This window comes from Sitophilus oryzae, unplaced genomic scaffold (assembly GCF_002938485.1).
Source record: "Sitophilus oryzae breed Bouriz unplaced genomic scaffold, Soryzae_2.0 scaffold_1146_pilon_pilon, whole genome shotgun sequence".
Taxonomy (NCBI): domain Eukaryota; kingdom Metazoa; phylum Arthropoda; class Insecta; order Coleoptera; family Curculionidae; genus Sitophilus; species Sitophilus oryzae.
Window position 1 is genome coordinate 1 of NW_022145778.1, and position 54,396 is coordinate 54,396.

At 33.4% G+C, this 54,396-nt stretch overlaps 1 protein-coding gene across 3 annotated transcripts; it reads right to left on the bottom strand.

Moving 5' to 3' along the window:
• Positions 1–1,117: 1,117 nt before the first annotated feature.
• On the bottom strand, positions 1,118–34,001 carry LOC115886661 (telomere-associated protein RIF1-like; the record flags this gene model as incomplete). 3 transcript variants are annotated; one of them, XM_030905928.1, is given in 16 exon segments in its annotated part: positions 1,118–1,705; positions 2,912–3,146; positions 5,578–5,953; positions 9,561–12,434; positions 12,489–12,672; positions 16,976–17,216; positions 18,306–18,451; positions 18,503–18,613; positions 19,904–20,076; positions 27,857–28,157; positions 28,217–28,412; positions 32,610–32,830; positions 32,876–33,140; positions 33,196–33,413; positions 33,463–33,837; positions 33,916–34,001. In XM_030905928.1, coding segments are annotated over 15 exon segments (6,495 nt in total), but the record flags the coding sequence as incomplete, so codon positions are not given.
• Positions 34,002–54,396: the final 20,395 nt, after the last annotated feature.

Here is a 54,396-nt window from a genome sequence, read left to right on the forward strand (position 1 = left end):
CAAACTCAATCTTAAATAACTTAAAAACGATTTATTTTAGGTATAGGAACATGTATAGTTAAAAAGTAACGAATTGAAAAACCGTTTCATTAGTGAAATAAAAAAGTGGGTTTCCATTTGAACAAAATGATTTATGATAATTTTTTAATCACTCAATTCCATGACAGCTACCGCGATTATTATATGACATTTGAACAATTTAACTTTTGAAATAGATAGCCACATGTCTTCTCTTTATGTCACATTAACTGTGGTAGTCACTAAATTTGACTTTTAGGCTATACTATTTTTTTTGACAAGTAGTGTTTTTCGTCCAAAAATTTTAAATATTTTTTTTTTCTCAAAAACGGTTAAATGGTGCCCGGTGGCGTAGAGGTACAGGCTCTCGTCTACCAATCTCAAGGTAGTGGGTTCGAATTCTACACCCGGCATTTGATCAGCCGACTATTTTGATTAAAATAAAAATAGTTTGGGTACCTAGGTCGGACTCAGCCTTAAATGAGTACTTGGGATTCACAATTCTGGGGTAAAATAGGCGGTTGAAGCGTAGTGCTAGCCACATTTATTACCCTCCCTGTATACCGAACCTGTATACCGAACGGCTCTAGCATGGCAAGCTGTACCTTGCTACTGCCAAGGCGTTAAACGCTATATACGGGAGCTATTATTATTATTATAAAAACGGTTAATGTTAGATATAGAGTGTTTAACATCAATATTCATAGAATTGTACAGAGAATTTAAATATGTAATAAAAATGGGAGCACCCATTTAAAATAAGAAAGTTGCTGTCAACTTCCGGTATTTCCGGAAGTGCCGCCATATTGAAAATATTTTTTAATCGATAGATCTCGTTGTAAAACAATGATGTGAAAAAAATCTCCGATCTAGATATTGTGGTTCTCTAGAAACTTCTAATGCACGCCCAGCCTGGGACACCCTGTATACAAAATTTAAAAATCTAATACAAGCCAATTTACAATCATTCTTATTATATTGAAATTTTACTGAAAAAGAATTATTTCATTATAAAAAAGCTGGTATAATATATCACATTTTATTGTTTAATATAATAAAAATATTTCAGAACGAAAAAAAAAATATTTCTGTAACTCACCTCACATTTTACCCTCTCGACAGCTTTAACCAAATCATTTTGTGCGGTATCAACCACCGTCGTTACTTCATTTTCAACTGGAACAACTGATACATTCAACTGTTCCACCTTAGCGTTCTCCTTACAGTGCTTAGCGTGGTACCTTTCCAAAACCTTGTATACGTTAGACACGCCAGGCGATTTAAAAGGCATCTTGGAAATTTCAATTTCGCTTTTCCTCGCCAAGTCGCCTATAGTGTTGATACCTTTGTTTCTCAATTTATTCAACAGAGCCTTCAAAAACATGGGTCCGGTGAGTTTGCGCGCAATGACGTTGATGTCAGCGTCGCAGTTAATCAAATCGGCAAAAATCGGTCGATCGTCGCACAATATGAGCGGATTGTTAATCTGAAGACTTTCTTCTGTGTGGATAGATTCGGTTTCGATCTCGAGCGATTCAACGCTACCGGCTGTTAAAACTGCCAAAAATTGCCTGTCAATATCTTCTTCGTCGTCTTCTGTGGATGTAAATAGGCAATGCGAGTTGTCGTCTTTAATGAAGATCTTCTTTTCGGTGGTACAAGGATCGCTAAAGTTGACCCTTTTGCGCTGCAAAAAGAATAAAAAAATCCCATTTAAATTGAGATTGCTCGAACTCGGTCTTCCCGAATTCGGCCTTCCAAACTAACAGAATAGTTTGGCGCCGCGCTATCAAGCCTTGATCGAAATATGTTCCAAGCCTAGCATTTAACATATTAAACTAAAAAAATAAATCGGGACTTCATTACAAGTTAAAGTCTGACTAGAAAACATTCATAATCCTTGAATTATTGTTGGTACATTGATATATAAATAAAATCAAAAGAGACCGCTCCGATTAATTCTAGTTTTCTATATTTTTCTCGACTGGAAAGCCAGTTACCCTTTGAATAAGAAGACTAAGGAAGGAGCATATCAAAAATCTTAGGTACACCGCGATGGGCTTCAAATATGGCCGACTTAAATTCCGGTTAACAGTGCCGTTCTAATTTTATTGAAAAAATGTAAAACTATGATGTAGGGTAGACGTGTGGTAGACTCAATAATTTGTTATTTTATTTTACGTTGTGAATAAATGTTGGTAGTTAATAAAATTGTTATAAAAATATATAATTCTAATAAAAATAGATAAGTTATAATAAGTATTTATTAACACAAACATCCGATACGTTACTGAAGCAGGTAAGTCAAATTAACGTATCAAAATTCTTTGACATCTGATCTTTGACAAGTAGTAAATAAAAGCTAAAATGCAAGAAAAATATATAATTTAGTTAATTTAAGTGAATTTCATAAATGATCAGTTTACTACACGTATGTATATTATATAGTCACTTACTAGCGAAAAGTTGTTCCATTATTTCACTCAATTTTTACCGAGATCTACCACACACTACACAACCAACTATTTTAGAGTCTTTTTCGATAAATCGCGATAGTGTCACTGTTAATTTAAGTTCTGCTACAATTTCCATTTAGATTTACTACCTTTATACAACTATCAGTAGTAGAATAAATAATAAATAACATAAAATAAGCTCCGTAAAGACTGACAAATCCACAAAATTTCAAATCAAATTCAAATGTGTCAAATGAATCGTCAAACAGAACTGTCAAGGATCCCCACCCTAGAGTGTTTTTTCCGCCCACCATGCATGAATACATGGATAGCATTATGCTCCTTCCTTAGTCTTCTTATTCAAAGCAGTTACCGGTAGCTAACTTTTAATCCATAAGGACATTTCGAGATTTTTCATTTTTTCGTTTGGTTATTACCTTAGGACAAGGTGATAGACCATCATCTGCCGTATCTGAATGCTTCCTTTTTAAAATGCTGCTCCTGGGTACTGCTAACGGACTGGGAACTTCTCGGGTAAACGTTAAAATGTCGTCTTGACTTACATTCGTGGTAACTTCTTCGAACGAGTTCGCCATAACATTGGACATAAGCTTCTTAATTCGCGATGCCGACGGTGACATAGTTTTTAACATTTTTCTTTTAGCAATTAACCTAGGAAAAATATGTAATTATAAGAACACTTATTATTAAAACACATCAAAATGGTCGAGGGGATAAGACGCGACTTAATAACCTTGCAATTGCTGTATTTGCAAATAAAATAAATTAGGATCAAAGGACAAGGCAGAAGTAAGTCATAAGCAAAGTTCTAGTTTTAGTTCTAGCAGTAATTCTAGTTAGCGGAGAGGAAGAAGAAACCATCGAGTACCTCCTGTGCCACTGTCTGGCACTGGATTACCGATACACTGCTTTAAAACTTTAGGGCAAGTTTTTTTGGAGGAGAAGCAGCAGAAGCCAACACCAGCGACATCGGGAACTATGCAAAGAGCTGGAAGTGCTTTAAGGCAAAGAAAGAAGGAGAGGAAGGTTTGGTACAATAATACACAGGTATCGCAATGGGTCCAAGTCCTCAGTAGTGATGACGCTTTGGAACAGGATCTGTTATTTTCGAAACAGGTTTGTTTTGGAACTGGCTTGGAACAGGTTTATGTGCTATCCTATACCAGTTCCAGTTCCAATTGTTCCAGCTGTTTCAAAACACTGCAACTTAAATTAAATACTTAAAAAAATTAATTCTTGGAATTGTTTAAATTATGTTATCTACTATATTTGTGATACTAGATTTTTAATAGTGTATTTTTCAAAATTAGATAATAATTTTATTATATATTATATTGCATTTGGCAACATCGCCAGTACGTTTTTTTGATGGTAAGAAATTATCTTCGCCTATTCTGTTTACATTAAAAAAAACTCTGCGCAAGAAATGTATACATACCGACAAAGGACCCGCTTGTTTTTATTATCTAGGAATGTAAGTAGTTTTTATTTTATATGTATTTTACTATTTTACATATATAAAATAGTAAATATTAGATATTCTTTTCTTTCTGTATTTTTAAATATTGATTTCCTATTTAAAATTTATAATAAAAATTTAGTTGAATTTTAATTAAATATATCAAATATAGGCAACGCTGCGAAAATCGTCACCGTTGTTTTTTTTTACGTCTATGCACTATATTAGTGCACTCGCACTCAATCTCGATAATATAACCTGTGAATATAACGCCAAGCGACCGTGTCGCTAAAGCGATATACTACCTCGTTTCTCAACTGAAACTAGTTCTCTTTACTTAACTGTTCCAAGTCCCAAACTGTTCCAAGACCCAAACAGTTCCAAGTCCCTAACTGTTCCAAGTGCTAAACTGTTCCAAGCCCTAAACTGTTTCAAGTCCTAACCTGAACAGTGGGACTTGGAACAGTTTGAGACTTGGAACAGTTTGCGACCTGGAACAGTTTAGGGCTTGGAACAGTTAGGAACTGTTTGAAACAGTTAAGTAAAAAGAACTGGTTTGAGTTGATAATCGATGTCGTATATCGGTTTCGCTAGTCTAGCCAAGTCTAGCGGACGCGTTCAGGTGTTATCTGTTATTGTCGGGATACAGGGGCGTAAAAAACAAGTGTGGCTGTTGCCGCTATTTAAAATATTTAATTAAAACTCAACTAAATTCTTATTATAAATTTTAAATTTATAATAATTTTTTTTTAATATTTTATTTTTTTAATGTAAACAGAAACAGTAAGGAACATTTTTTATTATAAAAAAATGCTGGCGATGTTGGCAACTGCAATATAATTATCGCATTAGTTTTTTTTTGAAAAATACAGTGTAAGAACAGTCGGTTATTGTTTTGTATTATAAATATAGTAGATATTAAAAAAAACTCTTCCAAAAATTTACTTTTTAAGTATATCACAAAATTATAAATCTATATTTATTCATTAGTGCTTATACAGGGTGGGTCTTAAATAAGTGCACATATTTTTAGGGGTTGTATATATTTCGATTCTCATGAGTTTTTTTCGGGAAAGCATGTTTTTGAAAAGTTTATATTTTTCGAAAATTTGATAGTCGTTTTTTAATTTTTAGTTAAAAAACATTATACCGTATGATAGAAAAAAAACGGCGTCCAGTTGGCTTGGAAATAACGATCGACGACATTTCCCATATAATTTTACATATAAATGACAGCGATCTTCATTTCATAGCCATCGCTGACGCCGTTTTTATTCGATCATACGATATCTTGGTAATATAGCAACATAGACAGTAGATTAAATTTAGAGAAAACAGAAAAATCCCCAGTAGTTCTAATTATTTAAGCAAAAAATATTCTTTTATATAAATTTAAAAAGAAAAATAGCAACCGAATCAGAATGACGCAAGTACGGTATTAATTTTCGTTTTGGAACAGTTTGGAACTGGAACAGGTTTCTTGGAACAGGTATCTTTTGCAACTGGAACAACTTGTACCTGTTATTAAAAAATCGCTGTTCCGGCCATGACTAGTCCTCAGAGTGAGGGATCAGACAAGATCCCAAACCCCAGCAATCTAACTTAACCTAAATGTATTTTTACCTGGACGACCCGTTCAGAGCAGTTAAAAATTTATTAGATCTCTCGGCTATATTGTCCCTGCTAGTTGTCGGCTGGTCCGCTTTAATCGCATCCTGATTTTCCATGTGCGTTTGGACGATTTTCTCGGGCGCGTCGTCTCCCTTTTCCGGAGATTTTTCTTTGCCATCGTTCTCGTGATCTTCGTGATCGAACTTCAAGGCTACCGGTACGATTTTCGGTTGCGTTTCCTCGATTTCCCCGTCGTCGCAGCTACCGTTTTCCGGGCTATTTTTCTGCGATATGGGAGATATATCTAAGGTGTTATTGAGTAGTTCGGAATTGCGATTGGGCGTGTCTCCTGTTACAGGAGATGAGGGAATATTCGTGCCGCTTGATGCTAAAATATAAGAAACGTGCATGAACCAATAAGAAGACAGCGACAATGAAAACAACAGTCCAAATACCTGAAGTAAGGCGGGTTCCCATTAAAGCAGTCTGACTGATTCAGTGTTACTTAAAGTTTGAAGAAACTTCCAACAATTCAGTTTGTATTATTTAGTCAAAATGAACAAGTGTAGAACTTGCTTTCACTTTGACTGAAAGTATATACAGGGTGTCCCATTTTAGTTGAAATCATATGGTATCTCCGTTATTCGTGAAGATAGAAGGGTGCGGTTTGCACAAAGCTGTCCCACTTTTTTGTCAAACGGAAGATGCCATAAACAAAATTTTCATAACCCTCTTCGTTTCTGAGCTACCGGGTCTTTTTGAAAATTTTGCAATTTGGGACACCACCTGTATCTCTGTTATTATGGATGATATCAAGATGAAAATTGACTCTTGTAGAACTTTTTACGTAGAATACAGTGGTGTAGTCTGTTTTTTTACTAAAAAAATATTTTTAAAGATATGAACTAAAGTTATGTTTTCCTAAATGGAACACCCTGTATATTTATAAATTATATGATCTGCCTTGCTTTAAAATTCTCAAAAATATATATCACTCTATATTTATTTTCACTATTTACTGCAATATTTAAGAAAAATGTATTAAAAGATCATATTTATTATACCTAACCTAACTCTCGAAGAAACTAAAGAATTATTAAAATTATATTGTTATCTGTCTCTTGTTTTATTTTGGTTTATTAATTCTTTATATATTATGGAAACTTAACTCTCTACCGCTGTTTGTAAATTTTTAAAACTATCGTACCGGAACATTTAGATAGGTATGCGTTTAGCTAATTTACGTAAAATATACTTTCAGCAAGATGGGGCTCCCCGTCACAACTTTAAAAAATATTAGAATTTTGTTAAATTATTATTTCTCAAATCAATGAATTGGAACCAGTGGACCTACATATGTAATAGCCTCCCTGATTCCGGGATTTATCCATTCTAGATTTCTGATTTTGGGGATTTTTGAAATATGGAATATATCGTGGCAACTACGACAAAGTCGAATACCTGAAAAATGTTTTAATAATGCAAGCATTTAGATCTTTACAAACTCATCCCTTTATAATAAATTCCGTTATAAAAAAAGAAAAATATATTCAGAGATTCGGTGGTAAAAGTTCAAAAGTAAAATATATCAATCCCAAATAATATTTTATATATATAATATGTGTATGATTATTATTATAGTATGGTTATTTTAATACAGGGTGGCCCATCGAAAACGTTCCGCAAGGCATAACGGCCAGGATAATTTTTTTTTTCAGAAAATTCAAAAACGCGTCAATTTTGTTTATGAGGGGGACAACTTTTTCGCCAAAAATGATTGAAAAATATTCATCCCTCTAAGCGGGGGTGTCATCCCCCAATTTTTATCAAATGGGAAAGGGGGTCAAGTGTTACCGCAATGAAAGGGGCTATATCTATTCTCTATACTTTCATTGTCATTGAGAAAATATGAAGGATTAAAATTTGAAAAGTTTATTTAAACATTTATCAGAGTAAATGATAAGGATAAATTCCTTCGACCAATTTGCTGTTTTTTCTTATTATTTCTAGATGTTTACGCATTTTTTCACTTGCCACAAGGTTGAACGATCAGGTGCGGTAGTTGCTAGATAGCTATTCTGTGACTTGTGCGTTAAAGTTCTTCTCAATATCGTTAAACTTTTTAAAAATTATGGTGTACTCACTTGCATAAAAAGTGGAAATAATCGAACTTTATTTTAAAAATAATGAATGTATCGGGTTGCGCAGATATTCAATGAATACCATCCTGACAAACACCTTTATGGCAAAATTGTTCGCTAGTTAGTAGCAAAATTTCGCGAAACTGGTTGCGTTATGAATAAAAAGAGGCACAGGGAAAATCCGGTAATAAATGAAGCTATGGAGGTATTCGTATTGGGCCAAGTTGCCATGGATATTACGCTCAGTACAAGAAAATTAGCCAATGAGACCGGCGTGAATCGTACAAGTGTCCAAAGGATATTAGTTCCACCACAAGTTCCACCCGTACAAAATTCAGTTGGTACAAGAACTCAACGAAGACGATTTTGATCATCGCTTGCAATTTTGTGAAACTAAGAGTGAACGAGCGGCGAATGATAATAATTTCCTATTTAATGTGTGTTTTTCGCATGAGTGTACATTTTTTTTTGAACGGTGTAGTTAATCGGCACAACTGTGGGTACTGGGCTGAAGACAACCCCAGCGTTTTTCACGAGGTGCACACACAAAACCCTCAGAAATTGAACGTGTGGGCTGGTATTTTTAGAAATTCTATTGTAGGTCAGTTTAACGATATTGAGAACAACTTCAACGCACAAGTCACAGAACAGCTATCTAGCAACTACCGCACATGATCGTTCAACCTTGTGACAAGTGAAAAAATGCGTAAACATCTAGAAATAATAACAAAAAACAGCAAATTGGTCGAAGGAATTTATCCTTATCATTTACTCTGATAAATGCTTAAATAAACTTTTCAAATTTCAATCCTTCATATTTTCTCAATGACTCGACCGATTTTCAAAAGCGAAGCGAGGAAATATAGAGAATAGAAAGCTCTTTTCATTGCGCCACTTGATCCCCCTTCCCATTTGAAAAATGTTGGGGGAAGACTGTTGGGGGAAGACAGCCCCGCTAAGAGGATTGAAGATTTTGCAATCATTTTTGGGGCAAAAGTTGTCCCCCTCACAAACAAAATTGACTGTTTTTGGATTTTTTGAAAAAAAAAATACCCTAGCCGTTATGCCTTGCGGAACGTTTTCGATGGGCCACCCTGTATGTGCTATTAACATTATTTTTTTTATTATTAATCACGGCCTACTAAGAAAATGATAGACTTTAAATATTGCAGTATTGCAGTAAATAGTGAAAATAAATATAGAGTGATATATATATTTTTGAGAAGCTCATAGCAAGACGGATCATATGAGTTATAAATATACAGGGTGTCTACCATTTAAAAAAAACATAACATAAGTTCATATTTCCAATAATATTTTTTTCGTAGAAAAACAGACTACACCACTGTATTCTAAGTAAAAAGTTCTACAAGAATCAGTTTTCACCTTCTCGTTATTATCCATAATAACGGAGATACTGGAGCTGTCCCAAATTGCAAAATTTTCAAAAAGACCCTGTAGCACAGAAACGAAGAGGGCGATAAAAATTTTGTTTTACAGCATCTTCCGTTTGATAAAAAATTTACGCGGGTTTGTGCAAACCGTATACTCCTATCTTTACTAATAACGGAGATACCGTATGATTTCAACCAAAATGGGACACGCTGTACATATGTACTGATCATTTTCGCGGAAAACTGTTTTCACGTTTATTATTCATTCAGTAACAGCCAATCAGTTAATACCGACTACTTTAGTGAGCCTGACAATTCAGATAGTTGATGATATAAACAAAATTGAAGAGACCGCAAATGGATTTCAATATGACTGACTTTAGACGCCCTTTTTCTTATTACATGCACTGTTATCTTAAAAAAATATGTTAATATACTTAAAAAATATATCAAAACTTACCTATCGATCGATCGGGAGATCCCAGATTAGTTTCATCATGCTCTGAGGTAACAGCTGCTTCGGAGTTACAAACACCCTCTGGTTCAGAGTTACATATAACCTCTGGTTCAGAGTCACATACAGATTCCGGTACAGAGTTACATACAGCCTTCGGTTCAAACTTACATACAGCCTCTGATTCAGGATTACATACAGTCTCTGGTTCAGAATTACATACAATCTCTGATTCTGAGTGACATACAATCTCTGTTTCTGGAATAGTATCCATATCATTGTGAACAACGGAACTATTATGCAATGTTTCCTCCGTTTGATTATTAACAACCGTTGTATTATCGAGTCTAGACACTGAGACGTTTTCCTCAACCACCCTTTCGATCGCCGTAACATTGGCCACCTTGGTTTCATCATTGGAACTGTCCAGAGGCATGGAGGCAGTCTCCATTTCGGCCATTTCCTTATCCTTCTCCGTCAGGTCGGGATTTTTGGGAACATCCAGTTGAAGTTCGATGTTTTCGCTTAGAACACCCACAGATTCGGTACCTTGAGTTTCAGTCTCCTGACTTTGCGTTCTTTTAATAGTGTCGTTTTGGAGAGACTGAATCGGAATAGATATGCTGTCTAATTCAACAAAACACTCTGTATCTAAAACAGGTACAGTTTCCTCTTCTTTTTCGGATTTGGGACTGGTTTTAAAGTGTTCCTCATGCGACGTTTCTGTAGTAGATTCTTTTGAGACAGGCGTACGAGCTGCTTTGCTAGATTTTCGTTTACGGCGAGGTCTTTTTTTGGGCTCTGTATTCTGAGACTTCTCCAAATGTATAAAAAGGTCTTCGCTAGCGCTCGGATCGGGTACTACTGTTTCTTTTGCAGCTTCATGGTCTTCTGGGATTGCATTTACTACGCCCTCTTGTGGAATACCGTCTTCTTTCAAAACTAACTTGCTTGTATCGGTGTTTTTGGCGGGCGATATAAAACTGTCCAGTGTTATTTGCAAATTGTCGCTCTTATTTTTGGTAAACGATTTTTTTCTAACTGTAATATTAGTAGAGGAATCCTGGGAACTTTCAATTAAATCGTCCGACTCGCTACTTTCTCTTTTACGCTTCTTCCCTTTTTTGTTATTGGTTAAATTTCCTGTCACCTCGTTTTCGAATTGTGACGAACGAGGTTTTCTAGGTCGTTTTTTCTTCTGATCAACTTTATCACTTTTCGGAGTTTCCTTGGAAGTTTCTAAGTTGGTGTTATCTTTTGCCAAAGTACTGTCCGATGTTTCCGAATCCAGCCGATTTTGTTCACTAGTTTCTTTATAAAATTCTGTCAGTTTAGGTGTCGGAATGCTTTTCCTGGTCGACTTTCTAAGAGGAGCGCTACTGGGCGTATTCGTTTTCGATTTTGGCGTACCGGCAGGCCTCCTCGGACTTCTTTTGATCTCTATCGGATTCATGTTGAGCACAATTTTTAACTCGTCTTTTACCTCCTCTTTGACAACGTCCTCATTACAAGAAGACACATCAGACTCGATTTTAGGACTTTCCAGTTTGGCTTGCGCAGGCCGACCTCTCTTTCTCTTGGCCGGTACTTTCGCTTCAGTTGTTTCGGGTTGCGTAAAAGTTTCTTTAAGTCCTTCTTCAAGACCGTCTTCGATATGTTTTCCTTCTTCTCGTTCTACTGAAGAAGTCTCGCCTGAACTCTGTCTTCGAGGGGGGCGACCTCTTCGTTTAGGCGTTTCCGCTACTTTATTTGGAGTCTGTACAAGAGGTGTTTTCGCTAAGTCGGGTTCTTCAGGCTTACTTAAAGGTATTTCTTTGGTAGACTCTGCGACTGCGGGTTTTTCTTCAAGACTTTCCTCGGTAGTGGTTTTATCTTGTTCCTGATTGTTTGACTCCTTTTCTTTTCTTTTCCTCTTCGCAGGGAGAGAACTAAACTCGTCCGCACCAACAATATTCATCACTAGATTTTTCAAACACAACGGCGTATTCTCTTTTTTCACGTCTTCTGGTTTTTCTGTAATAGGGAATTTGTTCGTAAAATCATTAGTTGTACCTTCTTTCAAAATTGTCTCAGTACTATCGTCCTCTTTGGTCTCTTTCTTTATTACTACGTTATTCGACTTGCTACAGTCGGAGGTAGAATCGAAGGTTTGAGTCAAACTTTGGGATAAATCTTGATACAAGGCCGGTATATCTTCACGACGTTTTTTCAGTGTTTCTTTCTGGTGCTCGGTCATCTCGTTAGGTTTGATTTTCACTTCGGAATCGATCAGGACAAACTTGCTGTTACTCTCGTCGTCTATAGAGATAGTCGTTTTTGGTTTCTTTTCCGGTACAGTCGCTGGCGGTTTCATAACAGAGGGACTAGGCGAATCTTTAAGGTAACTGCCCTTAACATTTACAGGCGACTTTGTTTCGACGTCCTTGCCAAAATGTTTCAACGACATCTCCTTTACTAAACCGGCTATTTTCGCCGACCTACCGCCCGGGGGTATAAACGACATTTTATCCTTCGAAACGTCTGAAACATTCCTCAATATCTCGATAACAGAATGTATTTTTGTTGTATTCTTCACATTCTTCTCGCTTTCAAGTAAATTAACTAAGAAATCCACAGATACATGTTTTGCATGAATCGATTTGACGTTATCGGGCATGTTTTTTAATGCTTTTTTTAAATCGCCTAGAATAGCATATCTTTTGGATTTAAGAACGTACTCTACACATCCGCATAATTTTTTTATTGCGTCATAATCTTGCAATTTGTTTAAATTCTTATTGTAGCAAGATTTCAAGAAGGATTCTACAACAACGCATTTATCATCAGTTTCACTGAATGGAGTATTTATAATAAACGTGAGCAAATCTAGCGAGACGTTGGCTAAAAAGAAAATAAAATTAAATAAATTGCTTTCATTTACTGAAATAGACTTACTTATGCCCTCATCAGTTGTGTTGACTGGAAGTATAGGAAATAAACTAAGAATGTTGTCTAACAGAAGAGGGTTATTCTTTAAAACTTTTTCGAAACCCTTTAATATGTTTATATAAAGTTCTCGATTTTTTTCCACATAATTATATACTATGCTACAACTGCTAAGCAGTAAGGCTTCTTTCTCCTAAAATTAAAATAAAAATTTTACTAAAATTTAAAAAGTTTGAGTTTTTAAGTTCAGTTTTCATCAGAGTTTTTACTAGTGTAGTTATTGAAGGTATAAAAATACTCAGTACTCAGGTACGAGGTTTGTGTTATGTACCGCTGTTTCGGATAGTAAAAACTAAGCAAACTGAGCGTCGCGTTTTGTTGTAACAATTTCAAATGTTGATAAAATTACCAAAAAATGTAAAGGCGTAAAGCAAGGCGTAAGTACGTGATTGTTGGGTGCAATAACATTCAATAACTGATCTTTTTCGGATATTCAACTCTCCAGACAGACAACTCTCCACAACTGTGAGTCAAACTTCTCACACCGATTTGATCAAAAGCAAAATGGCTTCAAGCAGTTCAGTTGCAACAAAGATGACCCACCACTTGTGACGATCAACATACTGAAGGAAGCTATAGAAACTACTAACACCGTGAGGACTGCGCTACAGCTCGAAGACTGTGGCCAGTGGTAGTTAGCAGAAAGACAAACAACTACTAGAGCACAAAAAGAACCTAGTACGCATAATTGTAGGTGACATCACCGGAAACTGCCCCACGGGGGTAAACCTCGTGAGAGGGAAGATTTCCAACGATGACTACTGCAGAGAATGCGGCGAGGAAGAAGAAACCATAGAGAATCTGCTGTACCACTGTCCGGCACTGGAATACCGACGCTTTAAAACTTTGGTGGACGGTGAGTAAAACTTCCGACGACGGAAAGAGAATCTTTCCGAAAGTTAAGCATTTTTTTTCGTTAGGCAAATTTGTATATCTGTAAACCTAACTTCTGACAAATAGTTTCCGTTTGGGATTAACGCAGAAGTGTTTACAAAAAATAACTATTTTATTTTGTAGATTTTCTTGCAGTGGCGAAATACCCATACCGTGCTGGCATCTTGTTACTTTTGAGTTTTGGGTCAGTATTTACATGGGTGGAAGTAAATCGCATAGGGATGTTATTAAGTCGGAGTGAGAGAAATGCGACGGTGTGCTGTTGCGTTGTTGCCGGTACGCCTTTCCCTATGAAGTAAAGTAAAATCACATTCGCAAACCGCTTATCTTTAAGACTTTTTTTCGAAAAGGTAACTAGATAAAATCATTAAATATGTTTCTGAGCATCTGAAATGGAATTATAAGGATATCGTTAAGGTGTTCATTTTTTTATAACGAGAAAACGTCGCGATAATTTAAAAACTCAACTTTTTTACACATAACACGCCATAACTTAAGAACTACTTTAGATATTGAATGATTATTATTATTTTATTGATTATTTTGAAGATCGGATCATTTACAATATGTTTATATAAGAAAAATTCGATAAGGTTGTTTTTTCCAATCTAAAATTTTAAAAAAACCATCCATTTACTTTTAGTGCATAGCAGTTTTCAGAAATCGTGTAACTTTTTTATTTAAAAAGATTTTGGCATACTGCCTTCTAAGAAAGTTTTTGAAAAACTACAATCAATTATTTCTAATAGATTTCGAGACATCGATTTTTCAATTCAGAGTTCTAATAGCGAATATATAATAATAGCAACTCAATTCCACTTATTTTTACCAAAAATGCAAGTATTTCTAACTTGCACTTAAAAATGGTTAAGCTATAAGGAAATTACAACGACTAGTTAATAAATAAACAAATAAAGTGTCACGAGACGAAATTAAATCGTGAAGCTGAACGCATGATGCCTGCTTTCCGTAGAAGTTTAAGTACTGACAGAGGTACTGATTGGTTCAACCGGTCGACTGCGACAAATCTAATATATCCCCTTCCACGTCTCTTAGCAATGTGCACAGTTTCTCGGTTTATTTCATACGTTTGGCAACGTGTTTACTGTTCCCTCTTTGTTCAGTACATGATAAAACGCATTGTGTTCTTCTTACATACGGAAATCTCGACCCAAGACTAACTTTTGCCAGTCCTTATAGTCTAAGAGCTAGCAACGTTTTCGAGAAAGTATTTTAAGACGTCTGGCTCTTTGATATATCTTTTACTTTGTCTTTTACTATGCTCTCTGGAACAGCATGCGGCCCGTCTGGCTGTCGATACCCTTTGCGTTCACTACTGTGCATCGGAAGAAGATATATTCTAGTATTGAATATAAATCGAACATGTCTCTATAGCGCAGTGCGTAGAGTTTCCGACCACGAACCGATGATTCAGAGTTCGAATCCGGGTCAGGTCAAAAGACTTTTTTATTTTATTTTCGTCTATATTCTGATTGTAAAGTACTAAATAATTCTGATAATTAAATAAAAACAAATATTTAGTAACTTTACTATCAGAATATAAACGAAAATAAAATAAAAAAGTCTTTGTCCCGACCCGGATTCGAACTCTGAATCATCGGTTCGTGGTCGGAAACTCTACGCACTGCGCTATGGAGACATGTTCGATTTATATTCAATACTAGAATTTAAAGGACTAATAAAAACATAGGATCTTCTTTCAATGCGCAGTAGGGAACGCAATGTTTATCAACAGCCAGACGGGCCGCATGCTGTTCTAGAGAGCATAGTAAAAGATATACCAAAGTCTTAAAATACCTACTTGTTTTTCCGACGTTGCTAGCTCTCGTACTATTAGTATAGGATTTTTAGGAGAAATGAATCCGCCACATAGGTATAGACATTTTTTAGTAAAACTATGCTCGCTACCGTAGTTGAACCCATCTAAAAAGTTTTATTAGCTTGAATAATAAATTTTAATACCAGTTAGAGATATCAAAATATTTACTTTTTTATTTTTATTTTTAGTGGATTAGACGATAAAAGACCCAGGTAATAGATGTCATCTACAGAATCAAATCCCTCAAGTGGCAATGAGCAGGACACCTAGCAAGAAGGGCCACAAAAATTACAGCATGGTACCCACGATAGAAATTAGGAGACCTAGAAGAAGAGCTTCTAGAGACCTAGAAGAAGACCATGGTAGTGATTGCTGATAGCGAAGAAATACTTATGAATAAAGCTAACACCGGCCTCTTGAGAATTTCTAAATGGATGGCACAAAAGGATCTACAGCTAGCACCACAAAAGACAGAGGCCGTAATTCTAACCACCAAACGAAAACTGGCGCCAATCCTTTTTGATGTTGAGGGAACATTGATCATACCTAAGAATGCTGTAAAATACCTCGGAGTCTGGTTAGATAGTAAAACAACATTCTGTGAACATGTTACCCAGACAATCACTAAAGCGGAAAAAACTCTAACTGCATTATCAAAACTAATACCGAACATAGGGGGCCCTAGGTCATCAAAGCGTAGAATTCTTGTTAGCGTAATACATTGTTATATGCAGCTCCGGTATGGTGTAAGGCAATGGACAAAATCAAAACAAAGCGAAAGATAACAGATCTGCAGCGCAAATTATGTATTAGAGTTTGTAGTGCTTACAGAACTGTATCTACTGAGGCAGTTGGTGTCATTGCGGGCATCTCTCCTATCCACTTATTAACTCATGAACGAGCGGATAGATACAAGGGAGAGCTCAAACAAATAGCCAGGAAAACTGTGATGGAGAAGTGGCAGGATCAGTGGGATAAAGGAAAGTATGGAAGATGAACCTGGAGACTTATACCCAACATCGAAAAATGGATTGACAGACCATATGATGAAGTGGGATACCACCTGACACAAATGCTGTCTGGACACGGGTGCTTCCGAAAATACCTCTATAAGATACGCCGGGCAAGCTCTGAGTCCTGTTTATTTTGTGGTAAAATAGACGATGTTGAACATGAGAGAGATAATTTTAAGAAGGAGAGTGGACTAGTTTTCACTGAACCGAACTTGATGAGAAGCCTTGAGGAAGGTGAATTATTATGGGAAACAGTAAACAAATGCATAAATAATATACTAAGTAAAAAAGAAGAGAAACAACGCCACATGGCGTAGGCAGCCCCCCACGTCGAAGTAATGCCGTAAGCGGTTCCGGCGTGGTGTGCTTACTTGAACGAGGAGGGTTTTTTTAGCCGGTAGGAATCCGGCACTACCCAACTATGGGTGTCTTATGGAAGATTTTTTCCCTCCTCTTCGAAAAAAAAAGAAGAAGACCTAAGACCTAACCTAACCAAGCCGGAGATGGGACCATGATATTAGGAAATTAGCAGGGATAACTTGGATATGCATAGTCAACAACAGACAACAATGGGCCCAAATACAAAGAGAATATCTAAATATGTAAGAGAGGCTACACCATTATTGAAAATGGTTGAATAAGCTGAAAATGATGATGAAGATTTTTAAATAAAACAGAAAACAACTTACAGAATCCGTTATTTGATGTCTATGTAAGGCTGGCCATATAGCAAAATCCTGTAATTTTAATTTATCGTTATCCTCTAACATACTGGCCCATTTTATCCACACAAGAGCCACATAGTCAACATTACACTCTGAAGTTTTAAACTTCGAAAAACTTTGGTAAACACAGCTTGAAATAATGTCTTTATTCTCTTTGGATTCTGTAGCATCTAACAGTGCTATCAACTTTTCCACTTTGAATAACCTGAAAATAATAATTATATTTGAAATGAAACTTCTTACTAACAGCTATTAAATTGAAGGATTTGACGGACATGTTTGAAAAAGTGTAGTTTGAAATGTTAAAAAAGTAATAAATTAAAAAAATATATTTTTTTATATGTATGAAATAGTTTTTTACATATAACAAACAGTTTTTTTACGTGTAACAAATAGTTTCTAATGTATAACAAATAATTTTTTACACGTAAAAAATAGTTCTTTACGTGTAACAAATATTTCTATACGCATAAAATAAAAATTTAATAAATAATTTGATTCAAGTTCACAAAATTTATATTAAAATATCAATATTTTTGTGTTTTTAGGTGGACTAAGAAGCTCAATTTTGGCATACAGGTTGATTCTAGGGTGTAGAGGTTCGATAAGAAGGGATTTTTCGAAATTCAAGTTCAAGGGGGTGGAACCACCCTTCAAATATTACAATATTTTTTATATAAAAAACGGTCAAGTTTCCGAAAAAACGCTTAAACACGTATATTTTATTTTGTTTTTTACATATTTTAAGATTTTTTAAAAATGTATACAGGGTGTTTCGAAAAATCTGGTCATCGATTAATCACGATCCTGCTTAAAGCTCTTGACGTAAAAAGCTGATTTTTGGAAAACAGATTGACTTTAGGGTGTAGAGTGATTTAAAAAACGGTTAGTCTTTCGGGAAAACGCTTGGACACGCATAATTTATTTTGTTTTTTTTTACATATTTTGTAATTTTTTAAAAAATACTACAGGGTGTTCCAAAAAGTTGGGTAATTGATTAACCACGATTCTAATTAAACTGCTTGACGTAAAAAGCTTATTTTTGGCAAACGGATTTTCGAATGTCAAATTCCAACGAGATACCCCTACTACCCCTCAAATATTACCAAGTTATATAATAATATCGCCCTATTGTTTTTTCTCATGCTGACATAAATGTGAGAAAATTTTATCCAGTTTGTATGTTAATGGAAATTCTTGCTTTGCTTTATCATCACCATTACAAATGATTAATTCGACGCGAACGAAGTCGTGGGTACACGCTAGTATTTTAATAAATAACTTAGATACTAACCCATCTGTGCCTAAAGGAACACTAAATATTATATTTAAAAAGTGACTTAGATTGGATAAAATGATTGGAAATGCATCATCTTGATTGAGATCAATGGTACACTTAAAAATAATTGCAGCAATACTGTTGCAGTATGGATCATTTCCCTAAAATTGAAATTGTCAATAAAAAATGCATGATAAATAAGTTGAATCTACCTTTAATAATTTCTCCAAGGATTTATATAATGCATCAACAATTTTTTTCTGGTTTTCACCCTTAGTTTGGGAAATTATATTAAGTAGTGATTTCCAAAAACACTTTAATACCTATAAATCAAAATATTAATATTATTACTAGGTATACACTAATTATACTATACATAATAACGTAATAAATAGATATTTACGATACAAGTGAGTTAAAAACATCATTAAGATACGCGTGTGGAAGTTGCACGAGTGCGTAGCACGAGTTGTGTAACCACACAAGTATTTTAATGAAGTTAACTCACGTGTATTGTACAATATTTTATCTACGTCAAACTATAACAACACACAATGAATTTTAAAAATTATTCTACTTAAATATACAGGGTGCTACAAATTCGAGGTACGAGTATTGGTATCTCGGTAACTGTAATAGATACGAACATGGTTAAATTGGGATAAAGTTGCCACTTTGGGATGTTCACCAAGATGCCATCAAAAAAGTTTTAAAAATTATAAGGATTGCTGAGTTTTTTGGAAAAAACTGATTTTGTTGAAAATTAATTTAATTTTTTCTTGTTGTTACTTTTTAGAAAATCAAAAAACGCATTGCACATTCTCATAGCCACTTTATTAGGACTATCTGGTAGTATTTTTAGATTTTCAAATTAGCTAAAAATTTGTGGCATACAGAGGCCAACCAAAGTTGGCTTCTGTATCCCACAAATTATTAGCTAATTTAAATTAACGACAGGAAAAAATAAAATGGATTTTCGAAAAAATCAGTTTTTTTCCAAAAAACTCAACAATCCTTGTAATTTTTAAAACTTTTTTGATGACATCTTGGTGAACATCCTAATACGCAACTTTGCCCCAATTTAACCGTGTTCGTATCTATTACGGTTACGGAGATACCAATGCTCGTACCTCGAATTTGTTGCACCCTGTATACCTGTCCTAAAAATCAATTACCTTAATACCTTTGTTCAAATAACACCATGCATGGCAATGTCAATATGACAGTAAATAATATTGATGTTACTAGTTTAAAAAATGAGCGATTCGGAAAGTATTCCCTCTGACATTGAAGAAGAGATATTCAGAACCATTTCTGGACTGCTACCAGCAAGATCGAAACAGAAGTATGAATATACATACTCTAAGTATGAAAAATGGTGCACCGAAAAAAAAGTACACAACTATGGAAATGAAAAGGTACTCATAGCATATTTTTCCAATTTAGTGCAAAATAAATGTTTTACAAAATATTTTTTTCTCTTTGGTAGTCATCTAAACAAGGAGTGCGGTGATGAAAACGCGTGAGTTAAGAAGCTCTTAATTCACTCAAAATGCGCGAGTTAAGAGCTTCTTAACTCACTGACGTAGATAAAAATAATTTATGTAACTCACTGTTTGTCGGTGCTGGTCTAATTCTACATCTTTCAAAAGTATACAACATTCAACCACTGAATTAACTATAGTAGAGCAGTGAGTATGGATATTAGTAGAGGTGACAATAGGAGCCTTTAATCTAAGTTCGTCTTCAGTTTCTAGACAATGTTCGTAATTCTCGTGTGAATGGCCTAAAAGTTTAATTTAAATAAAAAAATATATATACAGGGCGACGGACCTCATTCGCCTCGGTTGATTATACGAAAACGGAAAGATGAAGAAACAAAATACTTAATGGACCTATGTGGGAAGGCAATGTGCATAATTTAAAATTATTTTGAAATGTACAGAGTATGTCAGAACTAAGATACACACTAAAGATATATTTTTTCATATGAAGACACGGTATTTTATTTTATATATGGATCCTCGGACACAAATAAGGCATTTATTATAAAGATTAAATATGTTTACAAGCTTTGGTTTCTGATATATTTAAAGATATTTAAATATGCATGCTATAATAAAAGAAATTGTGAACCTCCTGTACAGGGTGGGTCAAATTCGACGCTTTTAAATGGAAACACCCTTTTCTATAGGAGATAGACGAAAACTAATATCGGTGTCTGGAGCTCAATTTTCATTAAAAACATTATGGTGAAAACCGAAAATTAATATCTCTTACCGTTTCGGAGTTACGGGGTGTTTTTCAAAAATGTGCATTTTTAACAAATCGCTGTAACTTTTTTGCTATGGAAAATTTTGTATTTCTATGAAAACATTTCCAAAGCACCTATTTACCTAGAATTTAATGGTCTAAGTATAATTTTTTTAAAATTAATAATTTAAGAGTTATCAACAGAAAAATTGATTTTTTATTTGGGACACCCTCTATATTTTTAATTAGCTGAATAGAATTTAAAATTACCTTTCCAAAAATATAGCATTAAAATTTAGAATTTAGAATGAGTGGGAGGGGGGTTTTGTGTCCCCCTTTCTTGAATCATAACTCATCATACAGTCCCAGGGCTTTGACAAAAGCCAGTATCTGGGACGGTTTTATAGAGGGTAGTTCTCCATCTCCAATATCAGTCGTACCAAAGTTCATGGCACGAATGGTTGTCGTCTCGGCGCACTCAGTGATGAGGTGTACTGGTGTTTCACCATCTTCCCCACAGAATCTGCATTCGCCGTTTCTTCTTAGTTTCAATCTACTGAGGTGTTCATTGAGGAGACAGTGTCCTGTTAAAAACCCCGTGACAATCCGAAGATTGTTCTTACTCAGACCCAGGAAGATCTGTGATTTTTCTTGATCATAAGCCCTCAGAAACTTCTTCGAGTGTCTTAGACCATTGCAAGATTTCCATTCCAGGTTGCGGATGGAATCTTCCAAGTTCTTGAGTTCCGCCTTGAGTTGGTTACCACTTGGAAAGCAGAACGGTTCTGGTCCAGTTAGTGTGTAAAAATATAGCATACTTGATATTTTGTTATAATCTCCTTCGAAATACAGAATTTTTAAAAGTTCGCCACTTTTAACTAGTAGGCTTTGGACCCTTTATGGATGATATTTCCTTAATGGAACTCGAAAACATATTTTTCCAGCAAGACGGCGCACCACCTCTGAACGCTGAATTTATCAGCAAATTTATGCAGCCAATTTTAAGAATAAGTGAATACCTAACCAACATCCCAGCCAGTAACGTTGGCCGTCGAGGTCGCCTGACTTAGTGCCCATGGATTTAATCCTATGGATATATTTGCGGACGAATAAGGCTCCTTATTCTTCCGTATAATCCAGACAAGAATTAGAAATATTTAGCAGTTATGAGAGGGTATCTTTCACCCCCACTGAGTTAATGAATTCCGCGAGAAATGTTCAAAAACTGCCCCGTCTGTCCATAACAGAAGACGGTAGATATGTCGAACACCTGTAGCAAAATCTCATGTGTTGATTTGCTATTTATTTTTATTGTTATTAGACATAGTTTAAATGTGTTGATGTTGGCTAAATATATTTTAAATTGTTATAAAATTCTGCATCTCTCATAGCAAATATTATTTTCGTTTTAATTGATGCTCACAGATAGAATTTGTTTGTATTACAGCCGGAGCCGTTCAAAGCCTACTTATTTAAAGCGGGTGAATTTTTATATACTCTATATCTCGAAGAAGAATCGAGCAAAATATCAAGTGTGTTATATTTTTGGAAAGGTAATTTTAAATTCTTTTCAATAAATTAAAAATATACAGGGTGTCCCATATAAAAAATCAAATTTTCTGTTGATAATTCTTAAATTATTAATTTTAAAAAAATTATACTTAAACCATTAAATTCTACGTAAAAAGATGCTTTGGGAATGTATTCATAAAAATACAAAATTTTCCATAGCAAAAAAGTTACAGCAATTTGTTAAAAATGCATATTTTTGAAAAACACCCCGTAACTCCGAAACGGTAACAGATATCGATATGCGGTTTTCACCATCATGTTTTTGACAAAAATTGAGCTCCAGACACCGATATTAGTTTTTGCCTATCTCCTATAGAAAAGGGTGTTTCCATTTAAAAGCGTCGAATTTGACCCACCCTGTACATTCCTTTTCAGAATTAATCCTTGTTTTGACTTTTAAGATAGAGGAATAAACTTTACTGAAAATTTTGATTGTTTCGTTTAATGTATAGAGGAGTATCAAAAATTCCTGGTCTATTTTACATAAAAACTTCGTTATTTCAAATATAACGCCCTGTATTTTCTAAAATAAATCGAAGCAGAATGCTCTTTCAAACTATAATAGGGTTTCTTCATAGATAAATGAAACGAGTTTAGATTGGAAAGTGCCCATAAGGACAATGTAAACACTATTTGGCGCTATTCTTGCAACGGTCGCGACGGGAAAAATTTATGAAAATTTCGGAGCTGTTCGGCTTTTTCCGGATTTATATCGCCAAATATTGTTTATTCAAATTTATTATTATTTTCGTTTAATTTTATAAATAAAACACAGTGTGTTGCATACAAGAAACTTTATTTTATATAAGGACGCATGTATGAAATACCTATCAAACTTTGGAAACCGACGTTATGCCACGATCCACGATGGTTTTTGCAGTTCACAGTTCACAGCACAGCTTTTTAAGTTTTTTATGCCACTTTTTCACAATTATCACCGGTTGGAGTAAATAAAACTTGAATTAAATTCACAAGATAGCAATAATTACTTTGAAAATGGACGCTATAAACACTTTTCGGAATTTCTTTAATGAGAGCGGTTTAGATTTTGAAAGATTATTACATAGATAAAAGACTTAAGCCGGAGTCTCACGCATCCGAAATCCGATGGTACGACATCCGAAATTTGAAGTTATCGTGTAAAATAAAACAAGCCTGTCACATACATCCGAAAGTTCGTTCCGAAATTTGACAGTTTTGACATTTAGACTTGTAATTACTATGTATTATTATTATGTATTATTCCATGTATTATTGGAGAAACACTTATAAAAATAACTTCCTCGCCAAATAGCCCGAAATTGCCCACTTCCCACTAAACTTGATTTTAAAAACCAATGTTTTCAAAAAAAGTGAGGTTAAAAAACACACGATATCGTACAAAAGTTAAACAAAATTTAACTTTATACGACGTCGGACGATTAGTTAAAAATATCGGATAAAAATTGGTGTCAAAATATTTCGACCAATAGGAGCACCGTCGGATCGTCGTGTCATCGGATTTCGGATGCATGAGACTCCGGCTTTATACTATTAAAAAGATAGGCAACTTATAATACATTTCAATTTTATTATACAAGGGCGCCTCTGGTAGACACAGGAAGAAATACTAATTGAAGAGAGGGGTGCGGGGAAGGGGGGTTGTTTTAGTTAATTTAAAATAAATTTAGACATACATATAAGAACACTTTGTGTGCTTTTAATTATAAATAGAACATATTATAAACGATAAATCAACTGAATTAAAAGCACACAAAGTGTTCTTATATGTCGGATATTAATTAAAAAATATATTAAAAATACTAGAAATAGTATATATTAAGTTGTTACAGTTATAATTTAATCTTTGGCGGTTTTCAGCAAATAGCAGGCAGTTTTACATAATTTTCCTCCCTTTGAAGTGAATTGGAAACGGCTAGGTATATAATTTTGGTGTAGGCAAGATTCCCAGTTTGTTTCCGTTTGGGACCTGAAATAATAAAAACAAATTAAATCAGATGTAATCATCTGCTGATCATGCTAATATAAAACGCGCGTCCTTAATTCCTTACATGCACCGTAAAAAAAATTAAATAACTGCTCTGCAAGTAGCATTTATTAGCAGTACTAATTTAAAAAATCTATAACTGTAAGTAGATATGTTTAATTTACTTACCTTTATATCCTTCGGAATCCCGGTGTACCACAACTAAATTCCATGATAAAAAATAACTAAGAGTCTATACAAAACACAAATTGTCCCACCATTTTTAAAAAACATTGTCTAAAACAGAATACTGCCAAAAAATCTGAAGGAATTTAATTTTGCAATAATTCCACAAATCAAAACGAAATCAAACCGTAAAATCACAACAAAAGCATCTCTGAGTGTCAGTTAAAAATCAAATTTTATTATTGTCAGATATTGACATTTACATTGTTGAAATATTGATTGTCAGATATTGACATTTGCACAGTTTTAATATTTTGCGCCTCTGCATCTTGGAGGAAAAACTATTTTTAATGAACTGTCATTTCCATTTAAGTTTCCCAGCCATGGATTATTATGAATTTTGAAGATTCTGACTTTGACAAGAGAAAATTATTTCTGTTTTTGTTTGCCGTTGTTCTTAGCGACCGCTATAGCAGCGCCAGATCGCGTATAACGGTCGCGACCAAAATAATTTCGCGACCCAAAATTTTTACGAGCTTTCCAATCTAATGGGTTTCTTATCCCATCTAGCTCAAATTTTGATTAAAGAACAATTTTTCAATAAAATGGCAACCACGAGAACTGATGTCGTCATGGCAAGTTTCTAGTGACAGTTAGTAGCTATTTTCAAAATCGAAATTAGTTTATGGATTTTATTTAAATTTATAGCCCCCCAGTTTACTTTTATTTAATTTACTTACCAAATTTAATAAATAATATTTATTAAATATGTATTTATTATCTATCAAGAAAAAAAGTAGTTTTTTGTTTATTCTACGATGACTTGTTTAATTAATAAGAGCCAATTACAGCAAATTCGTTTTCTTCACTTCCAAAGACAGATTTTTACCTAATAGGTTTTTTATAAACCACACTACCAGATCTGCGAAATAAGACAAGTAATTTTTCAAAGGAACGCTTATCAGCAAGACTGCTATTTGGATATCTTTGAGCATAAGCCCTTAAGGTCAAGAAGCAATTTTCCTCACAAAATAAAAACACTAGAAAGTTATCCATTAATTCCGCCAGCAGATACTGCTTTATTTTTCTTGGTAAAATAATGAATACTTACTTATTAAACTATTGTGGGTAAATTTAAGTAAATTATTATAAATCTAAATAATAATGTCCATAAACTAATGTCGATTTTGAAAAGAGTTATTAACTGTCACTAGAAAATTGCCATGGCGATACCAGCCATCTTGATTGACATTTTATTGAAAAATCGCTTTTCATTCAAAATCTGAGCTAGATAGGTATAGGAAATTCTAATATAGTTTGAAAGGGCATTTAAATCTACTTCGATTTATATGAAAAAATACGGGGTGTTGCATTTGAAATAACAAAGTTGTTATGTAAAACAAATGTTTAAAATAGATCAGCAATTTTTGGTACCAGTACCCCCCTATAAATTTAAGGAAGCAATAAAATTTTTCAGTAAAGTCTATTTCTCTACTTCTAAATTCAGCACAAAAATTAATTCTGAAAAGTAATGTATGTACATGGCGTTGATAATCTATTCTATTGCATGCATACTTAAATATCTCAAAAACCAAAGATTTTAAACATATTAACCCTTATAATAAATACCTTTTTTGGCCCAAGAATCCAAAAAAAAAATACTGTTACGGATTCCGTGGGTCCACTAATTTAAACTCACGATAAAATACTTAACGAATTTATTTTTTCTCACTCTGTACACACAACTTATACTATTAACAACACAATTTATGCAACTACTATTACTCTAACGATGCTGGCACCTTCGCCAATTAATTCACAATTTAAAACGCGGTATTATCAAACTTCCGACTGCTAACTGCCAAAGCGCGGGCCTTTATATACCCCCTGGCGAGTGTTTCTGGAACGTTCTAAAGAATTCTGTAATTTCCTTTTACTTTCTGGCGAATTCGCCAGGTTCCTCAATACACGATGCGGTTATGTAGCAGTAATGCAGTCATGCAACCAGTAATACAGTTTAGTGCTACATACACCTTGAAAATACCATGTGTCCCATAAGAAAAATATAACTTTGGCATGGATCTTAGTTCTGAAACACCCTATATATTTTAAAATAGTTTTAAATTGTACACATTGCCTCCCCACATATACCCATAAAATATTTTGTTTCTACATCTTTCCGTTTTCGTGTAATCAACTGAGGCGAAAGAGGTGCGCCACCCTGTATAGTGTGTCCAAATATTTTGAATGAAACACATATGTATATAGAAAAAGAAATATATTTTAGTATTTAGTTATCCAAAAAAGACTAAGGTTAACCAGAAGACCTACTTCATTTAGTATATGGGAGAGCTTCAAAAATATAATTCGCGTTGCAACGTTGCAAGCTCAACCAACTTGCAACTTCTGTCAGAAAGTAAAAAAAGTAGCCGTGGCAACATTGTGACGTGCATTCGTCAAATATTTTTATGACGCAAACTTTTATTGATTTTCCTGTATAAACTCACCGGCCACTAAAAACTAGACTCAATTTCAAAGTTGGATTTCTCGCGAACCGCTCATTAGATTTTGATGATTTTTTTTTAAATTGTAAATTAATTCCTTTTTAAGGGATTCTACGTCAGAAATTTTTATTCCGAATTATGTTGAGCATATACAGGGCACAACAATATAACGAAGTTTTTTGGCCGAACTTTGTAACACCCTGTAGGGTGCAGCAGTTGTAGTAGCTATTGCTAAATCCAATCACATTGTAGCTTCATCTTTTGTGAGCATTTTGTTTTTTTAATCACGACATTATCTCTGTTTGTATTGGAGATACGCTACTTTAAAACGAATGTCTCGGAAAAATGCTTCGCAGGCAGAAAGTTTTATGTATAAGTAATCAAGGCAACGGTTGTCAAATTAAAAAATGCCATTATCTGTAACGGATGTTGCTCGTATTGTGGCTTTAATTGAGGATGGCCAAAGTCAACATTATGTCTCCGATACCCTGGGTATATTTCGAACAACAGTCCAAGATGCCTGGAATCGAAATATGGAAACGGGAAATTTCACCAGGCGAGTGGACACTAGATATTAGTCCCTTAATTTTTTTATCTTTTTTTTTTAATTTTCATGTTTTAGTTATTTTCAAGTTAAACTTACCTACGTTTTGATGTTTGATTTGTTTTTAAAGCTTTTTTCGAGGCGTTTGTTTTAAAGCAGCTTATCTCCAATACAAACAGAGATAATGTCTTGATTAAAAAAACAAAACACTCACAAAAGATGAGGCTACAATATCATTTGATTTAGCAATAGCTATCAGAGCTGCTGCACCCTACAGGGTGTTACAAAGTTTGGGCAAAAAACTTCGTCTTATTGTTGTGCTCTGTATATGCTCAAAATAAATTCGGAATAAAAATTGCTGACGTAGCATCCGTTAAGAAGGAATTAATTTACAATTTAAAAAAAAATCATCAAAATCTAATGAGTGGTTCGCGAGAAATCCAACTTTGAAATTGGGACTAGTTTTTAGTGGCCGGTTTTTTTTGCCGGTGACTGTATTAAATGACCATGCACTTACAAAACAATAAATATTGTTAATTACCAAGGATCGCTAGGAAGGCTTTGGCACTCCTCAACCATAATCCCGAAAAACTTCTTCCTTGACCAGATTTGTGCGGGTCAGTATCTTCACTGACATCCCCGAAACAAAATTCGAGAAACTCCTTCAGTACTAGTATGCCTTTGTCTTGCAGTTTCTGTATGAGATAAATAAACACATCGAATCTTTTAATTATGACAGCTTCCTGTTTAGAGAATTTGGCACGCAGAGGCGTTAGTAACAATCGTATTTGTTTGTCGCTACTTAGGTAGACAGCATCTAAACTTCCGTTATCTATAAGTTCCTGAAATATATCATTTTGATAGTTATTTTATAATTTTTCTTGTTAAATATGTAACCTACTTTCCAGCAGTCATACCCTTTTAGTCTTTGTTCAAAGGTGGAATTTCTAAAAGCATGTTCCACGACTCTTAGTAGTTTATTAATTAAACTCATAGAATGATGTAGTTTTTTCCCAAACAATCTCACCAGAAACATCCAGAGTTTTTCCCAGTGACTGAACTGACTGTCTCTTAAATCTGATATATTTTTGATGTAGCTAAAATGAGCAAATTACTGTATTTTTGTCAACAAAAGATGCGTTCAATACAAAATCGCGTATAGGATTGGAGCATTTCATTTGATTTAAAAAATTCCGACCGCAGCGCTCGATACGGCAGGAATTAGAAGTAACCGACTAAAGTATTTCACGCAGTCCCGTTACCATTCATGTTGATCGCATTGAAATATTATTAAAATCGTGGCCTTTTTTTGACATTTTTTAAGTATTTTAGTTTTTACTAGTGCAGTGATTGAAACTATACAGGGTCCGGCATTAGTGCGTCGGGCATATGTAGCTCCTAGAATGAGAAACTTAAAATTGTGTTTCAAGTGCAAATCTAAAGTATGTTCTAGGATGCATTCCAGGAAACTATTTTCACTTCTATAGGGTGTGATGATTTTTTAAATGGAACACCCTGTATATTATTGCATTTTGGCTTCTTTTCAGATCACTTTATATAATCCTAAGATATGAGTAAATATATTTCGATAGTTTCAGAGATATTAATAAATAAATAAAAAATATATATTTTCAGTCTTTAATAAAAAAATATTAAAATACAAGAACTCCCTGGAATCAAAACTATACTAGATATTTACTTTAGATGGTCTGTACTTACCTTTCTATAAATATGGTAATAGTATATCATACAGGATGTTCAAAATGTTACGCCAAACTTTCTAAAATATAAAATAATTTTTCTTCGTTTCTTTAAATGGAACACCTTGTATAATATTTCTTCAATAGATGGAGAATTAAAAATAAAAAATTTTTGTATTAAGAGTATTTCAAAATTTTTAACGGTTTCGCAGATATTCGCCGTTTTATATTTCATATGGCATTTTCCTTTGTAAATTTTTATCAAAGCCACCCAATAATTTTTTTCTCTCGTATTTTACCGTTGAAAGCCATATGGATTAATACTGCGTGTATCTGCAAAACCATTAAAAATTTTGAAATGTGTTAAACACAAAAAATGTTCAGTTTTTAATTTTCCATCTAATAAAAAATAATATACAGAGTGTTCCATTTAAAAAAAAAAACAAAGAAAAATTATTTTATATTTTAGAAAGTTTGGCGTAGAATTTTGAACCTCCTGTATGATTTAAGATTACGATATTTATAGCAAAGTTAAATATATACCATCTAAAGTAAAAACCTAATATAGTTTTTTATTTCAGAAGAGTTCTTGTATTTGTAATATTTTTTTTTAATGCAGGTTAAAAAATATAATTTTTTTTAATTTATTTATTAATATCTCTGAAACTATCAAAATATATTTATTCATATTTTAGGATTATGTAAAGTGATCTGAAAGGAAGCCAACAATGCAGTAATATACAGGGTGTTCCGTTTAAAAAAATAATCCAGATCCACTCACACTTTTTTGCGCCACCCTATAGAAGTTTAATTATTTTCCTGAAATACATCCTTGTATATACTAAGGTTTACGCTGAAACAAAAGTTCCAAGTTTTTTATTCTAAGAGCTACAGATGCCCGACGCACTATTGCCGGACCCTGTATAATTCCCAGGTACGAAGTTTGTGTGATGTAACGCTGTTTCGGGTAGTAAAAATTAGGTAAAAAAGAACCCAAACTGGACGACGCGTTATGTTGCCAATTTCAAATGATAATAAAATTGCCGAAAAAATACTAACACGAAAAGGAGAACATAAGGTTTGTTCCAACCAGCATTTCGGAATCGTTTCGAAATCGTACTCGAATCAGTTTTCTTGCACTCTGTTAGAATGCGCGAACTTCGAATAGTTTCGTGACGGTGCAAAAAGTATCAACGTTGGAACGCTTTGTGGATTGTTTTCGGGACTGTCAAGTGTCAAGCGTGCGTGTATCGATCGGTTTTTTGTTTTTGTTTAGAATGTTATGAAATTCACAACCCTATAATTTTTGTTTGCAATTTGCAATAATAATATTTATTATTCTTGAACTGGAGAATCAGAATCCAGTAATTGTTGTTAAGTGTTGTTTCAACTGTATACTCACTAACTCACTTACCTATCCTCTCTTTTATGTTCCTGTTGATTCGTTGTTTCCTGTTATTTCATTGCAGTGGTATAATCTTTGAACATTATTTTATAAATATAAAATTAATTAAAATTTCCGATTTACTCCACACAAACTCACAAGCAAAAGTATAACGCACACGTATTCGAATTCGTAAAAAATAACCAAGACGAAGAAACATCATTATTATGTTGAGATAGCCCTAGTTATGGCCCAACTAGCAAAACCGGTGCACAAAACTATGATAGATACCGTAGTTGAAGCAGTCGGCGTGCTATTACTAATCTAAATAGTTTTATTAACTTGAGTACCTATTCCAAAGATTTACATTTTTAATTTTCTTTAGAACTTTCACAAATTGCACTTACTAATACATTTCAAATATTATTATAACTAATTTTTCATGTACTCGCCATTTAAACTCGTGTATTTATTTAGTCGGCTGTTTACGCTATTCTCCGATGGTGGCAGCACCGGCGGAAAATACACCAACCAAATACGTTTAAATTACATATACGGAGGGTACCGCTTAAATTCCTGTCCCGATGTTAAAGGATGGCTATAGAATTTCAATGCATTTCCTACATAAGTCTATCCTTGTATGGTAGGAGGTTTGACTAAACAAGGATGAACCTATGTCTTGAAACCATTCGACTCGATTTTCTGTCCTCCTTCAATACTGGGACATAAATTCTCTCATTTATCTTATGGGGAGGCCGCGGTATAGGAAATTTAAACGTATTTGACACCAACCAAAATTAAAAATTACAACCAAAATTAAAATGATGTACTTAAACAACCGTTAAACGGTAGCCTACTAAAATGCCGTTAATAGATATTGCGACGTCGTTCATGTCGGCGGAAAGTAATGCCTAGCCTTAAGCATTTTGCAAGAGCACCTGTGGGTCTGTGGCTGAGGCTATCGCTTCGTAAGCGAATGGTCCGTGGTTCAAATCTCACGCCGACCAAGACTTTTTTATATTTTTTTTTGCTTATAGCATCAACTTATTGCATTGGTTTCACTCTTTTTGGTTGGATTGGTTTAGTTATTTGGCGGGTTGGTTAGCGTGGTTATATGGAGGGTGTTAATTCATTGGTTAGTTGGTTATTTGGTGGGGTTGGTTGATTTTTACTAATTTATATTTGTTTTTTATATTTTTTATCAGTGTCGAGGTTAGTTGCGTTGGTTAAGTTGGTGATTTGGTGGGGTGGATAGCATTGGTTAGTCCTTATAAAATTCCAATATTTCATAAAGCCGTCAAGTGCGTCACATCAACGACATCATACCTATTAACGGCATTTTAGTAAGCTACCGTTTAACGGCAGTTTAAGTACAGCCAAATTAAAAACACAAAAAAAGGCAAAAGAATGGTTTATATACGGTTTGTATGCCTCCCAGTGAAAATGGCGGATCTGTCAAAGTTACGTGTTCTGGAATGGTCTATAACGAGGTTCAAATATGTAAGTGTTAATCTTATAAGTTACATACTTTCCCAAAGAAGCAACAGTTAAGACCACAGAATTTGTTTTATTTCTTAGAATACTATTGTTATAAATAAATTATATTAATTATTAATAATATTTATATTAACTTATAATAAACAATAACATCTACATTTTCTTTTTTAAACGTCACATAATTGTAGGTTTCTATAGTAAAAAAAAACATGTGCTTCTATGCTCCTTTTTAAGCACTTGAGTAGTAATTTTTTTTCATTGTTTTTGACAATGGTGCGTACAGTTTATTCCACAAAATTAAAATAAAAAAATACCAAACTTCCCAAAAAAAAACCAGGGTAGGCCAGTGACAAAAAAAGGCCAGAGTAAGGCCGAGTACCGCGGTTTCGGATTCCGCAGAGCCAAAGTAGGCCCCATCCAGATTGGCCTTAGAAGCAAAAACGTGACGTTAACTATAAATACTTTTTTTATTATTTCTACTTCACTTTTGCCCAATAATTTCATCATACGTTTTGAATAGTATGATTAAAAATAGACTTATGCTAGAAAAGGTACATTAAATATAACTTGTTTCCTTCCAAAAATGGAGAAAAAATATTCTCTAGCTTTACAAAGTTGATGCAACTTTGTTTACTCACTTAAAATAAAATTGTAGCAAAAAATATTCACTTAAGTCTACAAATATCTACCTAAAAATATTTAATTTCACTTACTCATTTACTTTCTTCAAAAAATTTCCGAATTCTTCATTATTCAATTGTGTAATTTGAAAAGCCAATGCAAACTCGAGCCCAAGATCAATATGATGTATTTTCAAGGCATCATTAACATTTGTGGTATCCATCATAATAGGAATTAGTTTTTCAAACAGAAAAATTTTAGTCTGTGCATTTGTTATAGGATCATTACATAAAATCTTTAGCGCATCTGAAAACTACAAACAGCATTATAGTTTGTTTAAACTAAATAAATTTTATACCTTTTGTGGATCTAAATTCTTCCAATCAGCATATACCCTGGTTAATTCATCGATATTACATTCAGATATATGTTTTAAGCATTCAGATGTTAAATTATCATCTAGTTCTTTTCGAAGTATGTTCCAGTTTAATGGAGAATTATGAAAAATTTCTTGGACTTCGGAATTTGTAAATTTATGGTCTAAATATTTTAACAAAAAATGAAATATATCTCTCCATACTTCTTCACCTTTTTCCTGCAGTTCTACTACAGTCGAAAAAAAACTGCAATATTAAATACTTAATTGTCAGCAAATTGACCAGAGTAAGGTTATATTACCTTGGTAATTTGGATAAAAACGATTTGTATCCTTCGGGCTTCAAACAAGATATTGGAAAAAGTTCAATAAACAGTAAGGCAAATTGAACAAGAGACTGCCTTAATTCGTTATGCTGACAATAGATTAGATGAGGTAAGAAATCTTCAATTAAAAATTCTGTACAATTGTTAGACACACATTCATCCTCATTTTTTAAACTTGATAAAATTGTTTTAAACTACAAAACACATGTAATTTTTTTTTTAATATAAAACATATCAATCTACCTTTTCTAGATCATGTTGTTTCCACAACTCATATAATGCAGAAATCCCAGTGAAGTTGTTCGATGTTATTAATTTAATTAGATACTTTTTTATACCACATAAAACATCCCTTTCGAGTCTCTTATCAATGTTTCCATCCAAGATAGCAATAAGGTCCTTGTGAATACTATGTATATTATTTTCAATTAATAAACTCAGCAGTTTCTTGCCACCTTCATCATTAAAGTATCCACTAGTGCAAAAACTATCCCTCAGAAGTTTATACTGAGTTTTGTATTCTGATATACTGATTTGGTTGTTTATGTACAATTTTTCATCCAAATTATTTAATACAGTTTCTAAATTACTTGTAATTTGGTCACTCATTGTTTACTCCTGTAAATGTATACAATAAACACAAAAAACTCTAAATTACACATCGATGGAAATGCAATACTATAATATACTACCTACGACCAGTTTGTTTAAATACAAGAATATAATGCAAACGTGTTAATTAAATATTATAAACATTTCTCGGCATTTTACGGTGCGCGGGAATAAATATAGTACTGTCAAAAAGACAGAAAGACAGATAGTAAAATAAACTTTCTGTCAAAATTAAAAAACCTACGATTTGTGCTGACCTCTTGTGGTGGAACTATAAATAGTGTTTAACGGGTTGCCGCAAGAAGGAGTTCTACTCAGACTACTGGTAAGAAATTATTGTTTAGAAAGTTTAAAATTCAATGAAATTTAAAGTTATGAGAAATAAATTCAAATTCAATACAATAGTTCTTAATAGGTATATTCCAAACTACTAAAAAGGTATAAGAGAAATAAGCATTGTTTTTACTTAAATTGGTTTCGCTCCATTAATTAATTTAAATGATATAATGTTCGCCAATAATTTTGTGATACTTTTTTGCCATATCAGCTTACCTCGAAAGTAAATACGTCGAACTTAAACCTATAAATGTTCGTACTATATGCCTGTTACCGTATATTACTATTTTAAATAAGTTAAAAGAAAATATTTGCATAAATAAATTACATATATTTGCCGCTGTAAAATCTAACTTGAGGTGTGCTTGAGGTTGTTGGACTCATAAATTCAAAGTTAATTAATGTTTTTAGACAAAAAAAAAGTCAAAACCCTTCTAAGCCGTCTAAAAAGTAATTGCTTCATCAGTAGGTAAACATACCACAGCTTGGGTATTACATTTTCAAGACACTTTTTATTTATTAACACACACTAGATCTGACTAGATTGACTGAAATCATACTACCTTACTGTGCGGGACAGCCATTCTGTATCTTTTTTACCGTTTTTAAGTGCGAATAGTGCGATTATGGAGTGCGATATTATCTGAGCACACGACCGACATAGGCTGAGCCCACACGTATGCTCAGATGTGGACATCTTGCTGAAACTGACCATTGGTCATCTTTGGCATCATTCGAGACGCACTTACAAGAACTCAACCTCAAGTCGCAGCTTGTCGGTTTTCTTGACTTGCTCAAAGGAAATACTCTGTTCGTGTCTGCTCATTGTGGAATATACATAGTAGGTAAGTAAATACCCTTGTTTATAATATCATACAAGGGGAATACATATACAGTTTTTAGTTTAAGTTATTTCTTTGTAGTATTATAATAAAGTTAATAGAACTAAAAATGAAAGAAACAGGAGGACCTAACTTATTTTGCTCTGTACAATGACATTGTAAAACAACGCATCAACTATAAAGCTGTCCTTATTGAAAAATCAGTTGGACATAAATAAAGATACTGCAAACTGGTATAGGTATCCTCTATTGCTAAAAAACGGCCTTATTTCCATCTCAAGTCTTTCTTAAGTTCTTGGTCTTGGTCAGGCTTCCGAAAAAGCTCTATATCAGGTTTTTAGTTTGCAATTTTCATTTCAGTTTTTTTACATAATAATACGGAGGCAATGGTAACGCAAATTCTAAAAATATTTTTGTCAACATACAGGGAGTTTCAAATATATTTTCAAACTAAAGTTGTATATTTCTTACACTCACCGCAGTGGCGGCTCGTGGGTATAAAAATAAGTGAAGAGTTAATTTTGTTTTAAATTTTTTTGGCGCATTCACCATTTTGTCAACATTTTTTAAATTATTATTTAAACATTTTTGGTGTATTCACCATTTTGTCAACATTTTTTTTGTTATTATTTATACACTAATAAGTACCTATAATATTTTCCTTTTAGTTTGGGCTAAAACGCATTAAGTAAAAAGAGATACAACCAGTTTTCGATAAGCACATTATTTTGCATTCCAGTGAAAATATAATTAAATTTAAATTAAATATAATAAACATTATATACAGTGTCCACCATAAAGTTAGATCTATATATATGGACCTTTTTTTTTATATTAGAGTTTTAAAAAATTTCGTTCTGAATGGTTCTCGAATTTCCACTAAAAATGTTTTTAATTTTTTTATAATGTTGTTTAATTTCCAAAGGGTTTATTTCAATTAATCTATACTAATATATAAAATCCTTAAGTGACTGACATACCGATTAATCACGATCCTGCTCAAACCACTCAACGTAAGAAGCTCAATTTTGGCATACAGGTTGATTCTAGGGTGTAGAGGTTCGATAAGAAGCGATTTTTCGAAATTCCAGTTCCAAGAGGGTGAAACCACCCCTCAAATATTACAATATTTTTTATTTAAAAAACGGTCAAGTTTCCGAAAAAACGCTTAAACACGTATATTTTATTTTGCTTTTTTACATATTTTAAGATTTTTTAAAAATGTATACAGGGTGTTTCAAAAAATCTGGTCATTGATTAATTACGATCCTGCTTAAAGCGCTTGACGTAAAAAGCTGATTTTTGGAAAACAGATTGACTTTAGGGTGTAGAGGTTCGACAAGAAGGGATTTTTCGAAACTCGAATTCTAAGGGGGTGAAACTAACCCTCAAATATTAAAATATTTTTTATTTAAAAACCGGTGAGTTTTTCGGAAAAACTCTTAAGCACGTATATTTTATTTGGTTGTTTTACATATTTTAAGATTTTTTATAAATTTATGCAGGGTGTTTCATAAAATATGACCATTGAGTAATCACGATTCTGCTTAAACTGCTTGACGTTTAAAGCTGATTTTTGGCAAACGGATGGACTGTGGGGTGTAGAGGTTCGATAAGGAGGGGTTTCTCGAATCTCAAATTCCAAGAGGGTGAAAACGCCCCTCAAATATTACAATATTTGTTATTTAAAAAACGGTTAGTCTTTCGGGAAAACGCTTGGACAAGCATAATTTATTTGATTTTTTTACATATTTGGAAATTTTTTAAAAAATCATACAGGGTGTTCCAAAAAGTTGGGTAATTTCTTAACCACGATTCTGCTTAAACTGCTTGACGTAAAAGCTTATTTTTGGCAATCGGATTTTTCGAACGTCAAATTCCAACGGGATGAAACTACCCCTCAAATATTACCAAGTTATATAATAATATCGCCATTGTTTTTTCTCATGCTGACATAAATGTGAGAAAATTTTATCCAGTTTGTATGTTAACGGAAATTCTTGCTTTGCTGTATCATCACCATTACAAATGATTAGTTCGACGCTAACGGAGTCGCTGGTACACGCTAGTATCTTTAATAACTTCTTAAAATTCCATCTGTTCACTGAGTCAATCCTTGCTTACATATATAAGACTGCTTGAATAACTTCCCGTAAACAAAGTCTATTTAAACGAACATTTTCATTAAAATTAAGCTTATAGAGTCTAGCGCTTTTTTTCCTAAAGCATCGGCAATTGTATTTTGATTTTTTAAAAATTTCTTAGCATTAACTGACATTTTAAATGTTCTGCAGAATCTCCGTGTTTAGGCAAAGATCTTGTTATATTTACGAAATCAGTGAACCCCTGAACAAAATAATTTTTGTAAAACAATGTTACTGCATAGCCAATTAAAATCAGAAAACCAGAAAGACTTAAATTTAATATTATAAGATTTACTACTTTTTCTTATTTCTTTTTTGCAATTTATGGTTAAAGATTTAGTTGGTCGTCCTTGAGATAAAACATCCCTCTTATCTTCATCTGTCCACCGTCTGAAGGGAGTTTCCAATATATCGCACACCAAGTCGTTAATTGGGTTCATTTTTTAACACATACACACACACAAAACAGTTTTAAAACACAACAACAAAACAAACAGCAAAAATTAACAAGTTAAATCAACAAAAACCATTAACAAACAACAGTAAATAATCAACAACAACTTTACAGTCTTTACACGGTTAATTACTCGCCGAAGTAGCCGAATATTAGCATAAAGGAAGACGAAGCGAACTGCCCAAAAACTCATTCACATCGGTCGCCGATAAAACATTTCGGTGCGGGGGATTTACATACTGCCGCCTCTGCTGTCGCTAGGCTGACGTCATGTTACCATGGAAACCGTGCAGCCGCTTGGCTGACAAATATTTTCACTTCACTTGTGGCTTCGTGGAAACACAGGAAACATATAGGCGCGTGCGGGCCAATAATGCTACTTTTTCGGCCGGAATTAACGATGCGGTGGACCTATTATGCAGAGGTCCGCCCGAAAAAAATATAATTTATAAAAAATTACCATTTTATTAGTTAGATACATGTAAATATATTAAACTAAATTAATATTTTAAGCAGTAAAGTTTTTTCTTTAATTTGAGTATTTTTTTCGGTGAAGTGCCCCTTCACCTACTGCACCTGACGAGCCGCCACTGACTCACCGGTATAGAAAACAAACCTTAAAATTTTCATGTATTTTAAAGTTTTATATATATTGTGTTCTAGACAGGGTTGGCATGATTTAAATCAAATGATTTAAATCATGATTTAAATCAAGTGATTTTTTTAAGTTTAATCATGTGATTTAAATAAAAAAAATATTTTATTGAAACTTTATTATAAATCAAAAAATTACTGTAAAGGTTATAAAAATGTGTCCTAGAAACCTATACAGTACGTCTGTCCGTTCTATAGCTACGGGGTATCCGTGAGAGGGGAAACGATATTCTCTCGATGTTTTTTGTAAAAAATTACGACGCGTCTCATCAATAAAAATTCGACAAATTTGCAAGTAGCCAATAAAATGAGTGGGCGGAGCGATTTGCGGTGACGTACTCGTCAAGTAGACGTATAAATATATTGTTGTTTATTTAAATGTTTTTTGTCCGCATTCCTTTCGTAGACACAGATCCAGCAGACGTACTGTAAAAAATACTTCTATAACATATATAACAGATAGTAAATCGCAAAAAATAATTGAAAATGTTATAAAACTATATAAAAATATCTATTCATCAATCTAATTGTCGGACCGATTTTTGAACTAAAGACCGCTAAACGCAGGGTGATTTGTTTTAAAATTTATGTTTAAGTGAAAAAAATTCGCTGTTCGAATACATAATACATATGGATATCATTCGCAAAGTCTAGTTTGGTCTAGTGCAGAACTATCTTCATTCCCGGGAATCTATAATCGTTGTCAGAAAATATGTTTTTGAATCGGTTGTATGTTTCCAAATTCCGACCGACATTTTGATCTGCAGTAAGTACTTTACACTTTGACATTAGATAATACATACTAATTTCATTCTCAACTTAAGACTATTTCCGAACAATACTGCATTGTTTTATTAGGAGTAAAAATTATACTTTTTTTGACGATGATGTATCTTTGAAGGACCATCGGAAAGCTATTCCGACGTTACGGGGAGGAACGAAAAGTACATTTTTACTCTGAATAGAACATACTATTTTTTTAAACATTACAAATAATTTTTTAATCAGTTTCAAACATTGCAAATACTATAAACAGTAATCGAGCAACAATTTGTACACTCATTGAATTTGACACTTCATGTCAGTTTAATAATATAGTTTTGTACTTTTGTGCTTATAGGCGTAACAGTGCTTTACTTTTATGCCTAGGCGGGGGGTATGTACAAAATGCTCAACAACTTCACCTACTTCAAATAATAAAAGCATTTTGAAAAAGCAATTAAAAGATAAAAAAAAACGCTGCTAAGACTATCAAAATGTTGATCTAATAACAATTTGACATTTATACTATTACGTCAAAGGCAACTTTTTTCCAAAGCCTACCATGACTTCACTGAATCGTCGTTTCTTGTTCACTGTTATTAATATCTTAATTATTAGATATTAATACATCTGGTATTATGGTATTCTGGTATATCATCGATTTTAAAATAAACTAACTGTTTCTATCTTATTTTTTGATTAGAATGGACATAATTAAGAGGGCTCCTGATACCGTGTCATAAAAATAAGGTAATTAAGGGCTTATTTTTTTGGTGTTTATTATAATTTTGCTAATATCTTCGGTTTGAAAGAAGATATCAAAATGCGGTTTTCTCTAACTTTTTAAGCTTTTACTACTCTTTATTATCAGCTAAAATTACATATACTATCGTATTTAATTTTTCTGAAAAAACGCGCTATGTTTGTTAAATCGTAAGAAAGCGCCCCCTAGCGTTTACGTTCAAAATCTTATTATTATTATTTTTACGGTATAATATAGAGTGAGGAACGCTCTTTTAAACGAGCTCCTGCTTATTGGACTCTGATCATCCAGTCCGGAGTTATTAACTTTTAAATAAAGACAGATCTAACCTTCCCCCACCACTTTATTTTAGCAGATAGGGGAAAATGGTCCTAACAAAAAAATCCAGAATTTACTGAAGATTATGAAGCTACTATAAATAATACCCATTATCTAGTCAAAATTCTCTAAAAATCCTATTTTATTATTTTCCATAGCAGTTGCGCCCTCTAGCGGTCGTTTTACAAACTTGAAAATAATTTCCAGCAATTTCTCGTAGTCCCTTTAGTTATAATATTTTTTCCGTAGGCTCTACGGCTAATACTTTCCGAGATACAGCGGAGAGCTATTCTTAGTGGGGCACCCGGTACAATAAAAAGTATGGAACTGATACGGAACGGAAGCTTACGTATAGCGTCAATACAATAAAAATACGGAACGAATATGGAATGGATATGGAATGGAAACGGAAGGTATAGTGAGAATCAACTTTTAAGTTGGTTTCCACTTGGGAAGCAGAACAGTTCTGATCCAGTTACTGGAGTGTTCGCTCCATTTCTAGCTAGATCCTTTACTTTCCCATTGCCTTCTATCTCTTGGTTGGTAGGCACCAAGTAGGAGGACTTTTCTTTGCCTAATTTGTTCATCTTCTCTAGATAGAGATATGCATGTAGGTATATTTTAAAGCTCTTCCCATCTTTTAACCTACATAAAATTTTTCAAAAAATACCAGATAATAACTAACCCCTAAAATGTTATAGGATTTTCAATATTTTTCCCAACTAAGTATGTAACATCCTTCAGAAATGATATTAAATCGACCAACACTCTGGACAGGTGTTTTTAATTGCGTGTATGTGACTTATAAGCAAAGTTCTAAAAATGTTTTATTTTTTTTGGTTACAAGTAATTTATCGGCACAAGTTCTGCATTCAAACGCCTTTTAACTAAAACATTAATCCAGTTTGATCGCGGCACACAGAACAACTTTTACTTATGTGAGAGGTAGATATACAAAGCACTATATAAGTTAAATTAAATCATTTCGGTCACCTATATCTTATTAGCGGTCCAATCGTTATGTCGACGTAAATTTGTGATATTTGAAAATGGAAAACTTAAACTACAAGGTCGATATTTTTTTCTATTACAATCAAATACTTTTTTTTCTAATCTGATAGTGACATGAAATTAAGTGCCGAATAAAAAAATATAATTAAGTTTTAAAATTAATTTTACCTACCATTTATGTTGACTTTATGTCTAGGACTTATCGATCGCTATTAGCATCCCAGGATGGTGTAATAGATCTACTTGTGCACCGTAGTCAGTAAACTGCCATTGCGGATTGCGGTTATTAAGTGCAGAGACACTTATGCCACAGATTATACAGATTATAAACTTATCGTCAAAAGCATTGTTTTTCGTGGTTCCAATTTTCGGAGTCGCGCACTAGTTAGGCTACTAGTTTGCGTACATAGCACGCCCACTTATGGCCTCTAAAATTGTACACCGGCCTTGTAATCGGCCCAGTTATTAGGCTGTTTAAACGGGAGTTTATTTTTGCGCACAGGAAATTTTACTCGTTTGCTCATCGTCATAAAAACAATTTTCGTACCATGAATTAGGGACAAGATTTTTATCTGTATACATATACATATAGCATACCTAATCTGTTTATGCCTTTAATATCAGCATGTTCAGTTCATTCTAACACAAGTTATACACTAACTAGTATAGTTACGATTCTTTTTAGTGAATCTTATTTCTACACTAATTCCTCATATTGAATCGACACTTCGATTCGTCCATATAAATCATAGACTAATGTACGTACTAGAGATAGATTGGACACTGATATAAAACAAATAAGCCCGTCATTTAGAGTCACCTGGTGATCCGGAAGAAACTAATGGAGAGTTTTGGCATAACATAATTTTAGCGTTCCGTTATTTATTAACGCTAACTAAAACGGTAACGTTATTCAAGTGCAAAATTATTCTTTATAAAATATAAAATAATAAATATATAGACTTGTTTACTATATTTTATGTTTTATTAGATCATTAGAAGTGTAACATATACAAAACTAAAAATAAAATTATTATGAATACATACATTTTAAACACCAACAATAGAGCACATAGCGCCTATTTTTTTGATTTAACAAATAAATTATAATATAGTAAAAATATTATAGACTACTAATTAACTATTACTAAAAATACTATATTACCAACTATGTACTTACTTATTTATGATTAAACATTTTTTTATTTCATTCATAAATAATATATTATTTCTAAGATGTCTAAAATGTCTGATAAAAAAGTTTTAATATCTAACACGAAAATGATGATCAACTGTAAATATCAAAATGCACAAACTAATAAAAACACAATCTATAAACACAAATCACCGAACTTTCCGCAAATCAAGAACATCTGAATTCATAAATATTTAAAAATTATTTAAAAATAACTTGACGGATCACCAACATTTTGACAACTAGGCCAAAACTAGACCATGGATGGTAGTAAATATAGAGGCTGTCATGTCATTTTGATATATAAATTAGGAACCTGTACTCTAATGTCTTTTGTGCTGTCTGGCGATGCGGAAGAAACTAAATTTGTAGTTCCATAAAATTAGTATTGAGTGTCTAGGGCCTGATATAAATAAACTATATACATACAAATTTTACGTATCACAGTATAAACTGATATTTTTTTTGTATATAACTTTCACATGTCTTGCATTTTATATCCATGATGTTTGTTTAGAGCTATTATTGATCTATTGTATTGATGCCCTACTACATAAATCATCTTCTTCTTACAGTGCCATACTCTATATAGAGCCACGGCATATAAATCACACGGCAGGCTAACTCTGCCCAGATCCCATTGTTTAAAATTTCTATAAAATTCGTCCTTGAAAACACCATTATGGGTGCCAAGTCAGGGCCGGATTAAAACGTATCAAAAATTTCCCAGAAAATAAACTATTGCTAGACAGGGTCGTATTAAAAAAATACTGTAATTGACTGAAACTGAATTTTATTTACACAATACTTTTATCTAAACAAATGAATCGTCAACCGCGCATACTCCTCAAAAAGTAAAAATGAAAAAATCAATTAAACATTTAACTTTAGAGAATAGACAATTAAAATTAGAAGGAGTCCAGGAGTTACAAACAAGAATTAAAGAAATACCCAATAAAATATCTATTGAACAATCTAAAGAGGCTACGTACAAATTATGTCCATCAATGGACATAGCAAATTTTGTTAATATTCAAATTGCACAAATTAACAAATCAGCTAAAGGAAGAAAACTAGCTGATGAATTTAAATTTAAATGTTTGTCTATATACTTTTCCGGGTCAAAAATATACAAGATGCTCTTGACAAATCTATTTTGCCTTCCACGTCCAGAGACCCAGAGACTAAGATAATGAATAATGATATCGATATCAAACCTGGCTTAGAAAGTCTTAGTGTATTTGAGACTCTGAAAAAGAAAAGTTGAAAGTTTCGATGAACCGAATCGATATTGTGTTCTATGTATTGATGATATGAATATCAAGTGCAATTTATTTTATAATAGTGGTCGTGATAATATTGTAGGTTTTGAGGACCAGAAGGGGAACAGAGAGTTTAAACCAGCTCGGGTGTCTAATGTTGTTATGGTAAGAGATATCTTTACCAATGGCCCCAATGGGAAGCAGTCCCTAGCTTATTTTACAAGCTTTTATTTAACTTGCTTTGTATGTATGTTTGTTCGGGACAAATCTTGTAAGCTAAATTAGAAGCACTTCCTTTCATTGTAGGAAATTGAAATTTGGCATGTAGGTTCAGTCTCGATGACAATACATTTTCTTGCAAAGGTATGACCCAGGTTTTGACAGCTGTCAAAAAATTTCCGTGTGGTGTCCGATTTTAATAAAAATTGATATATAGGATGGCAATGGGCTAAAATGAAAAAAAAAATTGAGCTGTCAAATTTGACAGCTGTCAAAAAAAAATTCAAAGTTGTCCGATTTTGATAAAAATCTGTATATAGAATGGCCATGGGTTAAAATGAAAGAAAAAAAATTGAGCTGTCAAATTTGACAGCTCTCAAAAAAATCTCAAAGTTGTCCGATTTTGACAAAAATCTGTATATAGGATGGCCATGGGTTAAAATGAAAGAAAAAAAATTGAGCTATCAAATTTGACAGCTGTCAAAAAAATCTCAAAGTTGTCCGATTTTGATAAATTTCGTCGGTTTTCATTTTATTTGTCTCACATTTGAACTGTCAAGTTTGACAGCTGTCTTTTTTTTTAAGTTCTCCTTTTTTAATGAAAATTGATATACATATTATTAGGACGCCCATAGGAAGTTATTTAAGAAAAAGAATCGAGTTTAAGCGTGTGGCACTGAGAAACCAACATAACTAAAAAGTAAAAAATAAATTTAAGAAAAAAAACTTTCTAAAAACAAGATTTTATTTAAATATATTAAAATGAAAAAATAAACTTTTTCTTTAAAACTTTTATTATGAACTTATAACGTCATTACACAATTTTATATTATATAAAAGCTTGTCGCGAGATTTGAATGTACAGTTGCACTCATAAAAATCTGGTACGACAACTTTATCTTGTAATTCCTGATGTAATTCTTGTAATTCCAATATCTTGTAAACCTATCAACCTATCATTATTCCCATCCAGGATAAATTCATCCAGTTCAGAAGAACATTTAAAAAAACTTTGTGTCCGAATATTACAAACGGGTACTGAAAATTGCCAAAATGATCTGGCAAACATCTTATTAAAAACGGCAGATCTTATTATAAAAAACAACAAGATCTCTGTTCTTTTCTCTCTGAATTGTCATGAGCTATCCATAAAAATTAAAAATAGATACGGATAATCAGAAAAACAGTAATTTAGAAATGAATCTTGTTTTCAATGTCATTTGTCATTTTGCAGGATACCTAATAATAAAAATTACTTTGAATGCCGTAGGCAATGATTGAGTATTAAAACTAAAAGAATTTCGGACTTCAATTGTACTACTAAAATACAAAAACCAAATATATCACACAATAAACAAAAATAAAAAAACAAAATATATCACTCAAGAAAAGAATGAAATAAATTAAGCCGCACGCTACTGACTCAAAGCTGCCGTAACTGTATGTTGTCGATAACAAATACTACGACTGACTACGACACTGGTTAATTTCTGTTGCTGGCACCCATAATGGCGGCCCGCCAAAGCGAGTTGGCATGCCGTGTGATTTATATGCCGTGATAGAGCGTCGCGTCTGTGATGTGTGTCATCAGTGTTTCACAAGTACACGGGACCTACAGTTTATTGCCGAATCCGAACGGCATATTTGAAGAGCTGTACAAGGCAAATATACTCAAGGTGGTTTGCCATTGCCTTCCTTGAGGTGGCGGCTCGTTGGTCGCTCTATTTAGATAAATAAATATTTTTATTTAAATAAATAAAGCGACCGTACTGGCTGGGGATCGAACCCAGTGCCTTCCGCTCCGCAGATCGACACACTAACGCTGGAGCTACGGCCGGCCACTAATAATAAAAAAAATATAAATCATCATCATCATCATCATTTTCAGCTTATTCAACCATTTCCAATTATGATGTAGCCGCCCTCACATATTTAGATCTTTGTAATTGGGCCCATATTGTTGGCTATGCGGGTCCAAGTTATCCCTGCTGATTTCCTAATATCATGGTCCCATATCAGATTTGGTCTTCTTTTAGGTCTCTTATTCCTCTGTTGTCCGTTCTTCTTGTCAGGTCTCCTGCCCATTGCCACTTGAGGGATTTGATTCTGTATTTCGTTCCATTGAGCGTTGTACGATCTACAGTTTCCTTATAAAGTCCGTTTTAAGTGTCCAGATCTCGCATCGTCGTCTAAGTTCGTACGTCGCATACGACGCGACGTGTAGTGGCTCTGGTTTTGGCTCTAAAGACCTGATGATCGCATGCACCGCCCGGGCGCGCCCCTCTCCAATTTTCCCTGTTTTCTGTCCTTCGAACGGCTCCCTCCAGGTTGGTATTCATAAGTTTTTCAACCATGTCCACCCACCTGGTTGGTGATTTGCCTCGGCGACAAGATCCTACAGGTCTTCCTTGTACTACCAGTCTCTCCATGTGCATATTGACACTGGAACAGCAATGAAAGATATAAACAATAAAAAAGGTTGTTTTATGATTTTATTGAAAATAATGGAAATATTTCTGTTAACTAAGTATCGTTGAAAGCTTGGAAACATTTTCTCATAAATGCAACATTCTTTGCAAGAGCAAGACTACCTTAAGCTTGATTTTCATGCATCCGTTTAAGCTTGATTTTCATGCATCCGTTATACGTTGGTACGTTGGTCCGATGATGCTCTGATTGGTCATAGCGTTTTCGCGCGACGTTTTGACACTTTTTTGACAAATTTAATCTAACAATAATAAAAATATAAGTAAAATAGCAAAATCGTTATGGAAACAAAAATATAAAATAACACCAACGTATATCCGATAAACGGAGGCATGAAAATGCAATAAATTTAAAACCTGCGTTATTTTCTAACCGATCAAAGTCTTTAAATTCTACCAATAAAATTAATATCGTATCAACGTATCGTCGGTCAACGGATGCATGAAAATCAAGCTTTATACGTTGATACGTTGGTCCGACGGTGCTCTGATTGGTCATAGCGTTTTCGAGTCATTTTTCATCCGTATAAATATTTTACTTCAGCCCGTCAACGGACCCGTTCATACGATAACGGACGTTTTGACACTTTTTTGACAAATTTAATCTAACCTTAATAAAAATATAAGTAAAATAGCAAAATCGTTATGGAAACGAAAATATAAAATGACACCAACGTATATCCGATAAACGGAGGCATGAAAATGCAATAAATTGAAAAACTGCGTTATTTTCTAACCAGTCAAAGTCTTTAAATTCTACCAATAAAATTAATATCGTATCAACGTATCGTCGGTCAACGGATGCATGAAAATCAAGCTTTATACGTTGATACGTTGGTCCGACGGTGCTCTGATTGGTCATAGCGTTTTCGAGTCATTTTTCATCCGTATAAATATTTTACTTCAGCCCGTCAACGGACCCGTTCATACGATAACGGACGTTTTGACACTTTTTTGACAAATTTAATCTAACCTTAATAAAAATATAAGTAAAATAGCAAAATCGTTATGGAAACGAAAATATAAAATGACACCAACGTATATCCGATAAACGGAGGCATGAAAATGCAATAAATTTAAAAACTGCGTTATTTTCTAACCAGCCAGTCTTTAAATTCTACCAATAAAATTAATATTGTATCAACGTAACGTCGGACAACGGATGCATGAAAATCAAGCTTTATACGTCTTGGTCTTGGTATTGCAGGGTCCAGTCTTGGTTAGGTTAGGTCTCAAGACTAGTCTAGCTCCTCACTATTATTTGTGGTATAATAGGATTTTTATCCGAAAATAATAACAGTGGATGCTCGATGCTCGACATAATAGTGTTATTTCAAATGAAATATTACCTTTAAACAAAGAACAGAGGTCACTATTAAACAAAAAATATAAATGTTTGCTCGTTGATCTTTGAAATGCCACTTATGCCTTGTTAACTACACATAAATTCCAAATAATTTACTTATAGTTTTCTAAGGTCACGGTCAAATGTATGAAATGTTTTGATTTTGATTGATATTAAAATAGAATTACTCTCAAGGATACCATGGGCGGAAAAATAAGCGACATAAATTATTAATTTACTGTAGTTTATGTTTCTGGGAATAATCGACACTAGAATTAACAGTTACAAATCGAAGTAGGTAGCTGTAATTTTTTATCTATAAATATTTTAGTGTAAATACAAATTTATCAATATTAATATAAGTTAAATAACGTAAGTACGTAAAACCTCAATCTAAGGGAAAACATATTTTCATATCATTTATGTATTTTTAAATCTTCTTTTTATAATGATCCTGATCTATAAGCTCGATGGCATAAGCTAAGGGCTATTAAGGTACTCTTCAATATATTCGAGATAAATTTCTTTCGTTCATCTTTCGGGCTACATAACGGAGTTGGGGATTCACTTGATAGACAACAGACTCACTATGCACGCGTAACGCGCTAAATATTCAAATAAATGAACAAAATTTATAATAAAGACTTAAGGTGGCGTAGAGGTACAGGCTCTCGTCTACCAATGTCAAGGTAGTGGGTTCGAATCCTACACCCGGCATTTCATCAGCCGACAATTTTTATTAAAATAAAAATATTTGGGTACCTAGGTTCTAGGTCGACTCAGCCTTAAATGAGTATTTGGGATTCATAATCCTGAGGTAATAATAGGCGGTTGAAGCGTAGTGCTAGCCACATTACCTTCCTTGTATACCGAACGGCTCTAGCATGGCAAGCTGTACCTTGCTACTCCCAAGGCGTTAAACGCTATATGTATACGGGAGCTATTAATTATTATTATTATTATTATAAAAAGACTTAAATCTTTTTCTATATTTCGGAATAAAGATTTCGAGGGGCAAACCGCTGCCAAAAATGGTGTACAATAAATACCAATTTTGGGAAAAAAGTACCAAAAATACCAAATTATTTCCAAAAAATACCAAATAAGAACCAAAAATACCAAATTAGTACCAAAGTTTGCCTTAAGCAACATGTTTAAAAATTTGTTTGCTGGCATTGATTCTGGCCTCGATTCTGGCTTATTCTCATTAGGTTCATTCTCGGGTTCATTTAGACAAACCATCATCGTTTCCTTAAGAGCTTTCGATATTTCTCCATTTTCCTTAAGGGTAGAATTTATTTTCTCTAATGTCGAAATAAAGTTGGTTATAAGAGGTTGATTATACTGAAACTTTTCAATTTTTCTTTTATTCCTTTGCGAGCGGCTGTATTTTGTAGACTTCCTAATTGAATTATTGCTTGTTGACGGTAAGGTTGAAGCGGCAGCTGATAATGGTTAGAAGGGGGTAACATCGGTGAGATAATTATTATTGCTTGTGGATGGTATGGCTATAGTGTCGGCTGATAAGGGTAGTTCCGAGGCTCGTTTACTTGGGGGGATTATTACGCAGTCTAGTATTTTTACATTAGTATTTCTTTGATTACAGAGAGCTTCAAATATTAGATTAGGGGGTACAATTTTGCTACATGAGGGTTTGCATGCCTCTGTAATTTCCTCGGTATTTTCCGTAGAAGGCTCGGTAGAAGGCTTTTTTAGAAATGAAGTTATTTTTGGTTGTGCCTCAGAGGTATTTGAAGAATTATTGCTTACCTCTGATTTAACCTCGGATTTAACTCTGCGATTATTACTAATTTTTGGTATAAATAATTTATTTGTTATATCAAAATGCTTTATCAAGTGTGTTTGAAAATTTGAGCTTACCTAGTGTGTCTTTGTAACTCTTGTTTTTGTGGTTTTTGTAGAAGGATGATATTTTATTTGTAAAGTTACTTAAAGCAGGTTATTTTGCATATTAAAGTCGATCCCGAAATCGAGTTTGCCTCGAAGTTTGCAGTAGAATTTGGAAGTAAAATTGATTTGCTAAAAATAATGTTATTAAACAGACTATTGCAGTTTAGAGTGCTCCAGAGTTCATCGCCAATTTTTGACTTTAACCATTGTTTTAGTATTTTAGAAACTATATTATTTTCTTGGGTATAATCAGTTTCCAAAACATGTAGAGTGGTATCTTCTGAAAGACTTCCACAGAACTAAACGATTTTGTCAAAGCACCTTTAGATTCAAGATATTTTTCAGTATTAGCTTTAGATGTACTTGGGGCTAGAAATATAGATATTTTTAAGTATTAGCTTTAGATGCAAATGGACTAGAAATTATGCAATCGGCTTCCCGGCCGTCGCCGTCGTCGCCACGTGCGTCTAATCCAGCGTTGCCAGATGTCAAACAAAATACCTGTGTAATACCAGTTTAATACCAAATAAAACCAGTTTATTACCAAATAATACCAAATTAGTACCAAAAATACCAAATTAGTACCAAAAATACCAAATTAGTTCCAAAAATGCCAAATTAGTACCAAAAAAATACCAGTATTACCAAGTGCTTGTACAATAAATACCACCAGCGGTTTGCCCCTCGAAAGATTTAAATCACAAATCTTTTTCATAAAAAAAGACTTCAATTTTAAGTCTTATGTCAGTTTTCGAAAAATGACTTACATTAAAATAATTTAAATAAAAAAAAATACTTAAATTATATGTGAACTCGCAGCTTTGGATCTACATTTAGTGTTTCAGCCCCCTAGCTCACATAGGGCCCGGGTTAAATCGCTCTTCAAAGAGCTATTTCAACTTCCTCAATGGTTTACCACTTTTTTGATCGTTACCACTAGCTCGTGTGCACGGCCTTGATTTTTTTCTCCCAACACGCGTAAAGAAGTTTTACTTCATAAATCTTGGTTCACTTTTATTTTACTCTCCAAAGTGAGAATACTGAAAGGAATCTTAATTCTGATATTTCTGATTCTGATTCAGCATTCAAGTCACTCAGCAAAGTATAGATCGTTTGATTATATTTTATGCTTAGCTGAGAATGTAATCATATTTTACAGAAATTAGAAGATCAATATAGTTTGAAATTGCCCACTGTTAATGCACACAATTAGGTTGTGACTTTGCTTTAGTTTTTATAACACTATATTTTTTAAAAAATGTCTATACCTATGTGGCGGATTCATCTCTCCAAAATATCCTCTATGGGTATTTCGCCACTGCAAGAAAATCTACAAAATAAAATAGTTATTTTTTGTAAACACTTCTCCGTTAATACCAAACGGAAACTACTTGTCAGAAGTTAGGTTTACAGTTATACAAATTTGCCTAACGAACAAAAAATGCTTAACGTTTCGGAAAGTTTATCTCTTTCTGTCGTCAAAATTATAACGAAAGAAGCCTCTAAAAGAAAAATAAAAGAGGCTTTTTTAATACAATCTAATAAAAATAAATCTATTGCTCATGCATCTGTAGATGTTAGTACAATTTGATTTTAAAGAACATAAATAAACATAACGTACCTACGTAAAAATTAAAAATAATCATACAGAAAGTTTGGGGCTTTTTGGTTTTGCCTTATTAAGCAATTTTTATCAACTAGTTGTAGTAGTTGTTAATTTTGAAGTTTAACTTGATATAATGTCATTTTAACAGAACGTCAACGGTTTTTGTAGACGTATTTGTTTTAAAAAACTAAAGTGTTCTCGAATAGTTGAATTTAAATATTTTAAATAGTTTTTTCTTTATTCTTTGTATTTTTTTGCTTCCGACGACGGAAAGAAATAAACTTTCCGAAACGTTAAGCATTTTTTTGTTCGTTGCAAATTTGTATAACTTCTAACCAGTGGTGGCGGCTCGTCAGGGTAAGCAATAGTGATGTAAATTACTGCTACTCTTTAATACCTGTTCCGAGTAGTTACTTTTATTATCAGTACCTGCTACTTAATACCCGTTACTTAACTGCTACTGCTACTTCTATTTGTCGATTCGCAGTACAAGTATGGTATATCATGGGTAAGTATTATATGCAAAATAACGATAAACGATATACGAAAATAAATATTTCATAAATATCAGTTTGCGACGTTTGCGTTTCATTTCATGACATGATTAAAACTGTTAAAAGGAAAAGGTATATCGAACGGGTATATAAAGGATAGGGTATATTTGACATTATTAGGTATAGGTACTTGGTACTTGATCTTGATAATGGATTTAATGTTTTCTTCCTGAAACGGTTACTTTTAATATATTGGTTACAAAAATAATACATGGTATCATACATGGGTAGGTACATAACGGAAACATAACAACAATAGAATATAGTTAACACAAATATTAAAAACATGAAACTAAATTAATAAATTTAAGGCAGAGTAACAAAATTAACATACCTAGATAAAACTAAACTCTAGTAATTTTAAGTCTATAAGTCGTTATTACAATGTAAAAATATTAGTTTTTCTACATTTTTTGATTTTAACCTATTTCTCCGTTCGGTGACTATTTGGCCAGCTTTTGAAAATATCCGTTCGCATGGAACAGATGTAGCGCAGATACAAAGATATTTTTTGGCTAATTGAGATAACCAGGGATACACTCTCTGTCTCTCAGACCACCAAATAAGAGGGTCTTTTTTTCTGTCAAGATTTGCCTCTTCTGAATACATTTTTATTTCAGCTATAGCGATAAAAAATTGGCAAATTTCAAACAATTAAGGTTATGTTTATTACTATCACTTAAATTTTCCAAAATTAAATTATCATGTGCACCTGCGCAGCTTGCGCTGATTTATGCGCAATTTCTTGTAAAATATAAGATAGCTTATTTTATTCAAACTTTTCATACATTTTTGAAAACAAATTGCAATTTGCAAATAATAAATAATTTTGTAACTGTGTGTCTAATGGCTCTAATAAGTAATACTTTTATTATCATACATATACCTACTAATACTTACCAGGTTGATCGTCTACTGATAGTTGTCGTTGTTCCTGTTCCACTGCCAGTGATTGCCTTTTCATTTTTGGTTCATCATCCACCATCATAGTCGGATGTTTACTTTTTATGTGTTTACGCAAATTCGTAACACTTCCACGAAAAGAATAAATGTTTTTGCATAAATTGCATTTTGCTTTTTCATTATTAAGTCCATTATTAATCAGATATCAGATATAGACGAAGTAATTTTGCTAATTTTCGGGATTTCTAATCGTCTAGAAAGGTAGATCAATCTCAAAAAGAAAATAAAACTAATGAACCGAGATCGGATATTATACGGTTACACCGATTAGTAATTTGTTATGGGGGAAATACCCAAATTAAAGCACCTACAACATCGAAGTAACAAACTACCACAGACTAACCTTCTGCAACCTATTGTGAAACTACCAATCGATGTAGGTATTTTAGTATTTTGTGTTGCATATGTACAAAACGGGTATTTTGGAGCAGGTATTTTGAGTATTAAAGAACAGTTACTTCGGGTATTAGTTAAATACCTGTTACTTTGTAACGGGTAGATATTTCTTTTACAGTAGGCGGCGCCTACCCTAAAATGTTGTTAGCATTTAAGCGGTTTATTACATTGCATTATTTACTATTAATGCTGCCAATGCATAAAAATACTGTTAATACACGGAAGTGTGTTTTAATAATCAATATTATGTTAATATTATTTCTGGTCTTGTATATTAAAATATTCACTATCGCTGGCGTACACTGACTGTGCTGCTACATTAGAAAACAAAATAATTTTGACCGTTGGAGTGCCTTTTGCCTTTGTTCGGCGATTTCTGCATCGCCTACCATCAGAGTCGATGCACAACGTACGGCAGTCTTCTGTCTCTGTAAAACCCATCGTGCGGTAACGTAACGTAAGTCGGAGTTGTATCGTATTAAGGCGGGGCTTAGGCGGAATCTCCGGTCGCCTTATCGCATGAAGTCGTGGAGGCTCGGTAGGCTTAGAAGTTAAGGGGATATTCCCGATATTTCATAAGGGAATATATCACATTTCGTTAAGGGGATATTTCATATTTTATTATACGTAGCATTTAAAACTTTTATATGAAAATTCAAAAAACGTTTAAAGCAAATTGAAAACATTTTTCGGGCTTGTCCGAGATTATTCAAAATGATATAACCGGTTGTATTTCACAACACGCCACAGAAATAAAAGAATCCGAAATAAAAAAGCGCGTTATTGTATTCGGTGCAAGAAGACGATACAAAAGATATTACAGAAATGTCTCAGTGTGCTATTTCAATTCGATATGTTAATAAAAGCGGCTAGTCAAATATCATTGCGAATTTTATTTTATGAAATATTAGATAACATTGTTATACATTTAGAAATAAGGTTTGCAGATAGGTACTCGTATGTCTCAATTATTTTTATTTATCTCTTGCGGATCCGAAATTTAAAGAATCCGATAAAACATTTCCAACGCATTTAACATCTGATTTAACAAACTTGTTATATTGATACATTTCCAACGCATTCAATAGTGATTTAACAAACAAAAAATGTTATTGACCGACGTAAATTAATGAATAAATTGCAGATATTAATAATATATATGATAATTTCGATTATAAAAGAGGCTTTCAAATTGTTTGTTTTGTTTGTTACTGCACCATTTACAAGTACTTGGGTTGAGAGACATTTTTCATGTTTGTCCTAAATATTCTTGGGCTATGTTTTTAACCCAGAGATAACATATATTTACAAACTGGGTTAGAATATTATGTAAATTAGGGAAGG